The sequence below is a fragment of the Alexandromys fortis genome, unplaced genomic scaffold, assembly GCF_014885135.2.
Source record: "Alexandromys fortis isolate MF-2015 unplaced genomic scaffold, M_Fortis_MF-2015_v1.1 scaffold_51, whole genome shotgun sequence".
Taxonomy (NCBI): Eukaryota; Metazoa; Chordata; class Mammalia; order Rodentia; family Cricetidae; genus Alexandromys; species Alexandromys fortis.
Genome location: NW_026067925.1, coordinates 2087224 through 2159312, shown reverse-complemented (window position 1 = coordinate 2159312; position 72089 = coordinate 2087224). Strand labels below are relative to the sequence as shown.

At 39.3% G+C, this 72089-nt stretch overlaps 2 protein-coding genes across 2 annotated transcripts; one reads left to right on the top strand and one right to left on the bottom strand.

Moving 5' to 3' along the window:
• Positions 1 to 42236: 42236 nt before the first annotated feature.
• On the top strand, positions 42237 to 46269 carry LOC126502036 (mucosal pentraxin-like). Its single transcript, XM_050142795.1, has 2 exons — positions 42237 to 42300; positions 45674 to 46269. Exons 1-2 carry the CDS (start codon positions 42237 to 42239, stop codon positions 46267 to 46269), a joined length of 660 nt encoding a protein of 219 aa, XP_049998752.1.
• Positions 46270 to 49909: 3640 nt separating this feature from the next.
• Positions 49910 to 50842, bottom strand: LOC126502172 (olfactory receptor 10J1-like). The gene has a single exon (XM_050143014.1). It carries the CDS (start codon positions 50840 to 50842, stop codon positions 49910 to 49912), a length of 933 nt encoding a protein of 310 aa, XP_049998971.1.
• Between the last annotated feature and the right edge of the window lie 21247 nt (positions 50843 to 72089).

Below are 72089 nucleotides of genomic sequence, written 5' to 3'. Positions count from 1 at the left end.
TCTGTGCGCGCATGCGCGCACACACACACACACACACACACACACACACACACACAGAGAGAGAGAGAGAGAGAGAGAGAGAGAGAGAGAGAGAGAGAGAGATTTGGTTTTATTTTAGTGTATGTGTGCGCCTGTGTGAGCACGTGGAGGTGGATGCATGCACAGGTAGAGGGCAGAAGAGGACAGCAGATCCCCTGGAACTGAGTTACAGTTAGCTGTAAGCTATGACCTAAACTTGGGTCCTCTACAAAAGCAGCAAGTGCTCTTGAAAATAGCCCTGCCTCAGTCCCTCAAAGTCTTTAGTCACCCTGTGTTCTCAGTCATCCCCCTCCTTCCCAGTTACAAAGCCCTGATCATTGATGGCACCGCCAGAGATGTTTTTCTGGGCAAGTTAAGAGAAAGACATGTTGGGATTCCAGGCATGAGACACCACACCCAGTTGATGCTGTTTCCATAGCAGCAAGAATTCCACATCAACACTGTCTTAGTTATTTGCTTACTGTCTGACCAGTTTATTGCCCATCCAGCCCTTCCACTAGTAGGTATTCAGCTTCAAGAGTACCTAGCCTGGGCATTGACACCGAGATCAGTAAGCATTTGATAAACATATAAACAAATGAGTTAATTTTATATGGATGAAGCATAGTTGCCCACACTGGAGGATTCATAGTCATCTAGTGCTGACAGGAACAGAGATAAACAAGAAGATAATTTTTGGAGAAATTTTAAAATCAAAACAAAAACAATCAACAATAACAAACCCTTACTTTCTCTGAGTCAAGCTAGGTCTTTCTCTTGTTATTTAATGATGTCAGGGCCTGTGACTCCCTTTTCTGTGACAGTTCGTGCCTGACAGAACTGGAGGACTTCACCACAGTTTTTGAGCCATGCAATAAACAATAATACTCTGTTTCCTTTGGGGAACTTCTAGGCTTGGGATGGCCAGGAAAAGGAGGGAAAGGTTGTCATATTTCATCTGCACATGAGGAGAATTGGATCATGGGACACTCCCTGAAGTTCTTGGACATGAAGTCTTCCATTGGCTCTGAATCACATTCACATTTCAATTCTCTCCTCCGTTTTTATCATAGCCCAGGGAAGGGACCACATTTCCCGAAAAAGAAAAGTCATTTTGATCTATATAGCAACTTTTGCCTCGTTTTCTCTACTAAGTAATTTTAATTTAGTATTCCCATCAGCCTTACCCCTTACCTACCTCTAAACTCTATGTCCCTCCTTCATGTTTTGTTCTCTGTGACCCCCATTCTCTGGGGGCAATCTATCTTTCACACATTTTAGGTCCTTGGTCATGTTAGCTTTTTAAACCACAGAATGGATGTAATGAGAGTGATTGGGAGACACAGCAAGAAAACTTGCAGTTTTAATCAACGTTGTCTTGTTGGACTCAGCAGGTTTTTTTCTTTCTTCCTTTTCTCCCAGTCATGGTTTCTCAGTCTTCCATGAAACAGCTCTGGACTTCTTTGGAGTCCAGAACACACATCCCCAGCACCCTTAGTCAGCAGATCTTCTCGAGTAGGCTTCTTCTTCACAGCTGACCTCAAAGTTCGGCCAGTGCCTGTCTCACTGGTATGTTTCTCCCAAGCAGACCCAGAGACAGACATTTGCTGTCATGAATGCTTGTAAGATGGTTGTGGATGATTCTGGAAGCCAGCACACAGAAAACCAATTAGCCAGAGCAGAAGGGATGGGTGTGGACTTGGAGCAGAAGCTTAGCGCGAATGAATTGGCTCACTCTCCCTGCCTGTAACCTGAGAAGGAGGTGAAGTGGACTGATTATGTTTGTCTACCTAGAACCTTCCAAATACTCAGCCTTGTTCTGACCATCCCCCTCCCTCCTTTTCAGCTTTGGTGAGGGGTGCTTCTTCCTTGCAGATTGAGTTGATTGATGAGAGGAGGCTCACAGAAAGTACTGGGGAATGTAAAAGGAGCAGACAGAAGGAAGGGAGGACACTGTGTTCGCAAAACTTGACAGAATTAAGTAAAATTTAAGAGAGATGATTAGAAGCCCGTATTGAAAACATCAACTGCACAGAGTAGAATGGAAGAGACCTGGCTCAACAAACAAAAGTCTTTATATTAAAAACAAAAACAAACAAACAAAAAAAGAAAAAAAAACACTTAGAGGTTTCACTTGGCTGCAAGCTAAGAATGATTCAATCGTGTGTGTGGCAGCCAAAACGCTAATGCATTCTCCAACTGCATTAGGAGATGCAGTATCCAGGACAAGGGGGGGCATGAGGCTACTCTTGCCCTGACAGGAGGTATGAGGGCTCAGATCTAGGTTCTACGTGTTGAGAGGACCACTAACAAACTAGAGCTCTTAAAAGGCGTTGACCAGAATGATAATGATATAAGAGACCATGCTCTGGACACAAGGATGGTCTGAAGGAGTGAGTGTCTTAGAGGCTGTGGAAGGACCACACTGAAAATGTCGAGAAAACACCTGTCTGTGTTAAAGGCAATGAAAACTGGGGCTGTGGGGAAAAGTATACAATAGACGTGTAGCTCCAGAACTGGAAATAGTGGATGAAATGAAGTAACAGGGAGAATGATGAGGGATGAACTGCAGGAAATGCAGTCTAGGGTGGGATCTATGCCACCCAGAGTGGCTGGCACACTGTTACTGAGGGAAGAAAGGAGGGAGAAAGAGAAGAGGACAGACGGGAAGAGAGGAACCGCCCTCCCCCAACTCACACATCCACGAGCAGAAAATGGAGCTATACTGCTTTGTGTTCTTTTTAGTGATTAACTGACCAGATATGAGGCATGACCTTGTGGTGTCTAAAGATCAAAATGAAAGGCAGAGATTAAATGCATAAACACACAAATGAATTGCAAATGTTACGAGATGAAAGGGCCGGTAAGGACGGGAATAAGAAAAAAATAAAGGGACAGAAATTATTAATGCTATGATTTTTATGTCCAGAAAGAACTGAAGCTGAGGTTGGGTAAGAAAAAATTCAGAAGGCAGAGCAGGGTGCCCTGTTATAGGGTGGAGCTAAGAAAGCTCTAACAACTAGCTCACAAAAGCAGGGACCAGACCACCCAAATAGACCTTTTTCAATCATGGCCTCCTTGGCTCAACAAAGATATTCTGATTCAGGTTGCTTGGCACAAAAGAGCCCTTGATCCCTCTGATAACATGTTAAATGACATAGCTAGATAAAGATGTATTTTTTTATTCAGATTCCCAGGTCTCACATTGGTTTGAATCTCTGTTTGGATTCTGGAACTAAACATCTATCTGATCCAAAGCTGGAGCAGTTCTGTTGTCTCTCTACCTGGCTTATAGAACAATGAAAGAATCCTTAGCCAGATGTGGACCTGACCTGAATTTTTCCAAAAGGTGGGGACCATTCCTGGCACAAATGACTGCAGAAAAAGTGTTGCTAGTGCCTGGGCGCCCTCTAGTGTTCAGAAGCTGTCACTTCGACTCCCACTTCTCCCAGACCTAGGGTGGGTCCTAAAATTTACTGTTAAAAGCTCTAAAAACGAGATCTATTTTTTAAAAAAGAGAAAAAAAGCAAAGAAGCCTAAAGATGTGTTTTTGAAGGTTCTTCTCTGTAATTAATGTTAATAATAGAGGTGGGAGATCACAAGGATAGCTTTCCAAACTCACTTTGCCCTCTTTTGCCTTGCGTTGGGTATTCTAAATTTAAACAAGGAGATTGAGAGATACACAAGCTTTATGGATTTAATAAACAATTCTATAAAGATATGAGACATTAATTGGGAATTCCAAAGGTCAGTTTGTTCTATGAGAAAATACATAAAGGGGTAGGTGATTGAATTGAAACGCCGGGTAGAAGTGGAGGGTTGGGTCCTGCGTTCTGGGCTGCGTCACCTACGTTCTGAATTCTCCTTTTCTTATCTGGGGAAAAAATAATGATGCTTGCCCTACTTAGCTCACAGGTCTGATGTCAAGATCAAATGGGCTGACAGATGTTGAAGATGTAAAATCAGTTATAGCTGGGAGAAAAAAAATACTGTAATTGGCATTCAAAACGAGTTTGCCCCGCAGGTGATTGGGGAAATGCCCATTGTCTTTTGGATTCATTCCACCTAAACACACATTTTTAAAAATACGTGAGCATATGGGAAATGAACTTTTGGAAGTTACCCCTCCACCGCTGTCCTTGTCTTCACTCATGACCACAGGGCTACGAGTCTATCGGAGACAATGTTTAGTAGCAAACTACAAGGAAGAGTTCCTTTAAAATGGGAGCTAACCAGTGTGGAAAGGTGGTAGTGGTGCCTACTTGGAGCTGGGCATGTTACAGCCTTTGGGCTGGCTAGGGCTACATCATAGAATTATTTGGAACAGATTATAAAATGTTGTTGTTCTGCCAAATAGCAATGGTTCCTCTGCAATTCCCTTCACCATACTAGCCATATTTAAAGATCTTAAAATCATCCTACTCTGACTTACCCTGAAGTCCTGTAGTTCCCACACCTTGCAGGATATTTAGCGTAGGGAGGTGGGCTCGGGGTCACTAGAAGAATGTTCCTGTTCAGTAGATGAACCTGACCCAACTCAGAAAAAAAAAAAAGAATGTAAGTGCCTCCTGACATACTGATGCTACTTCAAGTGTGGCCTGTGAGTCATGACAGTGGTGTCACCTAGGAGCTTACAGGGAATACAGACTCTTAGACTCCCCCTCCACACACACACACACCTCAGATGTGCCACTGAATCAGAATCTGCCCTTTGATAAGATTCTTTATGTGACGTCTTTGCACAGTAGAGTTTAGAAGGACTCCCACCATTGCCTGGATTGTAGCAACTCCTCTGGGGCAGAGAGGAAAGCATCTCCAGTCCTCTGAAGGCCTTCCAGACTCCAGCTCCATCTACTCTAAAACAATTCCCCCTGCAGACAAAGAGATCTTTAGAATGTGTCAATCAACTCATAACTTCCCTGAGGACCACCGGCTTCTGAGCATCCTGGAGTAGGACCAAATTTAGCAAAGTACCCATTGCTTTCCCGCACACACCAACCCCCACCATCCACAAACTCCTCCTACCTTGCAATTCATGATAACGTGCAGACATGATAGATAAAAACCATCCCTAGAAAACAAACCTGCTTCTTTGGGACCTCTGTGTCTTTACGCAGTATGATCCCACTGTCCCAGACACATCTCACCAGCTCCCTTTATCTGGACAAGGCCTACTTGTTCCTCAAGACTCAGCTCAGGTTGTTCCCTTTTCCTACATCCATTCTATGTGCCCTGCTGGCTGGGTTAATGAATGAGGTGTGCATGCTCGTCATGTGCTCCTAGAGCAACTTTGGCATTCACGAGTGACCACTGTCCCTGTGGATTGCTTCCACAAGTTCCTTGGGCAGACTCTGTGGCCTTACTGTCTTTAGATTTCTAGAACCTAGTTCAGTCCTAGACATGGCACACATTTTAAATGTTGCATGTATCAATTAACATTAAGAGTATATTATTGTAATATACTCTTATAGAGAAGAAAATGGGCCATTCCAATCAGAAGTGAAGCAACTTTTCCAAGAATAAACTGTTAGGAGTCTTCAGAATCTAAGATCTGAACCCACGTCTGTGTTCCAAAAAGACTTCCAATCTCTTGCTCTTTCTCTTGCTTTCAGATGGTAGTGACTCATAACGCACACAGCCTCGGTGCTCTGGCTCACATTATAAATTCATATGCGACCTTCTGGGAGAGAGCTTTGAGTGAATCAGGTTCATTCTTGTACAGAAGATGGCTGAGGCCCATAAACACGGAAGGTTTCTCTTTGTCTTCCTCCATGCCTCAAATACTGTCTTCATCACACTGTGGACAGGGTGGGATGGCAGCCAGTGGGGACCAGGTAGGCAAAGGGAGTCTGCCTCCTCCACTTCCGAGCAAACCAAGTCAAGCCAAACCCGACCGAACCTACTTAGGTGATCCAAGCTGTCTCTGGGCTGTGAGTAGAAGATGGACAGAAAGACAACCAAGCTCTGCTCTCCTCCCCAGGGGAAGACTGGACAGAATCTGTCACTTAGAGCCCACTTGCTTCAGGCCTCACCACAAGGGGCCACATCCAGATGGAGAAAATGGCTGAGAGGGTCTAGCATTTACATACATTTGCATATGTTTACATACTCCTCTAAGAACAAGTAGTTCATTTTCCAGCAGGTCTCGAGAAAATGTGATTCTTGCCACCTTCAGGTTGTCATGGATAGATTGTGCTCTTCCCAATTACCTTTCTCACAGGCCGGCAATTCCTGAGCTCTGATTCTGGACGTGTTGAGTGTGTGCCAGTGCCCTGGGAAGGACACGGGTTAAGAGAATGCAGAAGCAGGGGGCACAAACAGGGAGGTGGTAGGGACAGCCTGCTGTCAGAGCACTGGCAAGCACACTTGCACTCCATCTCCACAACACACCGTGGGGGCTGATCGCACACGTCTGCCCTGTTCATGCTGGAATAACAGCTGTGCTAATTGGAAAGTCTCAGCGGGCGACACGCGTTTTCACAAGGAAGGTGGCAGCGCACAGTGAAAACCATTTTGACTCAAAGATGGTGGTCAGGTGATGAGCATTACATGAACAGAACTGTGAGTCAAACCTCAGGTTCATGGGCCTTGTAGAGGAATTTCCTCATTGCTGTTACACTAAATCCACTCCTCTTCTCTTTTGGTATCAGCTCTCCCTAATTGTGGCTCATGCTGGATTCTTCCCAATAGACTCTTAGTGGTGCTGGAACCCAAGAAGACCAAGAGAGCCAGCCATTTCAGTCTTTTGGGGCCTCTGATAGCCCACAGGTCCTGCTGGGTGATTAGAGTACACAGGAAACAAAGGATCAAACAGTTCCTTGCAGCTCTTCTTGTCTCTGGTAGGAGATTGGGGCAAGCTCTGCAGGCTCTTCTCCACAGTGATCACTGAGTGACCAATTTAAATGAGAGCGCCATTTTTACCAGCTTCACAGATTCAGAATTCTCCTGTTTAAATTTGTGAAACTACAAGCGGAAAGATATCTTCTGTGTACCTCTGTCAGCCCCGAGCCTGCTAAGCTACCCCATGCATTACGGTGTGAGTTACCACAAGCTTCAGGGGACACTCCATAATCGTCAATGCTGCCGTTGAGAGGAGCTTCAGAAACAAAGCAACAACAACAAAAAATGAACAGAACCACCATCCAGGAAGGCAGAGTCTATAAAGAAACTTGAAATGTTTGTTAATATTTAATAGCAAAAGGCACACACGCAGTGGTTGTCTTAGTTTGGACTGACTGCAATAATAAAATACTGAATGCGTAATGGTTTATAGACAACACCTAGAAAATCTCTGGTGTCTCTTCTATAGGGGAACTAATCCCAAGCCTTTACAACCTAGTTACTTCCTTAAACTCCTCCCTAGACTCTGATATAGGGGGGGTGGACTTTCAATACAAGTGTGGGGGTGGAAGGAAGCAAGCAGGGTACAGACACCCAAGCTAGGACAGCCGTTTAGAACAAAGACATTGTGGTTAGAAATCGAAGTTCAGTTCTCTTGGAATGAGTCACTAAACTTCTCCGAGTCTCTGCTGTCATTGAAAGTAGAGTCAGAAGCATGTAGATCATAGCATCCCATGTAGGTTACGTTAACGAACATGAAAAGAACCCAGCACTTTATTTAGCACTAAGAAAAATTCCAAGACGTTAACTAAATAAAAGAAAGGCATAATTAAGTACTGAAATACATGGTTTAGAGTTGTACAATTGTCAAAACTACAACAACAGAAAACCTTACCTTTAAAAACTCCCTAATCCAATGTTTCTCAAATAATTGTGTGTGGATTGTTGCCAGTTTTTGATTTCTTTTTTTAACCTGGGCACAACAAAATAGAAAAGCAGAAATACAATGTAGAGGCAAACTATTTTTTTTTTCTCTGCTGTGGAAATACAGTAGTAAGATCACTGATTCATCTATAATCATTATTTTGTTCATAAAATTAAATAATTTAAGAACCCTTCTGTCGGCAGAACAACCTTACATGTCATCATCTTAGCTCCATTTGAACTGTGGCTCTGTAAAATTCTATATACTCTGGAGCTCAGACATGGACAAGAAAATACACCTCACCCTTCTGAAGAATTGTTCTTTAGGACTTTGAAGTTAGGAACTAGAAGGGAGCTTAGTATTGAGGGTAGAGCCTTTGATATAAAGCAATTGCACCTCTGCTAGTGTGTTTGCTTCCATCTAACCTCCTATCAAATTAGGAACATCTCCCTCTGAAGAATGTTGTGGGGACCAAGAAAGACACAGATGAGGTATGAACATCATAAATGATGTTGTGTCTATTAATAAGACTCAACCCAATATCCATTGAGAGGTTTTCTCAAACCGCAGCCTCTATAGTACATATCAGTTTTGACTCCTCTGCAGGTTGAATATGATTATTCAATACTATCTACAAAACATTCTACCCATAACTGAACGTAATCTTCTGACCTAGCTGACTATATGGATAAAACAAAGCAAAGAACTAGGTTGGATGGTCTTCTAGGGACATAGAGTCTATGGCTGGTTGTCCTATATGCCTTTTATACTGGGTGTTCTAGTTTGGATACAGCCATGTGAGCATACATGAACCTTTGTGTTCTTTCTCACCAGCTAAGACTCCCAAAGAAACTAGTATTTTGAAGAAAATAGATTTATTTTGTATACTTTGGCTTCAAGATTTCTACAATTTAAAACCTATCCTTCTCAAGTTAAAAAAGCTTTTTCTTTGGAGAAAATGGCAACAAAATAAGAGTTTAATAGACCTGCCTTCCCTTTCTTTGACATCTGCTTCCATTTTGCCACCTTTATAACCTCTTGTCATTTCTTTTTCATATCCTTTTAAAAGCTATTTGGAACTATTGTCCCACCCCCGAATCTATGCATTCTACCCTACCTGCAATACAGTGTCCTGGGACAGCATGGGAGAAGTAAAATTTAGGGATCAAGAATGTCAACTCCCAAGTGGGCAGTGGTGGTGCACACCTTTAATCCCAGCACTTGGGAGGCAGAGGCAGGTGGATTTCTGTGAGTTCAAGGGCTGGCCTGGTCTACAGAGCTAGTGTCAGGACATTCAGGTCTTACACAGAGAAATACTGTCTCAAAAAAAGCCCCCCCATTAATTCCCAGCCCATCTTATTTATATTCAAGTTTTAAGATTGCTGCATATTGGTCTTATTGACCTTGGGACAGTCACTACTTTATTTCTTAGAACCTTTATCTGAAAAATAAAGATTAAATATTATTAAATAGTATCTCCTTTGTGTTTCATTGACTCTGTGGAGTCAATGTGTTAATATATGAAATAGTGCTAAGAGAAGCTCTCAGCAGGAGGTAAATACATACTGAGTATTAACACTTCGCTGACATCCCAGGACCTTGTGGACTTTTGGATTTCTTCTAAGTTATGTCCCCTCCTTATACCTTTTGTACAAGTCTTTATTCAATCTGAGTTCATCAAAGAGATTTTTATGGATCCCCGTGGGTTTTGTTAGCTGCCTTCTCCTTTCTTCATCAGGATAACTCATGATTATTTTATTTGAACTTCAGCTCTTAGAAGTGCCCATCCCATTAAAGAATTCCGTTATTGCTTCGGATCACAGGTTACAAGGTCTTAATTCTTTGTTCTGAAACTTCCAGAAAGCTGCATTCTTAGTGTCTGGAGGTACACCAAAGGGAGTATCTTCATTCATTTATCCACATCACACCTGTTTACAAAACGAAATTGAGATTCTTATCAGGTTCTAGTTTAACAAGGGCCATTCTATCACTTAGTATTAAATTTGGGAGACAGCATAACTACTGTCCCTTTAGTTGAATACCATGTACACATCCTTGTCTGGGTCCTCTTTACTGGTTGTAATTAAATCTTGAGTAGCAGTTCTCCCTTGCTGCTTTCTCTACCTAGTGAGAGATGATGTTATCAGGAAGACCAGGAAAAAGTCATCAGCTGTTTTGCATGAGCCTTCTAGCAGATTCCAGGCCAGTTGAGGTTCCCTATCCCCAGTATCTTGCCTTTCTGCCAACTTTGGCAATTCAGAGAAAAGAGATTAGAACGATATCTATGTGCCAATTTGCACATGAGCCTGCCTTATCTCCTCCATGGCAATGAAAGTCACTAGAAGATTCCCTTTTCTAAATGGCCTTCATAAAGACCTAACATTCTACTATTAGTTAGCCAACTGCTATCTAGTTCATAGTATTGTTTTTTTTGTTGTTGTTTGTTTTTTTTAAACACATGAAGCTTGAAAGAAACATATGTTTAAGGCTCCCTGGACACTTAACTGTGCTCAGCATCAATCAGAGTATAAGCCACACCTCCATCAAAATCTACTCCTTATCCAGAACGCCTGAGAAAACTACAAAGTGCTTGGGTTCCTGGTGGACTTCTCATGCCTCTGACTGATGCTGACCCCTCACAGCCTGGGTGATCATTCAGCCTATCTGAGCTATTGACTATTGGTTTGTTAGAAATATTTCTACACATCTTCTATCTTCAGAGTATTTCTTGTTTCCCCAATTAGCCCCCATTCATGCTAAATATGGGTATTTGCCCTTGTAATAATTGTGAAATTAAACATAACTTCCCTGAGGGTAGAGGGCAGCTTTCTGAATTACTCTAGGCATCAATGGGAGTTAGTAAAAGAAGCACAAATGTATTGAATATCTATTATGTGTCAGACTCTGTTGTTAGGGTAAAGAATACAAAGACAAACAGAACAATAGAAGCTCTTAAAATGTCTTACTGATAGAGGCATAAAAACAGATTCTAGCAGCATAGTGTGGTGAGTATAATCCTGCTAATTGCAGAGCACAGAGGAATGGCCCCAGCTTAGCCAGGGAGCAGGCAGGACAGAAATACTAGTTGCCAAGGTGGCTTGCAGTCAGCCTCAATGCAGAATTTCATCCTAAAGCTTAGTTAGAACATATGACAGCTTCTCACTTATTAGAGGGTTGTTTCTGCCATACACAATGAATCCAACTTACTCTCATCTTTGATTAACTGTTGGGTTCAAACTGACAGAAGAAACTGCCCTTCTACCATCTATGGATACCCCAGACAAGAGCCTGTGAGGAGAAGGGATCACTCTTGGACTTGGACTTGAGGAAGACTTTTGAGTGACGAGCTTCTTGGTTCTGAACTACTCTGTGAGGTAGCCATGTACCAAGCCAAGCACCAGAAAGACCTAGGTTGGTTGATAGGCGTGTGAGTGGATCGCCTGAAGTGATGGCTCCTGGAGAAGTCATTCCAGCAGAACCTTCTGGAGGGCTTGCTGTAGATTTTTTCAGCAATGTCTTCTTTGGTTGGTCAAGCCACACTTAAAACCCTTATCATTCTTGTCCCTTGGGAATTTGGAGTCAATGAAAGCAATCTGGTTTATACCTTAAAATTCCAATCTTTTTTTTTTTTTTTTAGTTTTTACGTGGTCTATTTATTTTAATCTGGGCTTACATATTACACAAAAGCCTTCTCAATGATTAAGGGTGTTTATTCAATAGAGTGTGGCTCAAGACATGGCATTCCTTACCCAGTTTCTCCAGCTTGCTTATGAAGGCATAAGATGAGGTGGATGCTGGGGTGAGCTAACTCATAGCCCTGGTTCTGAGCCTGGATGGTAGCTGGGTTAGTCAGCCCACCAGCTTTCTCTCATTCTCACAACCAGGGTGTTGTTAGAGGTGTTGGTAGTGTGTGTGTGCATGTGTGTTTTGTTAACTCTGAGATTTGTCTTTCGTGTTGGAGACTGTTTTAACTCACCTAAGCAATGCTTCTGCTCATACAAAAGGTAGAAATTTTTTTTAATATAATTTTTTTATTGAGAATAGGAAAAAAAGTTTCCGCCTCCTCCCAGCCTCCCATTTCCCTCCCCTCCCCCCACTCCTCTCCCCCTCCCTCTCCAATCCAAAGCTAACTCATAGCCCTGGTTCTGAGCCTGGATGGTAGCTGGGTTAGTCAGCCCACCAGCTTTCTCTCATTCTCACAACCAGGGTGTTGTTAGAGGTGTTGGTAGTGTGTGTGTGCATGTGTGTTTTGTTAACTCTGAGATTTGTCTTTCGTGTTGGAGACTGTTTTAACTCACCTAAGCAATGCTTCTGCTCATACAAAAGGTAGAAATTTTTTTTAATATAATTTTTTTATTGAGAATAGGAAAAAAAGTTTCCGCCTCCTCCCAGCCTCCCATTTCCCTCCCCTCCCCCCACTCCTCTCCCCCTCCCTCTCCAATCCAAAGAGCAGTCATGGTTCCCTGCCCTGTGGAAAGTCCAAGGTCCTCCCCACTCCGTCCATGTCTAGGAAGGTGAACATCCAAACTGGCTAGGCTCCCACCAAGCCGGATCATGAAGTAGGATCAAAACCCCTTGCCATTGACCTTGGCTTCTCATCAGTCCTCATTGTTCGCCATGATCAGAGAGTCCGGTTTTATCCCATGCTGTTTCAGTCACAGTCCAGCTGGCCTTGGTGAGCTCCCAATAGATCAGCCCCACTGTCTCAGTGGGTGGGTGCACCCCCCGTGGTCCTGACATCCTTGCTCGTGTTCTCCCTCCATCTGCTTCTCATTGGGACCTTGGGAGCTCAGTCCAGTGCTCCAGTGTGGGTCTCTGTCTCTATCTCCATCCATCACCAGATGAAGGTTCTATGGTGATATGAAAGATATTCGTCAGTATTGCTATAGGATAGGGTCATTTCAGGTTCCCTATCCTCAGCTTCCCAAGGGACTAACTGGGGACATCGCTTTGGGCTCTTGGGAGCCACTCTAGGTTCAAGTCTCTTGCCAACACTAAGGTGGCTCCCTTAACTAAGATATGTGCTTCCCTGCTCCCCTATCCAACCTTCCTATTCACAATGAAGTAATAGACAGGTTCTGTTGAATTTTCTTCTGTCATCATATGGTAGACAAAGAATTCAAGAACCTATTTTTAGTCTATGAAGTGAGCAATCTAGAGACAGATGGAAGTGGATACATCTATTACCAAAAAATCCAGACCTATCCTGGCAAACAGAATGGAGTTAAGGACTCTGGAAAAGGCAAGAAAATGAGCCTGCACAGGGAGGGATGGTGTCGTGGTCTAGCTAGAGAGTGGCAGTCCTACACCTGGAGTGGGAAGCATAGGATTACAGAAGAGATAAGAGATAGGAGGCTGTAGGAGCAATGAGAACTTTGTGGAACAAGTAAAAGAGCATGGATTTTACCTGGTCTGCAGTGTGGACTCACAGGATGTTTTTAATCAGAGAAATAAGATGAGCAAGGCTTTATAAAATTTAATTAAAAAGAAATCATAGGCAAATCACTTTGGAGATTGTTGAGGCAAAGGGCCCATGGGAGCAAATTATGAAGCATCTGTAATTGGTTAGTAAGAGGTGAGTGACCTGAACTAGGAAAGCCATGGGTTGGCTGGGGAGATAGTGTCGGAAGAATATCTTGGTCACAAAATCAGCAGGATGAAACTGGGAGAGAGCAGAAGAAGAAGATGGAGAAGTCAGCAGAGATATAATGTCTGCCACGTGGTAGGATTTGATAAATATTTATGCAAGTGTAGGCTACTCTAGTGATGGTTGGTTTTTCTGTAACTACTACTGAATGCTACTAAAGAGAGAATTCTGGTCACAGATCATTCACAATGTGATCTAGAGAAAGCCATGCTGTTTCTTCTATAAAATGGGTATTGAACCAGATAAATACTAACACCTTTTTTTTCTGTTTGACTTTTTGGAAAGCAGCTATAGGGCAAGAGTGGAAACAGGACATAAAAAGTATGACAGTGTTTCCATAAGAAGATATATTTCAAACTTTAAATGAGCCGCTTAATTGAATTTTTGGAATAACTTTCTAATTTGAGGACGGCCATTATGCTTTTGTGTAATTTCCTGCCCCTTACCCACCAGATAAAATTTCATTAAGAGTATTCTTTAATTATAAGTATAAAGTCCAAAAAAAATGCAAGAGATTATGGTGTATGTTTCAAATCACCTATAATAGTTGGTTACAATGCTAGGTATCTCTTCACCATTAAAACATTTCTTGGACTAGGTTACATCTCTTTGCAGGGTCTTAATTTTGTTACCAAATACTTGAAGTATGCCTTCATTCATCACGCATTCATTCTTCCATCCAACTAACAGACGCTTTCAGAGTGCACGGTCAGATGCAGCATGAGTAAGACATCCACAGTTTACACATAGAGCGAGCAGTGCACCAAAGCAGATAAGTATGCGGGATGCCATAATGTATGCTGGGAAGTGAATAAAGCTATGAAAGAGATAGAGATGAAGTGATGTGGCTGTCAAAAGAAGAGAGTAATTACTCTCTGTGAAAAGACAGTAGTAAAGGCAGATGCCTCGGGGAGATAATATGCCAGTTTATGCCCACACAGAAAATTATGGAGCTGTTAACCCTGCCGATAAGTTCTCAACTAGAAGATCTGGAGATGGCCGGCTTGGCACTGGGGTCTGTGCTAGCCTAGGAGGCAGAGTTCTGGTGGAGTGAAGCCTGCCAGACCAGTGTGTGGTCAGATTGCACCGCCTTTGGCTCAACAGGGAAATTCTGTGCACAGGACTGGAGATTTGAAATTAGAATTCTGAGGGTTCTCTCAGGACAGGGCATTTAACGTAGTGACCTTTGATAAGAGGTGTGGCTAATTTTACCCTCCAGGTGCCTCATCTGGAGGATCAATTCAAATGGCTGTTTAGTGTTTTTGAAAATCAATAGACATGATGATTGTTATTAATGCTATAGCTAATAGTCTCTGAGTGCTTGCTATAGGCTGTGCAACTGTCTAAACGCTTAGATGTATTCGCCCACAATCACCCTATGTAGTAGGTCCCCCTGAGTACCATTTTTTTTCTAATAGGCAACACCAGAGTACCAATAATCATACAAAATGATGTAGCTGGGAAGTAGAAGAACATCTGCTAAATCCGGGTCCTTTGGCTTCTGAACCCACGCCACAGAGAGTTATGCCCTCCTCTATGGCAGCAACACTTCACAAATTGGAATGCAGTACTTTATGTAAACAATAACATCGCTCTAATGAAGCTCCTCAGATGCAAGGTCACCAGGCAGCCACAGGGAAAAGAAAAGGGTCGCATCAAGTAAATCTTGACAATTTGTACCTGCTTTTCTTTCCCTTGGTTGGTTGCTCGGGACATAAAACTACAAATGACACCTTTGACACAAACTTTTAGCATTTAGGAAAGACTTTAGTTTTCCAGTTTAGACTTTCCGTCATGCCGTTAAAGGTATGCCCCAGTTTAAATGACCTGGTGAGGGTGCAGGATGTAGAGAACAGAACACTGTTTAGTGATTATATGATTTAGGATTACTAGCTAAGTATAGGTGTAGACACCAGTGCCATGTGCTTTTTGTTGATTGATGAGTTGAGCTCCTGTTGGGGTCTATTTCCTAATAATTGAACTGTTTCTCTAAGCTGGGGTGAGACACGTGCCTCTCTTGACATGTACTGCTTCTTGTAGAAGATGACAAGGAGAATCTCACTGCACTATCGTCTGTACTATCTCACTCGCCCTGTGGAAGAGAGTATCTAAGAACACACCTTTTATATTCTCAATATCTAATGGCTGCTTCTTCCGCGTGAAGGATACATTTCACGGTGTATGGGCTTGTTTCCCTTTGTTCTCTTAACGAATTTATCTGTGTTTAGTTTTTAGCATACTTGAGCCAGTCAAAAATACCCCTTCAAGTGCTCTTCATTTTGGGCCCCAGAAACACCTCAACTAATGGTAATATCCTAAGGCTCTATTGCTTTGGCTTTTGTAAGTGGGTGAAATCAATCTGATAAAAGAATTTAAACTCTTTCCCTGGATGAGAGTGGCTCTCTGTGCGATTCAGATAGGATGTGTGCTTCCACGGGAATTTAGGGTGCTGGCACAGAGCCTCTGAAGAGGTAGAGCCCTGGAGAAGAGGTTCTAAAATAGGCTGATGCTAAATGCAAAATAATAACAAAGCCTAAGTAACACTGGTGATTATCGAAGACTGGATCGGAGCCAGAAACGCTCGGGATTTTGAATGAGGGTTTTTTAAATGTTCTTTGGGAAAACAATAAAGATCAGACATACTGCAATTATTTCCGCCCGCCTTTAGAGTGTCTGTAAATGTATCCAGGATGCATAAGCTCCAGGCATTATGTAGATTGGGTGTTATTTTCCCAAGGCTTTTTGACTTTCGGGGAAGGAAAAACTTTATCTTTGGGTAGGCTAGACAAAGCATAGGCTATAATCTTTCATACAGAAACCACAATTAACTTGGGAAGTGACCTTTTTCATTAATTAAGTAATCAATGCATTAGCTCTTTACACAAATCTTCATTATGCATTTTCATGACGGCAAGTCACGGAGAAGGATGTATGTGGAAGAAGAGTGAGACTCTTGTTTAGACTGGAGGCTACCTTGGCCATGGCAGAGAAGGGAGGTGCGGGGCTTGCCTGTAAGTGCCTGGGTGGTAGGCTGCTTCACACCAAGGAAGAAGAAGCAAGGATATGCAGAGAATGCATGCTGCTCGGTGACAGGACTCAGGCCCACAGTGGCAGCTCAGTCAGGACATAACCTTTGGCTACTGTTCCATGCCCACAAGTATAGGATGTTGGCCGAGGACCAGGTGGTGTCCATCTGGGCTGGTAGAACTACCTGATTTCCATGCACATGTGATGTCGCAGCTGCCCAGAGCAGCTTCTGGCCAGAAGGCTCTATGGTCACTTTTGCCACTGAACACATTTCCACGGCTCTTCCATAAGGTGAGGGGAGTCTCTCCTCTAAAGAGCGTGCCCCAGGACTGGCTTTCCGCCCCATCGTTTCTTCAGTTCTACCCTTCTCCCTGCAGCGGTTACAGAGGACAAAGTCACTTTACTGCAACGGACGAGGCTCTCTGGACACAAATGTTATCTACGTGAGGAATTTTAAGCACAATTTGATTTCAGCTTGGCATTTGCTGAGACAAAAAGCAAATCCATGATTATCCCCGTTCTGCTTCCTCTTTTTCACTTTATTCTCTGCCCATTCATCTCCAATTCCAGAGCTATTTTCTTTACTGTGCTGGGTCACTGAAGAGGCAATGTCCTTTCTGTTTGTCCTCAGGTCTGCACTCAATTTTGAAGCCAAAGCTAGCAATTGCTTGATTCCAACCTGGTGAGGTTATACTGTCTACACCCAAGATTTCCCTAATGAGTTGGCAAAGTGTCTGAGAGAGCTTTCAAGTACTGGCAAGCAAAATAGGTACAGAGTTACTGGGCTCCTAAGTGGGAATGTTATCCATGCAGAGGGTTCAAGGTACAGTATTACTGGACTCCTAAATGAGAAAGTCATCTATAAAAAGGGAAATGGCTCTGGTGTAATGTGTCATTGGTCATTTCCTAGCTACAGAGTTGGTTAATTGTGTAGAACATTATCAGACTTCTATGTATGACTTATTAAAGACAGAGAAAGCAAAGGTCTGGAATCTATAACTAATTCATTTAAAAGCATTTACTGAGGAACTCATGTCCATAGCAACAATTGGTGGTTTTGAGCCCTTAATGTGCACAGGTCAGCATTCTAAACACAGTCTATGGTCTTTTTAAATTAATCTCTCCGGTGACTATCTGATTAAGAAATGAAAATCACTCCCACTTAAAAGCAGGGAATTGTGTGGCTGCCTAAGGTCATAAAGCTTCCACGTGGCTAATCTATAATTTGAACAGAAGGAGTCCAGCCTGAAAGCCTATGCACTTGATATCAGTTGTGAACTTGTGTGTTTTGTGCTGTCCTTTCAAAACAGTTAATGGATAAGACCAATGGCATATCTGTTCTTGTGGATTACAGTCTAATAGGAGAGATAACCAAATGAATAATTGCCATACACTGATAAGGGCTGTGATAAACACGAGGCTTCTTCCTCCAGCAAGACATCATTGGCCTGTTTGCTATCTGCTTCTTTCCCCCTCTACCATTCTGAAAATGAGTGTCGCATTCATCTTCCTAGGGAGGCAGATTCTCACACATGTAAAGACTACAGTAAGACAAACACTCTTTAACTGGAATATGTTCAACCAGAAGAACCAAAAGGATTAAGGAAGTTTCCTCATGAAAAGAGTTTGAATTCCTCAGGTCCTGCAACCTTCCCCACTACGATGGACTCAATTCTCTGAAACCATAAGCAAATAAATCTTTCCTTAAGTTAAGGAAATTAATCTTTCTTTCTTTGTTTTGTTGAATATTCGTTCACAGTGTACAGAGAAGAAACTAATACTCTTTGTCAACATTGAAGCCTATGCAAATAAGCTTAGCTTTTCACGTCATTATCACGTATTTATAGAAAATAACTACCAGAGTCAGGGACATGTTTTCTGTTGTACAAAGTAACATTACCATGGGCCCCACACTTTAGCAGGAGCTGCACAACATAAATAGCTAAAACTGAATTTGTTAAAGCACATACAATAAGCATCTGCCCTTGGGATCAAGGATCTAGTGGTGCTGGCCTAAGGAAGCAAAACCCTAGCATCTGTTCTAATAACATCTTTCACTCCTCCAGAGAAATGCGTCTTTCTATCTCCTGTCCTTGTTCTCAAAATAAGAGGCAATTGTGTACAAATATAATCGGATTGGTGGGTTATGATGCTGTGAGATGGATATTCCCCAGCACGAGGAGAAGTTTGAATGGCAGAAGCTCTGAACAGCAAAAAACAAATTAATTAACTTGTCAAATTTGTCTTCACAGATAATGTGACTGCACTGAATTCTTGTATAGAAGATTATCATTTCCCAGCACTGTCAACTGTCCATTTCCTTGCCTCTCTTTGCATTCCAATTAGTGACTCCGCAGAGACTCACTGACTTGCACAGGTTGCACATGGCAGATGAGAATGTTTTGCAATCTTAAACAATCCATATTAATATTAAATATAAGTATCTGTAGACAACGTATTATGCATATCATTTTGAAAGGGTGACATTGTTTCTTTACAAACACATGCACATTGAATATTCCAATGAGATGTTTAGTAGTTTTTGTTTGTTTTCAAGATTATTTATCACTGTGTATGTATGTATGTTTTTGCCTGCATGCACTTCTATGGACCACATGTATATGCATCTGTGCAACGTCTCGGTGCCTGCTACCTGAGGAGGCCCAAAGAGGGTATAAAATCCTCTGGAACTGGAGTTACTGACAATTGTAAGACACCATCTGTGTGCTGGGGATCTAATCCGGGTCCCCCAGAAGAGCGACAAGTGCTCTTACAGCTGAACCATTTCTCCAGTCCCCCAATAAAATGGTTTTTTAAAAAAACATTCCTTTATTTTGTATTTTGTATGTGTGTAAACATGCTTGCATACAGCAAGTTTGTGGAGGTCAGAACTTTCAGGAGTCCGTTCTCCCTTTCCATATGGGTTCTGAGGATGAACTCAGGTTGGGTTTGATGCTAATTGCCTTAATCTGCAAAGACATCTCAATGGCCCAAGCAATTAAACTTTAAAAATAGTTTAAGTGATATTAGTAAAATTTTAAAATATTAAAAATAAAACTTTAGCTTACCATAATTTTGACTTAAATGTTTGACATTTATTAAAGGTGGCCTTTATTTGCTCAGTACTTGGAATATAAAAAGTTAAGAATTTTGGAGTAAAACTAGCCTTTTTAAATACATAAAAAATATGTTGATCAAATATTTTATATTTCCTTTCATTTTCATTTTATTGAAATGCATTCAAATTTTGTATGCTTTGAAACAAAATGTTTTTAAATTCCTTAAGCAAAGAAGATGAAGTCTAGATTATGATTAGTAAAGTGAAGAAATTAGAATGATAGCTCAGTCCTTAGAGTCCTGGCTGCTCTTATGAAAAACCTGGGTTTGATTCCCAGCATCCACATGGCAGCTCACAACTGTCTGCTACTCCAATTCCAGGGGATCTGATACCCTCTTCTAGCCTCTCTGGGCACTGTATGCCTGCAGTGTACAGATACATATGCAATTAAAGTACACATACAATAAAAATAAAATGTAAAATAATTAGTTTAAAAAAAGAAATATGAGCCTTCTTAAAAAACACAACAATTTTATTTGAAACTGTAAACAATATAATTCAGCACATTTCTGATTGCAAGATCTGTGAAAAATTGTGACAAAGGAATTACAAATTTTAATTTCATAAAGGTTTAGTTGTTTGTGAAAATAATATCTAAACAAGAAAACTAATCTTACTAAATATGTGTCTTGATCAGATTAAAGTAGACCTCTGTAATTCCCTACTCCTTACTAAAACAAGAATTTAATTGATAATCAAATCAGTGAGAATGAAAGGGGGAATTATTCATTATTTTAACTCAAATTTTCAATTTAAAAACACCAAATTAAATTTTTCTGCTTCAAAAAGTCACATTAATGAAGTCAGGAAATTTTATGATGAAGGAAAACTAAATCTCTCAAATATTACTGAATGAATACATTAAACAAGCTATAGTATCCTTTCTGACATTAAAAAACATATTTTGAGCCATAAAGATTTTCTATTCAAACACTGTACCAGTGAAGGCATTTTAGCCCCAAATCCAGGAGATACATAAGGAAGTTGTCACTGAATATATGTCCCCAATTGTGCCAGTGCCTAGGACAATCTAGGGAACAGCTCAAAGTTATGTGCAACATTTTTCCTAAGTCTACCAAGACAGAATATTTTGATGAAAGACATATCAAATTTAACCATAAAGCCACTGTTTGAAACATGATGGAAATGGTAAGCAGATCTTACACCAAACAACAAAACAAACAGCCACTAGCAGCAGCAGCAGCAGCAGCAGCAGCAACTATAATAAAAACAACTTCATTAAATTCAGGTCAAACTAGAAAAATAAGTACATTAAAGAAATGGTGAATCATAATAGTTAGAAAATAGGCCAAAGTATCATTTATACTATCCTTGTCCATCGAATAAGAAATGGTGCTTGCTGTCACTTATATTAGCCTAAGTTTCCGAACACTACCAGAAATATCAAACAAAGTTCTTTAACAGAATAAAAATATTCCCTTGTATTTTTAGAAAAAAAATGTGCCCCTTAAATAAAAAGAAATTGTATGTGAAACTTGCCACAAACTGGTATTCTGTCAACATAAAAGAAATTCTAGGAAGAAAAGCATACAAAGAGCATCACCCTAAGACTGAAGGAAAGGACTCGTATATAAAAATCTCAGCATTAAATTCTGTGAGACCATTTGTAATTCCTTTAAACATAGTGAAACTGTCTCAGAGAGAGATATCTAGACATTGTACATGTGTGTGTTTCTTTACAGTATTCCAGCAAATACATTTTAAAGAGCCTTAGTAACACTAAATCTAGATAATTACTTCTGGGGCTAGTAAAGAACTATGATATAAATGATATCAATCTATATGATGAAATTAAAATATTTTATAGCACACTGTGATAAAGATAATTCATGATATTGACCTCATCACAATATTTGTACATAGCACCAAAAATTATGGTTTATTTCCAACATTAAATATTACGCTGAACATTTTCTTGTCAGTTCTAATTGCTACTGCCCGAGAAAAGCAAATTTTCTGCAAATTGAAATAAACAAAAACTGCACAAAGACTACAGTAACTCAAGGAAAACTGTCATCTGGCAATGCTTTCCATAAGATAAATACTGTTTGAGAATATTGATTAAAAGAACAAAATTATTGACTTTTCTGGAATAAAAGAAAGAAACATAAATTTCTTGGAATAAACATGCATTTTAAGAAATATATATCCATTCTATTTTTATCCAAATATGGCTACCCATAAAGAGGATCTAGACATATGCAACAATAATTATATTCATCCATTGGTATACTACAAACATGAGGCCATATCAAAATAATAACCTTATGTATAATTTTAGCTTGAATTGAACGAAGATACACTTGGCTAGGTAAGCCTTTGGAACACAATTTATTTGTCATTTTTCATTTAATTTGTAGTGGTTTTATATTTGTACAATATTGCTCTCTTGGTATTTTTCCATGTTTCACATTTGTTAGGGGCAGTCGCAGTTAGTGTAACTGAGTATTTAGTTGGAGTAATCTTCCTTTCAATACATTCAATCCCATTTCAAAAGCTCTAAAAGATTCGATCCTCCACTATGATCTCCCTGAATTTTCAGAGGTTTGTGGGCTCGCATTTGTCTCTGGTTCCTGCTTCCTTGGGTTTATGAATTCTTCCTGTGAAGTATAATTCCCTGCTTATGAGTTTATGCTGTTGTTGTGCAGCCCACATTTCTTCCTCTTAAATTTTCTCACAAATGGTGTATGCGAGACTTCACTACAAGTTAGGGAAGGTGATTTAGAGAAGCAGGGGGTACAGAAATCCTTATCTCCCAATGTATACTTGTCTCCGCTCATTCAGCTACTGTTACCACACACTTATGAAGCCTTTCAGAGTCATGGCACTTGAATATCGGGCACAGATTTCTTGCTGTTTCTTTGGTTCCATTATTTCCCATCTTTCTCCCTATCTTCTCTTTACCCATTTCTCTCCCACATCCTGTTCACCATCTCTGCAAATCGACAAACTCTTAATTCCTTTATTCGTCAACACACACACACACACACACACACACACACACACACAGACACACACACTTCTAGTTTCTACTCCAAAACTGAGATCTAAGCCCATTTTGACTGATCCAAACTCCAGTAAGGTATTTTGAAAAGGGATCAACATTAGTAGAACAAAAGATCAGATTATTTTTAATAAGACTCCACACATTTGATAGCTAATGTTTTAATAGCACCATTCCTCCTTTGAACCATCAGTTTCATTATAAACAATTTCATAATACCATAAGAATATAAGCCTGTGACCCATCAGGACAGAAGCATTAACAACATGATTCCTGCTGGTGGGTGTTTCATCCATACAGAATGACACAAAAATTAAACCATCAGCATAACTTTATTTTGAAGAAAACTTCCTTACACAACATAATGGACATGAATAAAATGAAAATATTGTCATGAATCCCAAAATCAGTTTTTATAGGCCCAGTCATGGGAAATAACCAACAGTATGCAGGGTATTTATTTAGATTAGGATGTTTTTGTCTGTGAAAGGAGTGCTTTTCCTAGTTCCTCCTAGGGTACTCTTAGAGATTGGAGTTTGGGCTATGGAGAAATAAATTGCATCAATTTATTGCCTTGCTCAAAGATACAGTTGTCTTGTGAAACATCAAGTCTTCCCAGAATATTCGCACCCACTGTAGGAGAAGCGAATACTAACTGGAGACTTTCCCTTTATTCTGTCCCTCTTCCATCCTCAACAAGACTCTTACTTGTGTGTAGGACAGCCCTTGGCACAAAGGACTCTCTGAAGGTACTTATTCTGCAATCTTCTGGTTCTTCCCACCGTGGGAGCTATTCGGATCTCTATGCAAGGCTTCAGACGCCACAGCTCTGGGTTTCGTATAAGGAAGCCCTTTCTCACTGCCGCTGCTGTCCTCAGACACTCCTCCCCCTCAGCCATTCTGGTTAAATCAGGAAAAGGGATGCTGATGCAAGCACATCATCAAATGCTACTTAGTCCTCTCGCTCTTCATCCACAGTCCTGGGACACAGCAATTCCACTCCCGAGCATTTCCCCCCATCTCTGTTTTCCTCTTTCTTATCACTCCATCATCTTCTACTTGGATTACTGGAACAGCTCAATAACTAGTCACTTCGTGTCAGGGGTTAAGCTTCTTTTTCCAACTGTTACCAGTGTGATATTTACAAAATGCCAACGGCATCGTGTCATTTTCATGGTTGAAAGCGTCAGTGTCTCTTCTCACACGCAACTAGGATAAAGTTCACACTTGTTGATGTGACTAATGTGTCTTAATAAATGACACTCTGCACATTATGAGGCATTGGCCTTCTATGTTTATACCGACCCTCCCGTCACTCCCCATGCTTTGCTCTACAGTGTGCTATTTTCTTCTTAGGACACTAGACAGACTACTTTGTGTCCTAAAAGTTGCCATATCCTTCCGGATTCCATTCATGCTAGCCCTTTGTCTTGGAACAGTGACCCACTGCAACCACACTTCTGATAAATTCCCCCTTTCATACACTTCTCAGGAGTCCCATAGGAGTTTTCCTTGCCCCCACAGTCTGGGGCATACTGTGTTTCCACATACATATGTGTTTCCATAATTACCTCTTAACTTATGCCTCTTTCTATAAAGTCTGTCTATAGGAGCTGTGCCATTTTGTGTATTTTACCTCAAATCCTTAATAAAGTTTAGTCATACAGAGAGTACCCATGGTTCATTTCCATTTATTTTTATTGGAAGTTGGTGTGGTACAATTGCATATACTTACAGAATACCAAATGATTCTACAGTTGATATATACAGAGTGGATCGAATGAGCTCATTGAGATATTCATCCCCTCAAATGTTTTCCAGTGCTTCTCCTTTCCAGCTGAAGTATTTTTTTTTTTTGGTTGTTGTTGTTTTCTCACCATCTTCCCATAGCTCCATTGCCCAGGCTGTGATAACCACTGTTCTGCTCTCTACTTCCATTTGATTTTCTTAAAACTTCCGCATATAAGTGCAAATATACATCATTGGGCTTTGCTGTGATCAAGTTCCTTAGGGGATGGATACAGAGCCACATGATGTAATGTTTCTGCTACTTAAGTAATGCAAGATGGTGCTAGTCCTACAGAGGATTCGTTCATGGCCCAGCACACATCAGGCAGTTTACAAGTGCCTATCATTAAAGTTCTAGGAGATCTGATGCCCTCTGACCTTTGTGGGTACTTGAACACATCTGGTACACATAAACTCATGAGGGCACACCTACGCACACTAAATAAATATGTAAATATTTTGTAAGAGAACATTGAGTGTACTGGTGAAGAAGAGAAGATGGATTTGGGAGGAGTTAGGTGGAGGTGAATATGATCAAAATACATTGTATGAATTTTTAAAGAATAAAATATTATATTAAAATAAAAATACATTTGTTAGGTATTTTTATTTTTTAATGAAATAATAGATTTCCTTATGGATTTTTAAAATATCCTTAGTGCTATTGATTCTTCATCTCCTCTGTTCCTCTGCTTTACCCTCCCCCCTCCCTCCCCAGGCAAGTCTCCTGCCCATTTCCCCTTTCTCCATTTGCAGCATCTGTGTTTTATTATCCCTTTCTCTAGAATTCTTTAATCCCTTACTACAGTCTGTCTATATAATAATAACAAGAAAATGAGAAAGAAATCATAGAAACAATCATATTTCCAATTGATTAAAAAATAAGACATGTAGGAATAAGCATAACCACATGTAAACCACCTCTACACAAGAGTTTTAAATCTTCAGTGAAAGAAATTGAGGGAGACATTAGAAGATGGAATCCTCCAATGCTTGTGTATTGGTAAGATCAATATTGCAAAAATGACCAGTCTACCAAGAGCAACTTGCAGTTTCAATGAGATCCTTGTCAAAAATCCCCCATGAAATAGAAAAAAATAATTTTAAAATTTACATACAAGCATAAAAGCTGAAATACCCCGATAAGAGCCCTGTGAAAGAAGAGGCAGGAAAGGTGTTAGAGCCAGAGGACTGGAAGACACCAAGAAAACCAAGCTGTCTAGATCAGCATATGCAAAGCTTATATAAACTCACAGAGACTGAAGCAGCGAGCACAGGGCCTGCAGGAGTCTGTATCAGGTCCTCTGAGTATATACTATGGTTTCCAGTTTAGTGCTTTTAGGGGATTCCTGAGTGTGGTGTGTGAATGAATAGGTCTCTGATTCTTATGACTTCTCTTGGGCTCTTCCTTCTGTTGGTTTGTCTTGTCCAAATTTGATGTGATATTTTTATTTTATCTTATTATGTTTCACTTTGTTATATTAAAAAAATGAAGTACCCTGGACATAAAGAGTGGTCCTCAAGAGTTTACCATATTATATCTTATTATATTCGAGTCATAGTAATAAAAATAGGATAATTCTGGAATACAAACAGATGTCTAAATTAATGGAAGAGAATAGATGTCTCCATTTAAAGTGCAAACAATTATACTCACCAAGTATAGTCATATATTTTACAAATATGACAAAAATACACACTGGAGAAAAGACAACATCTTTAATGAATGGTACTGGGAAAACTAGATTTCCACATGTATAAAAATTAAATTGGGCCCTTAAATACCACATTTAACGAAAGTCAACTCCAATGGATCAAGAACCTCAACATATGACCAGATACCCTGGATCAGATAGAAGAGAGAGGAAGGAATGAACTAGAACGCATTGGCATAGGGTAGGACGCTCTGAACAAGACACTGATAGAACAGGCAATAAGATCAACAATGAATAATTGGGGCTTCATAAAACTGAGGAACTTCTGCATGAGAAAGGACACAATCATTCAAGCAAAATAGTAGCCTACAAAGTGGAAAAAACATTATCTTTTATACATCTGGTAGAGAATTATTATCTAGAATAAAGAACTAAAAAATGAACATCAAGAAAAATAATTCAATTAAAATGCTGTATAGAAATAAACAGAGTTCTCAAAAGATGAAACACAGACCTCAGGGAAACACTTAAAAATTTCAACATTCTTAGCCGTCAGGGAAATGTGAATTAAAACTACTTTGAAATTTGATCTTACCCCAGGTCAGAATGGATAAATCACTAAACTAAATAACAACACATGTTGGTGAGGATGGGGCAGGGCCAAAAGGAACACATATTCACTACTGGTAGGAGTATAAATTCTACAGTCACTATGAAAATCAGTGTAAAGGCTCCTCGGGGAACTGAAAATTGATATACCACAAGATCCAGCTATGCCCAAAAGGGGGGGGGGGGGGGGAGAGAGAGAGAGAGAGAGAGAGAGAGAGAGAGAGAGAGAGAGAGAGAGAGAAAACGTGAGGTTAGTGGAGGAGGAATGAAGGTGGGAAGAGGATTGCGAGATGTTGTGGAGGAGAAAATAATATTATCAAATTATTTCCAAGAAAATAAAATTTCTTTTTTTTTATTATTTATTTATTTATTTCAAATAATATTACAAAAAAAGAAAATATTTTTGTGAATTCAGCCTCAAAGTTCTTTATAGCAATGATCTGTTATGTAGGTTACAGGAACCCAAGCCCTGGGAGGAAGAGCACTTCTCAGATGTAAGCCCTTTCTAGTGTTCTTAATTTATAAGGAGATAAAGAGAAGACCAGAGGTTCTTATGAAAGTCACATGGCAGGAACATAGGTCCACCAATGACAGATAAAATTATAGAATGTGCCTTACCTCCACATCTTACCACCTGATCAACACACTTCCAGGGAGACAGCTGGAAGAGATGCAAGGCCTAAACTATCTCTGAAGAGAAATATAAAGGGAACCCCAGGGTTAGCATGGGAAACAGCAAGGACAATAGATGAACTCGATATCGGACGCAACTCAGTTTCTAATCAGATTAATATAAAGCTGTACAGTATGTGAGCAGTTTCAGTTTCCATTATCCAATATGTCACGGCAAGCTTCCACCCTAAAGTTACAATGTATGTGAAAGACCGGGGAAAAATACCATGCTGTCAAGAGACAAAGTGAATCAGAGAGATACCCAGATAGAAAGCAGCTTTTGAAATGAATAGACAGGTGATTTGCAAAGACTATGATTGGCCTGTTAAGCAACCTAGCACAAAAGTAGACAGTATTCAAGGTAGATGGGAATATAAGCAGAGGTGGACACTGTGTGCTTATTGGTCTCTTTGAACAGTGTATATGTGAATAGGAAAAGAAGGAGTTAACGTGGATCATGAAATGCGAACAACCCATATGGAAGTATGGAAAGAAAAATATCCAAAAGATTAAAAAGAGAGAAATAAAGTAGAACATCAGAGAACTGTAGACCAGTTTCAAAAGATGTAACACATGTATACTTAGAAGGTCATAAGGAGAAGAAAGAAATTAGAATGGAAATTTATAGAAATAAAATGGGCTTGTCCAAACTACATAATTCAGTAATATCCAAGAACAGCAAATACTCCAAATATCAAAGTTTCTATAACTAGGCAGGCACATAATTCAACCTGTAAAACCCCAAAGACAAGGAGAAATCTTGGGGGAAAGCACCTTGTCTACAGAGAAAAATGATCAAGATTAGAGCTGACCTTTATCATAAATTATATAAAGAAGAGAGTCAAATAAAAATTTAAAGTTCTGAAAGAAAAAGTTACCACCTACAGCAAAAATACACTCTAGAAATGAAAGGTAAATAAAGGCTTCTTAAAACAAATGTATAAGGGGCTAGAGATGTCTTAGTGAGATGTCTGCGCAAGCATAAGGACCTGGAACTGGTCCTAATGCCCCTATAAAAAGCTGAGCATGGCAGCATCATGCCTGTGACCTCAGAGACAGGGAGATCGGGGCTTTCTGGATAGTCACTCTGGGAACCAATGAACCCTTGTAGTCGGGTCTATTCAATCATTTAATCTATAAAATTGTTACTAGAATATTCTAGCAGGGAAAGTTTGCTCATTTTCTAAACTGGCCAAAACAAGTTACCACTTTCACAACTTGAAATGTGTTCCCCCATTGCCCAGTGGGTGAGAAGCTGAAATCTGTGTGCTTCTATGGTCTTCCTTCACAGAAAGTTCCCAGACAAGGCTCCTTTGTGGAGAATAGCATTTGTCTTTATCCTTAGCTTCACACCTTCTTTCTGAATACATCTATACCTTCTTTTCTGTTATGTAAGAAGACCCATGTCATTAGGTTTAGTCCCTTCTGAATGTAGTATATCCCTCTCTAAATAATATCTGAGAAGACCCCGAGTCCAAAGGGCACACTCTGAGGTTCTGGGTAGAGGGCACTACGTTTGAGCAAAGCACTATTTGAGCATCTACAGCAATTACTTTAAGTTTTGACGCTGATCCCAATACCAAGAGATTTTGCTTGGTGAAGACCGTTAAGTCTTTCCCTATATTCCAATGCCCTATAATACAATGCTTTTTTTAGGGTTGACTAAATGGATGCCACTTTCCAATGCTTTTGGTTAGAACTGCTCCAATTAAATTTGATATTTGTTTAGATGTTTTCATTTAAAAGAAAAAAATGAGATCAGGACTTACTAAAGAAACAAAGTCCAGTCAGGTGGGGATAGAGCACACCTTTCATCACAGCACTCAGGAGGCAGAGACAGGTGGATCTCTTAATTTGAGACCAGCCAGGTCTATGGAGGTAGTTCTTGGACAGCCAGGGATACACAGAGAGATCCTGCCTCAAACAACAACAACAATCAAACAAACAAATCCCCCCCCCAAAAACAGAGCAAGAACAATCCATTTTGAAAAAATATCAAACTTAAAAACCATGCAAATTCAAGGGAAAACAATAAAACAGGCTCTTTCTATAATGGTACGGAAGTTCAGATCCCTTTCTGTGAAGCTTGTTATCCATCTTTTACTACCATAGGTAACACCTGCCTCTTATCAATATAAACACACATGGGAATTCCTAGTAAAATAAAACCAGCTAGCTTAAACAATGAGAGCTGCTTTATCTAAGCTGTGAAGCCGGGTGGGAAATGGTGTTTGATCAGCAATGCCTACAAATTTCGCTCTTACAAAGGGAAAAACACCAGCACTGTGCTTCCTGGAGTACTTCAACTTCATTTCTGATATTCAATATTCTCACATTGCTACCCCCTCCACTTCCACCAGTGAGAAGGAGCTCCCTTGAAACAAAAGATTGGGTAGGTTATGGAAATGAAATTGTTATTTTTAAAGGTTAGTGTTTTAATAGAGATTGTTGGGAACAAGAATTTCTACATAAGACTTAATTAGGATAAACCCCAGAAAGACCCTGGTGAATGAAAAGGAGAGGAAAAAAAATCATGTTAAGAGGAATAAGGAGGGCTGAGATGATGAGAGATGAGAAGGATGAGAGATGGCTCAGCAGTTAAGAGCCCTGACTGCTCTTCTGGAGGGCATGGGTTCAATTCTCAGAATCCTCATGGTGCCTCACAACTGTCTGTAATTACAGTTCCAGGGGACCTGGCCCCCCTTCACAGGCATACTCACGGGCAAAGCAGCAATGCACATAAAATAAAAAAAATAATAATTTAAAAAGACAATTTTTATGGAAAAGAACAGATACTTTATGAGTAGTAATGGGAATGAGAACATTAAATGCAGTTTGTAAGGCATAATTATGGTGAAAAGGACCCACAGATGACTGAGAGCTAACAGACCGCCTACCCAAAGCAAAATAAAACAAAAAAAAAATAGTGTACTGTACAAAAAAGAAAAACTGAAGGGCTCACTTCCATCAGGCTGCTCAGTTCTGAGCGACAATGTTCTGAATGCTTGTGGGTAAAGAATTTAAAATGCACTGCTTCCCAGAGCCGCTTAGAATTCACTGGTGCTTGAACCAAAGATGCCCAGCTCTGGGCATGGTAGACTTTCATTGTCCCTCTGTCACTCTATTTCATGGGTTCCTCTCTTTCTTTCCTAAGAAGGTTAATAGAAACACACAGGTTGCAAACTGCAATGCCTCTCCTTATGCCAATGGTCATTGACGTATCCTCCAGTACTCCAAGGAAGGTTAACCCAACATTTCCCAACCAGAATTCTGGTTGTCCAGCGTCCAGTGATTCCTGGCACATATTTCTCATTCGGTTAGGACCAGCTAGTGCTTTCATAGACATATAGCTACTTAAAACCAGTTGAAACCCACTATCATTTGACTGTTGGGCTGACTCAAAGCTTTCTTCAAAGCTTTGCAAATCCACTAGAACTTTTTACTTTTATGACTGCTTTTCACTTTAATATTGTGCTTACCCCTTCCTCTTCATGGCCCCTGCTTCCTGGATCTCTTGTCTTTCTTTGATACCACATGAACACAGAAGAGGAACCCAGCCCATATCCCTTATTTGCTTCAAGGCAGCTGTCAGTTGGACAACTTTTATCCTTTCAAATTTTTATTTATTTTTAATTAGCATTTATTAATTATACAAACTAAGTGGGATCATTTTGGTAACACTTCCATGTAGATCCTTATTTTAATAGCAGAGCGTGTAGGAAGGATGGAAACATGTTACATGAATGCCCCATTCTGCAAACTTTTCACATATGAACATCGGACAGCGCTTGAGCACATTCTTACATCATTGACTTCCTTACAAGTACCCATTGCACCATATTCCTCCATGGGTTGTTCTATCCGCCTTACTTAACTTGATATCATCTCTGTTCTCTTTCTGCCTCACAGGGCCATCGTAACCTCAGCCATTTCTTTTCATGCATAGTAGCATATAATATCTTGGCTTACTTAAACCCTCTCCAAAGAAGGACCCAGGTTGCATTGAACACTGTAACACAAAATGGCCTAAAATGGCATTGTATTATGGGAAAGACAATTTGTTTGAGAGTGAAGAGACAAGTAGTGAAAGAAACTGCTCTCAATAGCATTGTTTTCATTCCAGTGCATTTCATTCGCTGTATGTCACATCATGGAATTCCGAGAAAAGGGCCTGAAATGAGATTCCAAAGCCAGCATCTTTTTTATTTTTTTTCCTCTCACCAATGGGCAGATCGGAATTTGACTTTGGTTCCTACACAGGCGGCAGACAGGGAGTGAATTGGGTTTTGAATAGAAGAAAATAAATGTTTAGCTGGATTGAAAAAAAAAGGGTTTCTGACAAAAGGTCTGAGCAAATGAGAAAGAAGCTTAAGTCTCATTAACCGCTCAGCAAATCCTCTCTGAGTCTAACCAGAACCTTAAGGCCATAAGCTCTTCCCAATTCATCTGAGGCTCAGCCAGGTACACAGACTTAATTATAATACAAAGAAGCATCCTTTGCTGCTGGCCTAACCCAAAACACACAGATGCCCTATTATGCCAACAGAGAGCTATCCTTTATTCCGGTTTGATGATCACCAACTTTAAAAACATAAGAACAATTGAAAAATTGTAGTAGCACAGTGTAACTAATAGCACAAAATTACTTTTTGGCCTTTCTTGTTTCTTTTCATCTTTTTATCTTTTTCTTCATAGCACTGATATTTGTTTGATCTTGACAAGTGTTCTACTACATTTAATAAACAATAGTTGAAAATTATTATTTTATTAAAAACACCAAAGAATACTAACTTACATTTATAAACACTAGGACTGGGCTGAGAATTTTCATGTGTTATCCATTTTAGTCCTTATAGTAACTCTTTGATATACACCCTATGCTTAGCCTCCATTTTATAGATGAGATTTTTGAGGGTCACCTGGTTTTTATTTTCCCAACAGCATAACATGATCAAGAAAAGTGACCTAAGATAACTTAATACTATACTGACCACTGATTAACCATGTCTGTCCTCAAGAATGTTGAGGACTATTTTCCAGTACCCAAAATAGTGCTTCCAAGTTAGAATGGAAATAGAAAATATGCACTTTCATAATCGAATTCCTGCCAAAGGCTCCGAGCTTGAGTCTGGTCATGATGAATGCAAGCTACAGGGCATTCTGCAGAACAACTGGTCAATTGATCCTTGCCAAAATATCAATGTGGCGAGATCAAAGGAAAGACTGAAGAACTGTTGGAGATGAAGAAAAGATGATCAAGACCCATGGCAATGGCATGCAATGGAAGAGATGGGGTTTTATTTTGTATTTCATTCAATAACAATGGAATAATTGGTGACGTGTAAAATCAAATCTGCATCATATTAGGCTGTTTCAACAGCACTAATTTCCTCATCTGGGTTATTATGGCATGATTATATGTATTTCTCAACTCTTTCATCCACTTTTGTTTCTCCAAGGAGATCAGTTAAATTAATCAAATGATATTTACATTAAATTAATTTCTTCCTATATGAGAAGCTAAGCACTAAAGCGAGAATTTATTGGATAGCATTGAACTTTAGAGGGCTACAGTCATTGTAATAACTGAGAAGTTTTCATTTGTATAACCAATTTCTGTCCCCTTAGGAATGACTCCTATTGAAATGCATAATATAAAAGAATATGCCTGCTTTTTAAGAAATGCATTCTGAAATATTCAGGGGCATAGATCTATCACATCTTCATCTTTCTCTAGTAGCTCAAACGTGGATAGTAAAGCGGAGAGCACAGGACAAAGGATAAGAGAAGAAAGAGGCACATGAAACAAACATGGTTAAATAATAACATTCATGGATTCTATATAAAACATTAACATACAAAGACAAATAAATAGAACAAGAGAAAATAATAAAAAGCATGAAGGACAAATTGATTTTCAACAGGGTTCTGTCTTGCACATGATTCTGTCTCCAGGCCCTGACTCCTAGTGACCAGCTCTGTGCTCTTGGATATCTTGCCTTCAGAGTCATATGCTAAATAAACTTCTATTCTTATGAATTACCCAGTCAGCTAATACCAATTATATCAGTGGAAAGCAGACTAAGACAGTCATATTAAAAATGAACTCCAAATGCATCAAAAGCCCAAATGTAAGAGCTAAAACTGTACAACTCTTAAAATTGGACAGAGGAAAAATTTCAGTACTCTATATTTGGCAGTGACTTTCAGAATATGCACCAAACATGCAGGCAATAAAATAGAAAATAGATATGTTTGGTTTCATCAAGATTAAAAACTCTTAGACATCAAAGGACAACACTGAAATATTGAAAAGATACCCTGCTGTATTGAGAAATATATATGTCATAAACCGTGACACTTAACATTGAATTAAATACCTAAAACACACAAAAACCTCCTACAATTCACATACACACATACACACACACACACTCTGTGTCTGTGCCTGTCTCTCTCTCTCACACACATACACATACACACACACACACAAAACCAAGGTAAATAAAGAACTTTAATACATTTTTTCCAAGTGTTAAAAGGAGGAAACAACCCAATTGTCCTTCAACAAGTGAAGGAATGGATAGAAATGTGGGCTATGACACAGTGAAACAGGACCTGTCCTTAAAAAGAAATCTTATACATATTATTCAAAAACACTTAAAACCACATGCTAAGTGAAGCCAATCATATAAAGAGCACAAATAAATTAGGGTGCATTTATATGAAACCCAAGGAGAGGAAATAGAGACAATATAGACAAAGTGGGCAAGTGGTTGTCAGCGAATGGGCAAGAATCAGAAATGGAAAGCTAGTCTCTGGTAGGTGCACAGTTTCTGTTTGAGGATGAAATTGTCATGGAAATGATGGTTACACAACATTGTGGAAACACTTCACACCACTGATGTAAACTTCAATTAAAATGCTAAACTTCACATTAGATATATTTACCAAGGCAAACAAATTTACAGCATATGGGAAGATTTTTTTTTGGTACTAGTCCCATAATTTTCTTATGAATGTAAATGACAACACAAGAAAAAGTCTTAAGAAAGTTCATCAGCATCCAATGACATCTCTGGTATAGGTGATAATGTCTCCTTTGAGGAGAGCAGAAGGCTCATGAGGGGAGCACGTGGCTCACTGGGAGTAATCCCAAGTTGCCCCAGCAAAAGATTGTCTCTAACAACTTGCCTGTAAAAGCCCCTGCTCCTATCCCAGGGTCATCTTAGCCTTTTGCTCAACTGAAGATCTCTTTTTCTTGGTCCTCATGAACAACTAGGAGTTCTGTGGGACTAAGTGTTGACTTCTGCTGGTGCACAGGGACAAGAATAATGCTAGTCGGGCTTGGCAATGGCTTTGCCAAGCCTCTAGACCAAGTCCTCCAATGTTATGTGGATATAAAAAAGTTTACAGCTCTGTTCTGGCGCTCTACAAGAGGTGTTAGCGATGAGTGATGTTGTTGTGTAAAACTATATCTCTAGCATCAGAGCACACAAATTATATCCATAAAGAAGAGATAAGATGAAGAAATTAGCCTGTCAGTGTTATATTGACCACATGTTAATTTCCCATTACTGCATATTTTTGAATTTACATAAGATTAACAGTTGTGTGCTCTCCTATTTATATATGATAGTGGAATTAAAGATAATATAAGGTGATATCTTATCTTGTTTGTTTGAGTGTACCAACTCAATTCCAAGAATATAAAAATATGGCTGGGTTATTGAGTTTAATGAACAAAGCTTGCAGAATCCCATCTGTCTTTTTTTCTCACACCTGGTGTCTATGACATTTATCTTCTAGTTAAAAAATAAGACCTGGATGGGTAGATGTGGTTAATTATGAATAAAAATGGGGCTTATTATTTATGTTTGACTCTGAGTTGGTTTCTTCAAGACAGTCACTGTTTTTTAGAGGGGAAGGAGTAAGAAGTGATAAGTCAATTGCTTGGTGTCTTACCTCCCTAACACTTGGTCGGAAAAGAAGCGACATTCATTAGTTTGGTGTCACGAAAGCTGTCATATCTGGTGCTCAACTTCCATAAACCTATTCTTTAGGCAAAGGTAGGGGTTGGGTAATACATATTCATCTGTTTTCTTTTGTTATTGAGGAATGAATAAAACCTGCTTTGGGCTAAGTGTAGCCACAATACAAATTTACGTATAATTTACTAAACCAGCATGTTATCTTCTAAATGAAGTCTATCTAGACTTACTGTTTTGAAATAAAATCTCACTATGTAGGCAAAGGTGGCTCCACACTTCTTCCTCCTGTCTGACCCTCTGAAGTGCTGGGATTGCAGGTATGTTGCTTGCTTCTCCAAGCTGAGGTAACCATAGTTAAGACTTTTGTGAGAGACATTTCTCCTACTTCCCCATACTGTGTGTGTGTATGTGTGTGTGAGTGAGAGAGAGAGAGACAGAGACAGAGACAGAGAAAGAGAAAGAGAGATAGAGACAGACAGACAGAGAGAAAGAGAGAGAGAGAGAGAGACAGACAGACAGACAGACAGACAGACAGACAGAATCATACATACCGGTCTATTTGAGTACATGTAGAAACCAGAAATAAATCTTGGGTATAATTCTTCAGGAGTTGTCCGTATTCTATTTGGGAAAAGGTTTTTCACTGGGATCTAGATCTCACTAATTCAGCTTGGCTGGCTTGACCAGAAAGCCTAGGAGATCCACCTGCATTCTCCTCCCCAATTCCCCAATGCTAAGCACATACAACCTTACCTAACTAGTTCCGGGGGCTGATTTCAGGATTTTGTACTTACACATCAAGCAAATTACTAGCTGTGCCCTCTGCTCCTAAGGCTTACTGTACAAATTTAAGTTACATGAAATAACATACATACACACACATATTGAAACAATTTTTGTAGGTAGGAGATCTAACATTCCTGTTGCCTTTGAGAGATATATTTTTTGTGTGTGCTGGGTGGAAATTGTATTTGACATCTGCTCTCTTTACAATATAGTAACAATTAGTCTCCTTTTAATCCATTTACTCATTGCATTAATAATACTCCCCTTTTATACATCAGGTCTCCAGTCTTAGTAATTTACATGGTACAATTGTGTATACCTTATTTACATCCTTTTTTCTTTTTCCTGTCAACTCCTGAAAATTATTGTGCTTTAATTCTTTGTTCCTATATAGTTCCTATATATTTGAATTTTTTTTAAAAAAAAAATTCCATATATGCCAAGCGGTGATGATGCACAACTTTAATGCCAGCACTTGGGAGGCAGAGGCAGGAAGATCTCTGTGAGTTCGAGGCCAGTCTAGTCTACAAGAGCTAGTTTCAGGACAGCCCCCAAAGTCACAGAGAAACCCTGTCTCGATACCCCCCCAATCCATATATGAGATCATGCAATATTTTTATATGTAACTATTTTATTTAACAAGTGTCCTACAGGATAATGAAATGGTTCAGCAAATATGATCACTTGCCTCCAAGCCTGAGAGTATGAATTCAATCCCCTTTACCCACGTGGTAGAAGGAGAGAACACACAGGCAAACTGTCCTTTGACTTCCACGCTGTGACAGTCAGGGAGAGAGAGAGAGAGAGAGAGAGAGAGAGAGAGAGAGAGAGAGAGAGAGAGAGAGAGGGCAGGAGGGAGGGAGGGAGAAAGGGAGGGAGGAAGAAAGGGAGGGAGGGAGGGAGATTTGAAAGTCTTGCAAGTGAAACCACATTATTGCAAATAGAAACATTATTTTGGGTCAAGTCGTATACATCCAAAGTATCTTCATTTCTCTGCCAACAGACAGTTTTGAATATTGTGAATGATGACATAGAACTTGAGAGTCCAGAAATCTCTTTGAGATGTTAATTTCACTTCTCTTGGTATATAACTCAAAAAGATACACGTGGACCATATGGTAATTCTAGTTTTAGTTTTTTGAGGAATTTCTAATACTATTGGGTAATAGTCCCATTTTTAGTTTTGGCTCTGATTGTTCATGATGCAATAACTAAAGAAGTGGCATTGACAAGGTTAATATTAATGACAAAGTTGATCTTATTTACTTTATTTTAGCTCTAGGAGTTTTACATTATTGATCTGACATTAAAAATTTTAATCAGTGTTCAGTTGACTTTTATATACGGTATACAATTATGTCCAATTTCATTATTTTATCTACTTATATCCAGTCAACATGATTTATAATAGGATTTTTAAGACTATTTTCAACATTAAAGATGTACCAAGGCCTTTTTCTGTCATGAATATGATTTTCAGAATATTTCAAAATTTTTTCTATGCTGCTAATTGTTTTTGTTCAAGTCTGTGATTTAGTTTGAAATCATTTTTTAAGAAAATGTTGTTGATTTGAGAAATCTACCTGGAGGGTAGAAACACAGAAATAATTTCTGAGTTTGTGGTAATGCTTAAAATTTTTTAAAATATTTTTTATGTTAGCTTCCAATATATTTATAATATTTAAATAATTCAAACCTTGTAGTTAATAACATGCAATATTTATAACAATTCTATAGCTGGTCTTTTCATTTCTGTTTTAAAAACAAGGAAGATGAAGCTCATGGGAGTGTCTGATACCCTGAAGGTCACCCAGTTAGAAAGAGATAAGTGGAGGCTGTTTGTTCAGAAGCATTTCTTTCCTCCAGCAAACAGGCCTCACACCACATCCCAATCTCTCAATAAAAAGCCATAGTTGTAATGAGAGTCCTCTTGTTTGTTCCTGGCTGCTCAGTGTGGAAATGTTCACATAGAAACCATATTATTTACAATACTGTTTGGCCAATAGTTTAAGTGTATTTCTGGCTAACTCATCTTCATTAAGCTATGTATTGACACAAGGCCATGGCTTACTGGGTAAAGTTCCAGCCCCTGTCTCCAGTCGGGCTACATGGCTTCTCTCTGACTCCACCTTCTTTCTCCCAGCATTCAGTTTAGTTTTCCCCACCTACCTATATTCTGCCCTGTGCAGGACTGGGACAGTTTCTCTATCAACCAATGGTATTCACAGCATACAGAGGGGAATCCCACATCAAGCATGGCATTCCCATCCAGGAACTAAGCCAGCTTCCTTTCTCTGTCTCTGATGTTCAAAGCCATTTCCTCCCTTTCTAATTCCTCTTTCCATTCAGACTCCAATTCTTCCTCCATAAGCACCAATCCAGTTCAGGTCTCCTCCTTCTCTTTCAGTACAGGACTACTCGAAACTGTGCCATTCCTGGCAAACACAGAGTAGGAGGATTCACAGAGCTACAGTAGTTGTAGTCAAGGTTACATTAACCATTTAACCGCACTAAGTTGTTATAGCTCAGAGAAGCCAAGTTTAAAGAATAACTTTATAGTAAAATGAGCAATTCTTGAGCTTGAGCAATTCTTGTTACTGTATTGTGCCCTGTCTTTTAGTTTCCATTTTAGTTTTTAGCAACAGAGACAGAAGAGCGTGTCAGACCAGAGAGTAGGCAGTATGCTTTCATAGTATTTCGAATATTTAGGATCTGAGTTTCCAGGTCTTGGGGCGATGTGGGAATATGAACAACTAATGCCTCAATAACAAAGCTGATCTTGTTCATGGTTGAACTGTGTGTGTAAAATGAAAGCAATGGCAATACTCACTGCTTCTTGACCTTGTTAAGAATGGAACCTATGAAAGCCCTCTAGTTGAGCATCATCTGAGCAGGACTATAACTCCATGACTCAGGCACTTGTGGGTATTTATCATTGCTTGATTAGTGGTGACTTTGAGCATAATATTCTTTTTATTCTTAGTCATAGATCTATTTCTTATTAAACCCACATAAAATAAATTATTGGTTAAATTATAGATCATAAGGAACACTCATATTGAACTGTAATAAGTTAATGAGGAAATAAAACTGTTACCTTAGAAAATGGACATGAGGACATGAGGATGTCCATAAAATTAAATATAACAATTACGCAAAATTTAAATTTGCAAAAGATAAAGTTACTAAAATTTTACACCAGATATCAGGTATTTACCATATATATTTGTTTTAATTGATTTGTTATCAAATGAAGATTTCTCCTTCACTTTATTTGTTGATGAAAAAAATTCAGAATATTGACATAGTAGATTTAAGCAGTGACTTATTTAACAAAAGACAGTACCTTACAGAGTGACTAGGTTGAATTGGTCTAATGGAGTAGGATAGCCCATTGGGTTCTGTGTAGTGGGCATTTAAAAAAGTACTATGGATATTTATTTATGAGGATGATGGATACGATATCTCTATTAAGGCATTTATTCCTAAGATCTTAAATAAACACTCACAGTTAGTGACTATGGGCACTGGAGGTGAGGAGAGTTGTTTTGAAACTACAATGCAAACTGTAATGTAAAGAAGCCAGGGTCTTTTGAAAATACAGCCTTGTCACTGGTTTGCATGTGAGGTGTCTAGAAAAGATCCCTAATGCTTTACTCTGATACACCAGGAAGAACATAAACACAGTTCCAAAGCTGTTTAACCAGGGGTGGGATGGAGCGGGGTTCTGATGATCAAGGGGTGGTTCCACTAGCACACAGCAGTCTTCTTGATCATTACTTGCTTCCTGCCTAGCCAAGAGGCATAGCTACTGAAATACAGCTGCTGCAACATTCTTTGGCTGCCCCATATCTAAATCCATTTCCCTGTTTCCTTTTAATGGGTGGTATGGATAAGCCAGAAATTTTCAATTCTTTGCCCTCTGTTTTCTTCCTCAAGAAAACCCTTAAAATGAGTATGTGTTGATTATTCATTTGCATGTGCGTACCTTTGTACACACACACACACACTTTAAACTTATACAAATAACTTATTTTTAAAACTTATTTCTACTTAATGTCAGAAATAGCCAAATACAGTAGGTCCCATATGGCACCAGGGATATCCCTAGCTTTTAATTAAATCTTTGGAAGCTGTAATAAACATTTAAAAACTAAACATAAGGGGTTTTAAGTTGTATTTTTAAGGTCTAGTAGCAGAACAAAAAATCACAATAATCAAACTATTTTTGTGCATTCATGATATAGCAAAAATACATTTTGATCTGCATTTATTTAATACACACAGTGCCATCTCCAAGTTGAATGTGATAAGCAAAATGTATTTTAAATGTATCTATAAATTACATCTTTTCATAACTAATTTAAAGTTCAGTCAATAATATAAAACATTTATTTAATGCAAATAACTCAGATTTATCTTTTTAAATATATTTTATGGATTGTTATTAAAGAACAATAAAACTAGCTTATAATTTAACTTTTAATTACAACATATCAGGATAGAATAACATATTAACTTATTTATTTTGTACTGTGTAGAAACATGCTGTAAATTATTTCTAAAATTGGGTGTTCTTTCAATTTGCCTGTATGGATGTCACTTTAGAATTAAAAGGAACAGAGAAAACAAGATTGATTTAGGTTAATTTGAAATTACACAAACTAGACAAGGATCATATGTGATGAGATTCAAGCTACTCCATTTCTGACTCATGTGCTATTACTGTCTACCAACTAGCTCATTCGCTAATCACTCCACTGAGCATAAAAGAATTGGAGTTCAAATCACCAACTCACAGGCTTGTGGGTAAATAAATACGTGTTGTTTTTAAAACTGACTTTCAATGTGGTTCATTGCACTCATAATTAAGTGAAAACAGACCACCACAATCATAGTGGCTTTTGTTAGCACAGAGCTGCAATACATAGAATTTTCTTCTCATTCACTGGGAAATGCCACAGGCATTCACTACACAAATAATTTTAGAGTTCTTATTATAAGTTCAATCATAGTGATAGGATCAAGAGATTGAACCAGAGGGGGGGGGAAACATACTGAACCCATATGTTCTTGGCTTTAAAGACTTAAACTATGTGGTAAGCAACAGAGGAGCAACCAAATAATGCAACATTCAATGGTTTTTATTGTAAACAAGTAAAGAAATATCTCAATGAAATATAGTCAGGTTTTTAAATCTTAGCTTTATGTCATTGCAAAGCTTGACCATGCCATGAGTTTAAGCATTATTTCATGCCCTTTTGAAAAAGGCTGAGTCTATTCAACTTCATAGATAGCTCACTTGAGCTCCTAAGTTACTACAAAGGTGACCTGACTGGAGACATATGAGAGGTCATCTTAACACTCAGTGTCAAGGATTTCTTTTAAAGAAAATTGGCAACTGTATCTAAGAGCTGGTTTTCCACTCTGCTACAAACCAAGGAGTCTTCCTGCTGCAACTTTGTGTAACCCCACCATCCTCTGAATCCACTAAGACCCTTCGGCAGTTATACCCCAGACCTTAAACAAGGTCTTCAATTCTATCCCCTTGATCAATATATCTAGTTTTGTACCAATACCATGCTGTTTTTAATCATAGTTCTATACAATTTAGATTAGGGATAGTGATACCTCCCACAGTTCTTTTATTGTGTAGAGGGTTTTAGCTGTACTGGATTTTCTGTGTTTTCATATGAAGCTGAAAATTGTCCTTTCAAGTTCTGTAAAGATTGTGTCAAAATTTTGATGGGGATTTGGTTGAATACGTAGATAGCTTTGGGTAGGATGGTCATTTTTTACTATGCTAATCTTACTGATTCATGAGCATGAGATGTCTTTCCATCTTCTGATAGCTTCCGTTTCTTTTTTCAATGCCTTATACTTTTTATCATGAGGGTCTTTAATTTGCTTGTTTAGAGTTTCCCCAAGATATTTTATATTATTTGAGCTACTAACACATTGGCTTTAACACCACATAATGGTTAAGTTAATATTAACCTTTTATAAGTTTGTCTTTCTGTTGTGAAAACAAAGGTGTTGTCCCTATGAGTGCAATATAAGAGCCCAGCAGTGAATGTCTCTCCACAGAGACAATTGTTGCTGCCCTCTACTACCAGAGGAGTCTACAAAGAGCAGATGGCCAAGCTCATTGTGGGTGCCCTGCTTCTCTCTGTTCTTACAGGAGGTGTAGCCCAATTAGGTAAGTGCTGATCCCTGATGGGAAACTCTCCTTGCCTAGAACAGATAGGGTCCAACAGCTTTTGCTGTTGCTGTTTTCAGGAAGATGTGAGTGAAGGGGGTGTGGGAGTCATTTACTCTTATCTGTGATGCAGCTGGAAACTGTGAGTGCTTACTGTCTTGTGTCTTTTGTGTGACAGAAAACAGAGACTGGTCTAGCTACTGTCTCCAAGCACAGGTCTCTATGGAACTGCAGTATTTCAACTGTTCTCTAAAGGTTGCTCTGCTCCGAAATTTCTCAGTTATCTCTGCTTGTTTGTTTTTGCTTTTAAGCAATTTTTCAAGACAGTGTCTTTTGGAGCCTGTCCTAGAACCTACTCTGTAGACCAGGCTGGCCTCGAACTCACAGAGATCCACCTGTCTCTTCCTCTTGAGTGTTGGAATTAAAGGCATGCACCACCACAGCCTGGCCCCAAACTTCTCGGTTAATCAATTTCTGCTCATTTCAGGAAGCTGGTCAAGGGCCTGAGTTCCTTATTGTCTATTGACTGCAGATCCCTCTTAGTCTCCCGTCATTGAGGCCCTTTCTACAAAACGGACTGGAAGGAACGTCAGTTCAAAAGCAACAGCCATTCTGTAATCAAATCTTAGAAACATATTCTCCAAATATGTTCCACTCCTTACCAGTGAATCAGCCCATACCCAAATGGAAGAGAATTAATTTAGGTCATATTTTAAAAACTGCCACAGGTATTGCCGACTAAGGATATTTCTTACTATACCAGGGTGTAAGGATGTCTCTGGGTTCAAGAAAGAAGTGTGGAGGAGAGTGGATTCACTTCCTCGATGAGAGCACAGTGACTACTCATCTACAATAAGAGGAGAGGGAACATAATTTATGTTTTTTTTCCTAGAAAAAGACAAGTTGGTAGAGGAGATGTTTGGCCTTTCTATCAGAAACCCATCTCTCCCTAATAATTGGGTAACTAAACAACCGTTGTGAAGTGGAAGGACTCTGAGCCTCACTTCTTCACCAATGCAATGGAGAAAGAAGTACCACCCACCCCATACACGGCGCTGAGATAAATGAGAGGAAGAATGAGCTTGTGATGCAAGTTACGAAACTCGCTTTTTACTATCAAAGAAGACGGTTTGCTGCTTTGGCGGCTTTACATTTTCTTTCCCGTGGCTGCCAGTAAGAAAACTTGACACTCATTTCCCTGTACCTCAGTGTTGCTGTCAGCAATGAGTTATACATTATTTCAGGCTAACTGTGATATTTTGTTCCAAGTTTGTGCACTGACAAGGTTACAAACAGGAAGATAATTGATCACAGGACATAAATACATGGTTTACACTCCAATCCCCGGGTTGCTGTTGTACTGACAGAAGTTTAGTGTCTCTCCCCCACCTCCCCCCCCATCTCGCCTTCTCTATCTGTCTCTCTCATATACTTTAGCTAGCCCTCTTTTCTGGAAGCATTCCATTCCTATTCTCTAGGGGTCCAGGGTATAAGCATTTCTTAAGAAGCCCTTATGTATTAGGAAATAGAATTCATGCTGTTTTCTCATTTCCTGCTATGAAGCAAAGCTAACTCAATTCTAAGACTTTATATTATTTCTAGGCCATGTCACCTCTGATTCAGTTAGCCATTATTCTAGAGTTTATTCTCCAAACTATAGCATTAGTTAAATTTACTTTTCCGAACCAGGAAGAAATCATTCTTATGATTATAGCTTCATCTTTTCACATGGTTTTTAAGACAAAATACATCCATAGTAAATAATCCTTTGATCCTGTTGCTGCAGTAGAAAATTGGTCTTTATTGTATATAGGAAGTGTGGGAGAGAGGGAGGATGAGGGTACAGTACTATCATGGTCTGGGCCAAGAAATTTACATGATTCTGCTCCTCAGACTTCACACCAATCATAAGTGTTGGCTCATCACAAGATCCAGGATGTCTGTAACCCCAGTTACAGGAATTCTTTATTATTATTATTACAAATTTTCACCTCCTCCCCTCCTCTCATTTACCTCTCCCTCCCCCCATTTCCCAGTCCAAAGAGCAGTCAGGGTTCCCTGCCCTGTGGGAAGTCCAAGGTCCTTCCCCCTCCATTCAGGTCTAGGAAGGTGAGCATCCAAACAGACTAGGTTCCCACAAAGCCAGTACATGCAGTAGAATCAAAACCCAGTGCCATTGTCCTTGGCTTCTCAGTCAGCCCTCCTTGTCAGCCACGTTCAGAGAGTCCAGTTTGATCATATGCTCCATCAGTCCCAGTCCAGCTGGCCTTGGTGAGTTCTCTTTAGATCAGCTCCACTGTCTCAGTGGGTGGGCGCACCCCTCGTGGTCCTGACTTCCTTGCTCATGTTCTCTCTTCTTCTGCTCCTCATTTGGACCTTGGGAGCTCAGTCCAGTGCTCCAATGTGGGTTTCTGTCTCTATCTTCATCCATTTCCAGATGAAGGTTCTATGGTGATATGCAAGATATTCATCAGTGTGGCTATAGGATAGGGCCAGTTCAGGTGCCCTCTCCTCAGCTGCTCAAGGAACAAGCTGGGGACATCTCCTTAGACACTTGGGAACCCCTCTAGAGTCCAGTCTCTTGCCAACCTTAAAATGACTCCCTTAATTAAGATATATACTTCCCTGCTCCCATATCTACTCTTCCTCCATCATAACCATCCCATTCCCCCTAGCTCTCCCCATCCTCCCCTTCTCACTTCTCTCTCCCCATCTCCCCTTACCCTTATCCCACCACTACCCCAAAGCTCTCATTTTTTTTTTTTGCCTGGCAATCTTGTCTACTTCCAATATCTAGGAACATAACTACATTTTTTTGGGGGGGGGTTCACCTTCCTATTTAGCTTCTCTAGGATCATGAATTATTCTCTAGGAGAAATATGATTCAGTCTGTGGTAGAAGAACATGCAGTGCCCCATGCTTTATCCACTGCAATGATTCAGTTATGTTTAATTGTCTGTCGCTGGCACTTCTTTTTATCTCAGTGGTGTCTCAACAAAGATGGAGGTAGAGTTGATACAGGAAACTTTGACTTTTGTAACTGATATACTGAACCCAAATGTATCTTTTCATTGCTTGGTTTGGCTTTGTTTTGTTTGAGACAAGGTCTCAGGTAGCTCAGGTTTGCCTAGGACTCACCACATAGATTAGAAGGCCTCCATCTCTCAAGTGCTGAGATGGCTGCCATGGACTGTCCTTCCAGGCCTGCCTTGACACCGTATAGCTGTTTAGCCCCCTAATTCACACACTTGTAGGTCTCTTTGTGCACCAATGTGCTATAATACTCTGCTGGGAAGCAGCTCTAGGGCCACAAAAAGAACAAACCAAACAGCAGAGCTGATAGAATATTTGTCTTTCTGTCTTTTCTTCACAGACATGAAGGGGAAGGCATTTATTTTCCCTCAAGAATCGGCCACTGCCTATGTGTCCCTGATCCCGCAGGTGAAGAAGTCACTGCAGAACTTCACCTTGTGTCTGAAGGCCTTCACTGACCTCACCCGCCCTTACAGCCTCTTCTCCTACAATACAAAGACCAAGGACAATGAGATTCTTCTCTTTGTGGAGAAAGTGGGAGAGTACATGTTCTATGTTGGGAATTGGGGAGTCATTTTCAAAGCACCCCTAAATCCCTATGCCCCAATCCATATCTGTGTGAGCTGGGAGTCTGCCTCTGGGATTGCAGAACTCTGGCTAAATGGAAAGCCTTTGGGAAGAAAGGGCTTGAAGAAGGGGTACACTGTGGGTGGTGAGGCAAAGATTATCATAGGACAAGAGCAGGATTCCTTTGGGGGACGTTTTGATATAAAACAATCCTTTGTTGGGGATATTTGGGAGGTGGCCATGTGGGACCATGTGGTCCCCCTAAAAATGATGGATGACGGGTGTCGCAGTGGCAACCTTATAAATTGGCAATCTCTTATTTTTGAAGACAATGGCTATGTGGTGACTAAACCCAAACTGTGGGATTAAACTTCTTTCTTGTCAGTCATAATTTGTATCTAGTAATAATCACATACTCTTTGAAATTAAATCTGTTCTTGTTTCTGTTACAGTAGAAGTGTGGATTGTGTTGAAATGGCAAACAAATTGAGCCTTGGCTATATATTATTTACTGTTACAAAAAGTGAGGTCAATTGTACCACACTTGTCTGCATAATAGGTAGGGGAACACACTGCTCTCAGAACTGGACACCCATCTTGTAGAATTTTGCGCATATGGGGGAGGCTGGATGGTGGTTCTCTGTACTCAAATCTAGAAACCTGTGAACAAAATGTGGCTTCTGAGAAGGCCTTCAGGAACAGACTGCCTAAGGGAGGCAGACCTCCAAAGGGAGCTTCAGAAGAAGGCTTCTCAGGGGCTAGGTTGAGAAAACGCCCATTTACACACCTAGAAAATAATCAATGATGTCTTCAAAGGCATTCTTAGCGAAGCCCCCAAAAGACAAAAATCAGTTCTGCTGGAGGTCCCTCTTCACTTTCTCTCAGCTTTCCTGGGAAGTAGCTATCCCAGAACAAGCACACACGTCCCTTTTTGACCTTCCTACTGTTAAACCTGAATCACAAGGGAAAGGCCAGTATCACAATTTCTGTGCCAAATTTGAAGCAAGCTTTAATTAAATACTGGCCAGGATCATTCTGGGGTTCCCTGAAAATGACAAGGAGTGACATTTTGCACAGGCCTGTACAAACATATCCACAAGACAACCGTATTTCTCACGGGGTTCAATCAGGGACAAGCATATATCCTGACATACTTCCTGCCTATGTACTTTCCACTTAGATCCAATCAGGGGCAAAGTGCACACCCTGATGTATTTCTTGACTGCATACCTCCCACCTACATGTGATCAAGCACATTCGGTGCAGTTGAGTCAAACCAAATTATTTAGGGAAACAAAACAGGTGTCTTGTTATCTCCCGTAAATAATAGCCTCCAGTAACTGTCCATGGGCAAGAGCCTTACACGGTACAGACATTTCTGTTTCATGGATCACTTAGGCACAGTAATTAAAACTTAAAACATAACTTTGGCTCTCACATTACCACGAGAGACACGGAGGCCCTGGACTTAAATTGAAGTGTGATTTCTGTGCATTTTTAATAGGATTCTTGAGAAGAAGATGAATATTTTTCTTTAGTTTTGTATGGGCCACAATAAATGTAGCACATCCAGTCTCTTCACAAGGCTAAATAATTCTAACTCTTAAGCTTTTTTCACACAATAAAAAAATAACCTTCTCCTTTAGAGAGCAATGGCACAGGGGTTAGGGAAACCCCAAATTCTTGTATAGAAAAATGTTTAAAATTAAAGTTCTCACTCTTCCTAATTCTGCAACCCTTTAATACAGACCCTCATGTTGTGGTGACCCCATACCATTGTAGTTGTTTCTTCATAACTGTAATTTGTGGCTTTTATGAACTGTAATGTGAATATCTTATGTGCAGGATAACTGATATGCAGCTATTCAAGCTCAAAGGTCAAGGGTCATTCAAGCTCAAAGGGGTCACAACCCACAGGTTGAAAACCGATGGTTTAAAGGAACTACCTAAAAAGTCACATAGAAGAAGATCATCAGTGTAGCAACAAAGAAGGTAAAGACAAAACACAAGTATCAGGTCATATTTTCCATAAACAAGAATGAAAATTATGGGCTAATTTTCATTTGAGCAACATCAGGACTTAGTTAAGGCATGGAATTAATGTATTTAATTTCAAAAGCATCTTTCTTCAGACATCCCTGTGTTACTCCACAGAAAGTGTGGTGAAGTTCTGAACTTGGTGAATGTGGCTAATAACACTGACCATACTGGTGCTCCAGATTCATGGAGGGACTGCTTTTAGTGTGAGTCTCAAAAAATTGGATAAAAATTGCACAGATCTCCAAGGCAGGTGAGAATGTTTATATATGATAGTGTTTCTGAGGGGCAGTCAGAGTGTATAGCTGTCATCACTGCCCAAAGAAGAAAGTGGTCTAAGTAGAAGAGGGAGCTCAGATGGATTTTAGCCCACCTGGACCTCAGCTATGCCCTCTGCGGAGCTCTAGAACTCAGTATCTGCCTGATGTTCATGGTGATTTTTTAACATGGCATTCATAGAGGCACCACACAACCCACTTTTCTGCCATCAATGAACTGGTAATAATGAACTCCACCCTGGATTACGATGCCTCCTCAATTCCCAGCTCATAAGCTGCATCTGGTCATTGCTCTGGTGGCAACCTGGAAGACCATAAAAGCTATAGCAGAATAATGATAAAAGCAAGAAGGCGGGAGTGGAGCTGAATGGTAGAACATTTGCCTCACATGTGCAAGGTGCAGAGTTCAATCTCTCACACCGTGGAGAGAATTTAAGTCTTAATTAAAAGAAAATAAATGTAAAATAAAAAGAAGAATCAAACTTTAGTACATTCGTGTAATTCTTTAATGTAGACTCACCATCAAATTTTGCAATTTCTTCTGAGTATAGGTGGAATGACCGAAAAAAAATTGTTTTTTGAGCTTTCAACATTACCCAGACCTTTTTACTTGAATATTTTTGTTTTAGTTCTTGTGTTTTTGTGGGGGCTGTGTGTGTGTGCATGTTTCTTTTTTTTATTTGTTGTTTTATTTTTGTTGTGGTAGTTGGGGGAGTTGGGTGGGTGAGGAAGTGGGGATTATCTGTGAGGAGTTGGAAGGGAAAGTATGATCAGATTATATATTATGAAAAAATATTTCTCAATTGACAAAGAAAAAAATTAGACTGTGACTGACTATATAGTATCTCTCCTTTATCCATGAGGGATATGTTTTAAGCCCTGCCCATATGGGTTATATGCTTAACCCATACTTAACCTTATATATACTGTTTCTCTTACTTATACATGTCTATGATAAAGTTTAATCTACAAATTAAGCACACCAAGAGATTAGCACAAAAGCTAATGATGTGGAAATGGCTCTTTGGATCGAGCACTTGTCACGCAAATGTGAAGACTGGAATTCCAACCCCCACAGCCCTTGTAAATGCCAGATGGAGAGGGCAACTTTCCTGCAATTCCATCTTCAGGTGGTGGACACAGGGACTCCTCAAAGCAAAGCCCGTTAAAGAGACTAGCCATATCTATTAGCTCTGAGCTTGATTGAGAAACCCCAACTTAGAGAATAGGGTAGAAGAGCAATCAAGGAAGATTCCCAGTATCAAAAGTAGAACTCTGTATATACATATATACGTATATGAAACACCCCACATATACACATATACATTCAAATATGCACACACACACATGAATCGTGCACATAACCACACATAAAAAGACAAATGCTAACAACACAACAGAACAATTATAACAATAGTTTGTAATAAAATGGTATGTGACTGTTTTCTGTGTTTTGTTCTCAAGACACTGATACTATATAGCATCAGTAGATGGCATCTAGAACAGAATGAAGAAATGATTCATGGTTCAAGCAGGATTGGTCAGAGCTGTACTAGTTTTCATCATGTTACTTATAATGGCAGATAATTTAAAACTGAAGAATTGTTTGTATTAGGAATATTCTGTTTATATTTTTAGATCAGAATTGACCATGATTAACTGAAAATAGACAGATAAAGGGAATTCCAAATATACTAGGCAAGAGTTTTTTTCCTAATAGCACGGTAAATGGCGTCCTTGACTTCTTTGTTTCTCAAGGTATATACCACAGGGTTGAGCAGAGGAGTAAAAACAGTATAAGTTACTGAGATCAGCTGGTCTTGATCCCTGGTGTTCTCTGATTTGGGCTTGAGGTAGGCAATAGAGGCACAGCCGTAGTGGATGATGACCACAGTGAGGTGGGAGGCACAAGTTGCAAAGGCCTTCTTCCTTCCCTCAGCAGAGGCAATCTTGAGGATGGTGGAGATGATGAGAACATACGAGATGAAAACCAAGCCCATGGGCACCACAATAACCAGTGAGCTGATGATAAAGTTCACTATGTCATGTAGAGTAGTATCTGCACAAGACAGTTTCATAACAGGGCGGATATCACAGAAATAGTGAGCTACCTCTTTGTCACAGAAAGGTGCCCTGAACACAGATGCTATTTGAATTATGGCCACAAGCAGCCCAATGCTGCAGGACCCCCATACTAGCTGGGCACATACCCCCTTGTTCATGATGACTGTGTACCTCAAGGGGTTGCAGATGGCTACATAGCGGTCATATCCCATTGCTGTGAGCAGAAAACAGTTGTTAATGGCCAAAGTAATGAAAAAGAACATCTGGGTAGCACAGCCAGCCAAAGAAATGGATTGGCTTGAACCTACAAGGCTGGAAAGCATCCTTGGCACAATAACCAGTGTGTACACTGTCTCTGAAGTAGAAAGCATACTAAGAAAAAAGTACATGGGAGTGTGAAGGTGACGATCAATGCTGATAATTATCACAATAATGACATTGCCAGTGAGGGTTAGCAGGTACAAGGTCAGAAATATCGTAAAGAGAGTAAGCTTAAATTCCTGGAAGCTGGAGAAACCTTGGAAAACAAATTCGCTCACCACTGTGTGGTTTCTTCTCATCATCTTCCAGACAGAGATGACAGGTTTAAGTCGCTTGAGTCAATCAGTCCGAATACATTAGCGTCCAGTGCTTTGAGCAGGTGACACTTAGGAAAAAGTGATAATGGCTCTGCATCTGGGGAGATACAGAGTTAGCAGGAATAGCTGTCCATCTAGCTGTCAAAGATAGACACAATCAGGAAACGGTGTAACGTGAAGTCTATGTGTGAAGCGTGGAACAGATATCCTGCCGAGGTAGACGGTAGGTACTGGAGGGAAGTAGGCAACAGACACAGCATAGTTAAATTTGAAAGTCACTTCCCCTTAGAACATAGCTTCAGAAGTTGTTACCTAAAATTTGTTTAGAATGGAATTTCTATTGTCCTCTTAAAGGCCTGCCCTTCTGTGTTGCTAAACAAAAGAAGGGTGGCTGCTCCAGCGCTTCACAAAGGCTTGTGTTCCCCCATACATTTATCTTCTTCATGAACTCACTTCCACAGATCATTCAGCATTTGCAGAACTCACTGTCCCCATCACACTTTAAGAACAAGAAATATTCCTCTCTTTGTTCAATACTGAAGGATGCTTCCTTTTCCTCGGAAAGTCGTCTCAGTACAGGATGTAACCTGTCAATCAAGCTCCTTGTTGCCCAGCAACTTATTTTCCTTGACTGTGTGCATCTCCATGCCGTTTCCAGCTTGTGGTTATATGTAAATGTAACAGATAGTTGGCCTCGCGGGAGTAAACTTTCTTTTCTAATTTCTTCATAATTATACATTACATAGCTGTAGGGAAACCAATATTTTAACTTCTATTCTCTCACTGAAGAGTAATTTGGCATCAAAAGTCTCTCATATTCAAAAATAATTGAGCAGCAGTAACAATAAGCAGTATTTTGTATCACTTCAAGGTTTTTTCCATATGTTATTCAACATGATAATGCCCTATATATTTATTTTTCCCTCCCATCTTGCAGCAAGAAAATAATGACACCAAAATCTATATGAATTGCTCAAGTTAACTTGATCTTTTACCACCAAAACTAGGGTAATTTATCCTACATCACAACTACCGAATAAGCATCGTGACCACACGATAGATGAGAAATAAGATGACTCCTTTTTTTAATTGGGAAAAATATGTTTTCTTTTTTCTCTAAGAATAAAATTACATTGTGAAGAAATGGAAAACCCAGAAAAATAATTTGGAAAATTAGAAAAATTTTAGAACTGAAAAGGCTGAGAAAATATTAGTAGATTAATGACAATCTATTCAAACACATTGACTTAATATTTCCACTTTCAATTATGTATTCTAAAAAAACTATCAGATATGTGTATCAGAACGTATATACAAAGAACTTGTAATATATTATCTATAATAGTGAAGGCCAGAACTAATGTAAATTAATAATTGATTGATAATTAAATTAATTATGACATTTGCATCTGATGGGAACAATGTGTTCAGTTCATAGCTAAAGAGAGCTGACATGGATAGATAGGAAGATCACAGACTGCAATTCATAAAACAAAAAAAATTAAAATAAGAAATGAAATCATACACATATAAGCAACACTCGACAGACTCAGCAGGTTGTATTTATGAATTCATGCATGTAGCAATGCAAATCAGAGAAATAAGAAGCCATGCATTTGAAAAGGAGTAAAGAGGGAGACATGGAGGGGGTTGTAAGAGAAATGGGAAAATGATGTAACTATACTTTAATTAAAAAAATTAAAATTAAAATATTTTTAAAAGGAATGGAAAAGGAGGGAAATATTTAATAACATAAATAGCATTTAAATAAACTCCACTAAAATATTTCTTTTATTTATGGTTAGAGAGTCTAAAATCATCTTTTTAATATTCTTTATATAATCCAGGCTTTTATATTTTATTATTCCTTTATACATCTAAATACAAAATTACTAAATATTTCTTCCCAGTGAAACTATATCATTGGATGGCAGAGAGGACCAAGGAACAAAGATGAAAGTAATGAGTGAATTTACCTCGGAGAAGCAAAGGTTGATGGCACAATGCCTGAGCGAGTTAGAAACTTTGAGCAGGAAGCCAGAGGGTATTATCTTCAGCTTTTGAAATCTGCAATTAGTAGAATGAGAACATTCTGAACAGTGATGGACTAGACTGAAACAGTGAGGTGCTCATCGTAGGTACAGAATCTAAAAGAACTCCAAAAAGTTAATAAGATGATTAAGGCCATATTTTAAAACATAATTAATGAAAATATTCACAATTAACTAAATATCTTTCCTACAGCGGAATGCAGGGAGCTGAGTGGTAGTGAATTTGGAATTTCCTAACTGAAGACTTTGAAGGACAGGGCAAAATAGTTTGAAAATATTGAGACATGAGTAAAGCCAAATACATATTCAATTTCCTCAGAGATGAAGGCCCCTTAACTACTTTTGTATAACCAGGATTCATGATACAGTTTTAGATAAGGAAAAAGAAATGTTTCTGTAACTGGGGAATCAAAGTGTGTTACGTTCTACAAAGACTGAGTGGAGCATATGAATTCCTGAATTTCCTTAATCTTTTTCATCAGGAAAATGACGATGTCTCCTCAGAATAGAAGAACAGATGAGTGAACACAGGGACAGCTGAATCACGACAAACAATACAGGATCAAAGAAGCAACATTTTATTTCAATTTCTGTTCTGATGGTTTGGGGAAAGAAAAATTTTCATCTCAGCTCCTAATTTTTTAAAAATTCTTCTCTAGTAATAACTTCCTTCCTGAACCCGAAAAACTAATTCTGAGCAGGCAGCTAATCCCACTCATTTCATTCACCAAGACTCCCCTATGGAAGCCAGAACAAAAACAAACAAATAAACAAACACTATATACTTGGAAGTTTGAATCATTGGACCCTAGAGTGAGGAGGTGATTTTCAAGGCTCAGCATTCCTCATAAACAGTTCCCCAAGTTTTGCTTCAGTGCCTACAATGATGAGAAATGTATTATCTTATAAGTTAGCAGCCCTCTTTTTTTAAAAAAAAAAAAGATAAAGAAAGTACTACATGATTTTAGAAAAGTGAAAGTACAATTGCTCAAAGTTACAAGGATTCAGAGTGATGAGGATATGCAAACAAAATTGCTAGCTTTCTCCTCCACATACTCTGGTCTACAGGTAATCATGTCATCATGTTATTCTCTATTTCCTTTCTCCCCACTCTTGTTCTTTTCTTTCTGTCTGGGATTTTATTTTTGTACAACATTACATAGTCCCATGCCCCTTCGGTGTCACACAGTGGAATTAGACTGCACATACCAATTCTTGTCCCCCTTCTTCCACTGAGATTATATCTTGAGTGTTTCCTGTCACAGCGCTGTCCATCCCACTCCTTCTATTTCTAGAGGTCTCTACTCTTCCATTGTTAGCATCATTTCAAGGTTTTGTGTTTTCAATAGTTGGGAAACACTACTTTCTACTCTCTCAATATCTGTGTCCTTGCTAATTCGCACTTTCCACATCATTCTACTTTTTATTTCCTCTAACATGAGAGCATTTCCCATACTGTAATCATGTCACAGCTAGAGTTCATGGCTTTCAGTCTATTACCACAGCAAAGGGGAATGATAAGAAGGAACATTAATGGACATGAGAGTCTATATAAGCAACCAAATAATGGAAACTCTAGAGGGAAAAGAGTAAAATTTTGAAAAATACATTTGACATTTCAAACTCAAGTACTCACTGCTTCTGACCTTGGCAATGGGTATAAGAAGGAGGCATATTCAGGAAGTGATCTCTACAAAGGACTGAAAAGGCTATGTCTAAAAACAGACACAAATGGACAAAACCCACATCCAAGAGGCATGTACAATGGAAGCTAAAACTGATAAAATGAAGATTTAGCTCTCTAGTATCAAAAGAAAAAAATAAATAATTATTGTTCCCTCTGAAGTTGGGGGAGTTGACTTCTTTAGCCTTGAAGTATATAAGAAAGAAAAAGAGAAATAATCTCTCTTAATTAGCAAATTTCAGGAGCTTTCAATGTTTATTTTCTCTAAAAAGTAGTGAATCTCTTTGTCCTGATCTCCAGGGGATCCCTCCTTTGGAGAGTCTCTTAGAGGTCCTAAGAGACGAAAGAGATGGAACCTGACTGCTAGTCTCATGGGCTTCATTAGTTGGCTGCCAGAGGAGATGCTTTCATTTGTTTACTGATTTGAGAACTGTTCAGGTTTCAGAAACTGACTCTACATTGAGTTTTAGAGAAATAAACCAATTAATATTGACAAACTTGTGAAGGGTAGACCCTAAAGTTTAACTTCTCTGTACTCAAAGGCAGCTTATTTCTTAACTCTTACTCAAACAAACAAGATTAGTTGTAGCAGTGGATTACAAGGCTTGCCTACCTCATTTTCAGCCTACAGTTCATTTCCTTAAGTCTCACAGATAAATGTCTCATCTTAAATCCATTTACAAAAAAAGACACCCACACTTGGTAAAGGTCACTGTCACACCACTTCCCTTTGGCTTATTCTCTGAACTTCCTGGAAATAAAATGAAATGGTTATGGATTTCTGGTTCTCTCTTTCAAGATGATCTCTGCCTTCATGGGTGCTGTGGGAGCTCCTTCTGTTCCTTCAGCTAAAAGCCTTTGAGATACTAGCCCACTTGGGCATGGTCTCATATACCATAAATGCAGCTGTAAAGCATTCTCTCTCTCTCTCTCTCTCTCTCTCTCTCTCTCTCTCTCTCTCTCTCTCTCTCTCTCTTCTGGCTCTCACTTCCAGATGCTTAGACCTGAAATAATCACACAGAAGCCATATTATTTAAATCACTGTCTGGCCCATTAGTTTTGGCTCCTTATTAGCTAACTCTTACATCTTAATTTAACACATTTCTAGTAATTTGAGTATCACCATGTGGCTGTGGCTTACTGGTAAAAGTTCCCAGTGTCTGTCTCTGGTGGCTCCATGGCTTCTCTGACTCTGCTCTTCTTTCTGCCAACATTCAGTTTAGTTTTCCTTGCCTACCTCTGCCCTGCAATTGGCTCAAAGCAGTTTCTTTATTCATTAGGGGTAATCACAACATAAAAGGGACATCCCACATCAGATGGGTAGCCTGTGAGGAATCACTTCACATGCCATAACAATCCTGAATATAGACAAAGGACACTTCAAGCAGCACATAGTCTTCTCTTCAGTGACTAACACAGTGTACATTCATCACAGAGAAACATACAAAGAAAAAGAAGATCATATGATCCCTAACTTAGAAATCAATATCTCTGAGCCAGGCAAGGTCTCTGTTTTTCTCTGTCTCTCTGTCTCTCTGTCTGTCTGTCTGTCTCTCTCTCTCTCTCTCTCACACACACACAGACACACACAAACAAAGAAGCAGGGTAAATAAGAATTCAAGGTCATCCGTTTCTCCTTGGGGAGTTCAAGGCCAGCCTGGCTACAGGAGACTCTGTCTTAAAGAGAGAGAGAGAGAGAGAGAGAGAGAGAGAGAGAGAGAGAGAGAGAGCAAAACAGATAAAACATAACATGATTAGTTTTAAAACATATTCCATAGTTCATACGTATTCACATGGATGTGTATCTATTAAAAGCATTTATTCAGTTGTACAGGAAAGTAGAATGAATATCATTTGTTACTGTTAATATTTGAATATGTTCTTCAAAGTTCATAGGTTAAAATTTGAATCCCTAAATTTATGTTGGTGGTATTTAGAAGTAAGATCTTTGTGAAGTGAACATATTAGACTAAGTTCCCACGATAAGACTGCATTTCTTTCTGTTTGGAACCTCCAGCACACACCTGCTTGATCCAGAAAGCCCCAATTCTCTTTCTCTTCAAACCCCACCCTCTCAGAGACTCTCCAAAAAATGTACCAAAATCTCAGCTCTGCATTCTTGGCAGCTAAGGCAGCTCCTCTCCTGAAGTTGCCAGTCACCAGGACCCCACCTAAAATGTTCAGTTTTTGATCATACTTGGGCACAAACCCAGCTTGTGGTGGACACATCATCACCCTTGCCTACAGACTAGGTAAGCTCCCTGCTTTAGTTTGGCACACGACTTCTCCTCCCCAATATCTGGGGTTGAAGAACTCACCCAAGAGTTGTTTTGCTTAAATATACCTGTTTTTTTGTTTGTTTGTTTTTGTTTTTGCTGTTTCAATTAGGCTTGACTTGGCTTACTTCATTGGTGGATAAACCTATCATTGAGATTCAGAAAGTCTATTACATTCTTTATATTTATGTATTTATTTATTTTTATGTGTATCAGTGTTTTTCCTGTATGTATGTTTGTGCATCATGTTCATGCAGGCCTGAAGAATACAGAAGTGGGCATCATATCTCTTGGAACAACAGATGGTTGTGAGCTGCCACGTGGGCAATGACCTCAAGGCCAGTTCTTCCACCTGCCTCAGACATAAATGGGTGGTGGTGGGGGGAGTGGGAGAGCATCTCTCCCCTAACCCTGCTACCATATGACAGATGAGTAATGGGGACAGCTCTCTCATGCTCACAACATTGGGGCTGGCTCACCCACATCTCAGCCAACAGGGTCAGCTCTACCATGCTGATCAGGTGAGGTGCAGGGCCTGTTCTCCAGAGTGATGCAGCTGGTGAGGGTCAGGGTCAGCTCGCCTATTCTTAATGACCTCAGTGGCAGCTCTCACATGACTCAGACATTGATAGGAGAAAGGCCATCTCTCCCCGACCCATGTTGCCATATGGCAGATAAGGGGTGGGGCCAGGTCTCCAACACTCATGTTTTCAAGTCTCACTCACCTGTGCCCTAGTTAACAGGGTCGCCTCCACTGTGCTGCCCAGAGCAAAGCTAATTTTTAATTTTTTTAACTTTTTATGTTTTTATTTATATATTTATATTTCATACAGTATAATTTGATAATATTATTTCCTCTTCTCCAACTCCCTCACTCCCTACCCACCCAACTTCATGTTCTTTATTTCTTTCTTTAACAACAGCAGCAGCAAAATAACCATCTTAAGATCATGTTATAAAACATAAATACAAGCCATTGTTGTTGATTTTGAAAAGTTATATTTAAATTGCCTCAAAACATTAAATGAACAATGCTTCAGAGGACAGCAGCCTGATCTTCTGTGTAAGCTGATCAATAACCTAGCAAATTTATCTTTTGATAAATTTGACTAAATAATTTAATCATGTCATTCATTTATCACTGTTCAATAAAAGTTTTATTTTGTATAGACATTTATTGCATCAGTTAGGTGAGATGTAAGCTAGGAATGAGAACAAACACCTGAATGAATCTTCATGCTTTAATTATTGTCCAAGTGTTGTGTCCCCTTACACCCAGTGAAGGAAGTAAAAACATTCACCTTTGATTTGTTAATGACACATGCCTACAAATAGTCATGGCCCGACCAGCTTATGCAACACGATTCACATGGATGTGAGGGGGAAGGATTATACCATGAGATGCGGTTATATCTACAAACTTCAGAAAATGTATGTGATTTGCTAAGGAGAAAGAGAGGGAGGGAGGGAGGGATTGAGGGAGAGAGAACTCTAAGTACAGCTTGTATTCATAGGAGAAAAGAAATCAAGCAGAATTAAAGAAGCTGATCTGTCCTCTCATCTGAGCCACAAATTCTCAGCATCATTTCAAAATAACATTTGCATCCAAGGATACCACCATGAATGAGCCATATGGAATTAAATTGCTTGTGATTTTTGGACAATGGGGATTTTGTTCGTAAATAAATCATAAAAGGTTGGACTAAGGAGACTTCTTTAGGCATATGTCTGGAATAGTGAACATCTACAGAGCGGGACTTGGCAGGACAAGGAACTCCATCTTCCTTTTCATCTACTCACTTTATTATGCTGTATTTCCAGTTAATTAAATTTATAGTCACATATCCCACGGTTAGAATGGTGGAAAGAGGATTATAAAGTCATTTTACATATTCTGGAAAAGACTGACAGGCCATTAGTCATAAAGGAAAACAGCCTATGATGCTAATTGCCATGGAAATTAACTATAGAATATGTCCTGGGGGCTGGTTTTTCTAAGCACAGATGCACAGACAAGATTGGTAGCTTCAACAAAGGGTGAAGAATTGAAGATCAAGAGTGATCCAGCACTCTCTAGTGCTCTTTAATATGTATACATATTTTAGAAATATTTGCCTTTAGGAAGAGAAGATGATTTATTAGACGGCAGCATCTTGATGGAATAATCAATATGTTAATTGCTCATTTATATCTCTAGTAAGTACTTATTGGAAATTTAAACATTCTCTACACTTTACCCCCAGGTAAAGAGAAGTTGATCAAATACATGTGGGCATTCAACTCATTGAGTATGTGATGGAAGCCAGGAAAGAAAATATGCTATTCTCTTATATTGTGAAACATGCTATGGTTAGGTAAGACTGAAGCTCCGTGAGAACAATAAATAACCGCTGTTATACATCTTAATACGTTATGCACACAAATCCATCAGGAAGTGAAAACTACATGGAGATGACTCTCTTATACATTTGAAGATCTGTTTCCCTGATGAGACACAGGCAAATGTCTACCTCATCCTTAGAGGAACCATTGGCAGGCCACAGTATGATCCCACTGAAGTCCAGTCTGGTGAACCTATGAGGTTTCTTGGCTTACTTAGAAAGTGTGGATCGATGCTACTTACAGAAGCATGGGTGACTCCAAAGTAGCTGTACCATTGAAAGTGTCACCCCAGCATGGAGGATGACTTTAGATGAAGTCCTCACTTCAGAGAGCTTTGCATACTCTGTATTCCAGACACCACAAGACAATGTCCAATTAGAGCGGAATTATAGACAGCTAGCTGGGAGGTACAGGAATGAGTGGTTGAGATAGCAGGTAAGGGTACAGTAACCCTTTCTGAAACTCCTTCAGTGCAGGAATACCAACAGTCAGCAGATTGTACATGTAAATTTAAATGATTATGTTAATATTCTGAGTTACTCTGAGCTTTGTTAGAGTCTTGGGCATGGGCCACAGCCAGATCTAGTGAGCTTACCATTGTAAGTTGGGCTTATGTGATAGAGACACAGGCCCTTGACCATGGAGACACACACTAAGATTTTTTAAAATTTATAATATTTTTTATCAATTCTTTGTATACAATATATTTCTATATTTACTTTCCACTGCCCCCTCCAGTTCCTCTTGGATTTCCCTCACTTAGTCTCTCTATAAAGTTCATGTTATTAATTTTGGTATTTTTTTATGATTCACTAAGTGCTGCTCATAGGCACATGGGTGTGAGGTCATCCACAGGAATATGAAGAGCTTACCAGAACCACGTCCCTCGAGTTAACCAACTGCCCCTCTCCTAGGAGCCATAAGAAGCCCCTTAGCTAGGGATGGGGTTGCATGTGACCCTTCCACAGTCTTTCTGGATTATTGACTGAATGGATCTCATGTAGATCTTCTAACAGATAACCACAGCTTATGTGAGCTCTGGAATGCAACACTCCTGTCCTGTCCAGGAGACAACCTTGCCCCAGTCCTCCTCCCTGATGTTTGGGTCTTACAATCTTTCCACTCCCTCTTTCATGATGTTCTCTAAGCCTTCCAGGGAGGGAAAATGCTATGATATAGGTGTCACCTTTATGGCTGAGGTGTCACCTTTATATAGGTGTCACCTTTATCAACACTTGTTCTCAGCACTTTAACCAGTTCCGAAGCTGTACTAACTGCTCTCTACTACACAGAGACACACGAAGACTTCCCAAATCCCAATTTATTATATGATACTTCATTCTTTCCCCACTTGAAACCCGATGCATTCAGCACACTTCATCCCTCTCCATCTTGGAGCTCTCTCTAGACTGGGTTGTGTGACACTATGAAGTCTTGGTGATACTAAAGGGGACATTGCTGGATGTCAATTCTCCAGAGACAGTGGTATCTTTTAAACCAGTGACTGCAAGTTCAGTAGTCATGAGAACATATTATTCTAAATAGCGGAATGAGACACCTCCTTGCTCTTCACCTTCTCTGATTTAGTTCCTGGCTGATTCCTATCTGGCTTGTGTTGTTCATTCCATTTTTCTCAGTCCTCCCCTGTCTTTCTCCTCACATCACGCTCCGTAGTGCCTACAAGCACACTTTCTCTTGTCATTTCCTGGGTCCTCTATTGCTCTTGCTCTCTGTCTGCTATGGATTAACTTCTTACACAGTTCACACAAACCATTCTGTCGTATTTACTCAGACCGAAATGAAGTCATCTAAATTGGTTGTCTCTAAATTCTCTTTCTATTTTAATGTCTCTGTTTTGTTGTTACTTTCGAACTTTTGATAAAAATTGACTAGGAAACTGGAAATAACTGTCCCTCCTTTTAAATCTTTCATGCCTGCATCAAACCTGCTCACTTTCACTTTCCTGCTTTTATCTTCTTTCTTTCTTCTGCTTTCAAATCTGTCACTGCCTCCCACTGCTTTTTCTTTTCACCGCCACCAGCTTGGGACAGCGACATAGAAGGCAAGGTTTCTAAATGTCCTGAACTGTCGCCCTGGCAAGTCAGAGAGGAGAATGAGGGACTCATCCATCAGGCAGCAGGGGTCCCTGCTCTTGGACACCACCACAGGGCCACATCGCCCACCTAACTAGCTGCTGCTCTCTTGAACCCCTGAACTCCTCACTGCCAGCAACACTTGGATGTTAGACCCCCAGAGGACCTCCATGCACGTGGAGTCCAATGTTTTTATTTCACAGAATCATTATTTTGGAAAGAGTCTTAATGTCTGAGATTAAACATGAAATCATTTACTTAAAACATTAGTGACCTTTAAATCATCCATTATTACTAACACAGACCACTGAGGTTAATAAACACAAATACTGTATTTTAAAAACTTTTAAGTTTGGTTTTGCCCCAAACTGTTTGAATACTCCAATATCCTATGAACCTCTACCCAACCCCTGCATGACATAGGTTGATAGTTCTACTGTCTTGATATGTGGTGGGAGGTGTTAAACTCATGCTTACATTTATTTTTATTATATTTTATTATTTAAAACAATTTTAAATTTAAATACATTTTGATCATATTTTCCCTCCCACTCCTACCCACTCAACTTTAAGTTCTTTCTAAAAAAAATCCTATTGCCACAACAAAACCTACCAAAGCAAGAAAACAAAATAAAACAACACGTAAATAAAAAAAATCACCAAACTGTAACTGTGTAATAAAAGCACACATAGAAAAAAACCTGTTAGTCCTTTTTATGTTGCTCAACAACTCCTGAACATGAGATCTGCTCTGGAGTTGATATACCCAGTTTCACTCCATTGGCAAAAAAAACTGATTTTCCTCTCCCAGCAGGTTTAAATGGTAGCTCAGTTGTTAACCTTTACTCTAATGGATAGGTTCTCATTCATTCTTTAAATATACCAAAATATACAAGATTAAAAATATCTATCACAACAAAGCTGGACAAACAACTGAACAGAAGGAAAAGAACCTAAGAAGAGACAAGAATCAGAGACCCATTCTTTCCCACACTCAGGAATCACATAAAAACACTAAACTGGCAGCCATACTATAAAGACAGAGGACCTGGTGCAGTCATGCGCAGGACCTGTGCGAGATACTTCAGTCTCTGTGAATTCAAATGACCTTTGCTCATGTTGATTTAGAAAGCCTTGTTTTCTTGGTGTCTTCCATCTCTCCTGGCTCTTACACTCTTTCTGCTTACTCTTCCATGGGGTTCCCTGAGCTCTGAGGGGAGGGATTTGATGAAGACATCGTGTTTTAGGATTGAGTGTTCCAGGTCTCTCACTCTCCATGTAATGTCTTGTTGTGGAACAATGGTTTTACCCTGTAACGATTTGTTTCTTGTACTTGTTTAATAAAATGCTGCTTGGCCAGTAGCCATGCAGGAAGTATAGGCAAGGTGACCAGGCAGGAAGTAGAGGCAGGGCAATGAGAAAAGGAGTATTCTGGAAAGAGAGAAAAAAGCAGCCATTATCCAGACACAGAGAAAGCAAGATGTGACTGCCTTGCCAAAACAGGTATCAAGCCACATGGCTAACACAGACAAGTATTATGGGCTAATATAAGTCATAAGAGTTAATAAGAAGCCTGGGCTAATAGGTCAATTAGTTTATAATTAATGTAGGTCTCTGTGTGTTTATTTGGAATTAAATGGATGTGGGACCTGATGGGACAGAGAACCTGTCAACAATGTCTGGCTGTGAGTCTCTAGATTTATTCCCATCTGCTTCAGGAGACACTTCTCTGATAGTGGCTGAGCAAGGCACTGATCTAGGAGTATAACAGAATGTCACTAGGAGTCATTTTATCACTAGTAGTACCCGGTTTCACCTTAGCTCCCTGGGCTATCTAGTCTCAGTTTCTTGGTAACCCAAGCAGTGCCAGGTATAGGTCCCATCTCACTGACTGGATCTTAGGTCAGATCAGTTATTGGTTGGTTACTCCCATAAGCTTTGTACCACCATTGCCCTAGTATATCTTGCAGGTAGTTAGTCTAACATTATTGATATGTATTTACTTACCTGGTTGTTATTTAAATCCTGTTTTTTAGGCTTTATTTGTTGGGCTCTACAGTTGCATCTTGTCTTGTCCATCTTCACATTTCTAAGGATGACCTATCCATCTGAGATCCCATCCTTTCCCTCATCTCTCACTGTAGGAAGCTTACTCCACTGCCACTTATCATCACAGTCCTTGTCAACTCTACATCATCTCTCCAAGGGTGGTTAGCTCTGAGCCTTAAGCTATCATTACTTTCTATTATATATAATTTGATCATGGGAGAACTAAATGTTGGGAGCTGTGAATCCGCAGATCCTGAAACAACTTGTTTTCCTCTGATCTGCGTGCCTACAGCTGCTCTGAGCACAAGAACCTCAGGAGTTCCTGCTGGCAGGGGAATTGTTTCTGGTGTGTTTGTGTGTGTGTGTGTGTGTGTGTGTGTGTGTGTGTGTGTGGCTATCCCTATATAAGCTGCCACTGAACACAATAAAGGGGGCATTCTGGCTTCAAGGATGACCTGTGTCTCTGTCTGTTTGTCTCTGTGTCTTTGTGTGTTTCAATCTCCAGCTTTTTGCCCGGCTCGCAAATGGTATGGCGGCACATAGAGCGCAGACGGGCGTTGTGGGCCACAACTAAGTAAATGCCATGAGAAATAGTGACTACGTAGGCCAATTCCATGCACCCTTTTGGTGGTATCTCTCTTTCCTTACTCTCTTTATTATAAATTCTAGAAGCATTGGATGTTCTGGTAATATAATGCTTCAAAATTAAAACAAAATTTAGACATACTATCGCAACTTACTGAAGATAGAGAGAGTAGCTTAATAACACCAACTTTTGTAACAGCAATGTTGGAACAATACAATATGTCGAATACCTTTCTTTCCTATTTATAAGATTCTGGCCATCCAGATCTTTAAACTTCACCAGTTTATGTGATATAGTCTTCTGTGTCTTATGAAAGCCACATGTGCTAGTGGTACTCACTTAAGATTAATCTTAAGTGGGAAAAGCACAACATCTGATATACAGTAAATATTCTGTAAATTCTATGAATTAATTGTGGCTATTCCATATTTATTTTTACTGAAACGTGTTTCCATTTTCCGTTATTATTTCTAACTGTAGAACTTACTTTCTTTTACAAAGCAACACATTAAAAAAAAAAACCTCTTTGTATATCTTTGTCCTATGTAGTACTCAATGTATTGCTATACACATAGCAGTGCTTAATAAGTGTTTTTTAAAAAGCTGCAGTATTGCTATGACCCGATGTATGTTTATTAAATTCAAATTAGTTCTTATTATATTAGCAAGACAAAGGGCAATAATACAATGTGGGAAGCTCACACACATTTTTCATAGCATGATAATATATTATAGTACTAAAGGAAGAATTGCTTAAAGACAGACCTTCATTGTGCAGTGGAATACATTGTCTAGAGTCCTTGAACAATGCCTACCTATTCTAATTTCTTGGTCAAGTTTTGGCATTAATCTGACTTGGGAATATTTGTTATATTTCCCCCTGAATTTTTGTGTATTTTGTCTTGTCTCCTTCTTTTACCAACCACTGGGAGTGAACAATTTCTATATGTATTGTTGGTTTTATTTATTCAACATTTAACTTACACATTCTGTTGTTTGGTTGAAATTCAAATGTTAATGCTCTTATGATGGGTTTTACACAATTTAAGACATTTTTTTCTTAACGATTCTTTTAAGTGTGTTTTTGCAAGACACAAATATTTAAAATAGTCTTATGCAGAGCGTTATGGCAGAAACAAGTGTATTTTAATCAAAGGGTGAAAACGACTTCTCTTTTTATTTGTGGAAGGACTTAACTCAAGTGTATACCCCTGCTTCTGCTTACTAGACCATGAGCATCGCTAACAAATGCCATCTCGATCTCCTCCAAATGAGAACTCACCTTGACTTTGCATCCTCCAAACCCTCCAGTCCACTGGAAAGCATCACTAACATTATCTGCAAGAGTACCTTCCTCTTTCTCCTTCTGTTCTCTTTAACCCACTTCAGCTTGACTTCCAGACACACCACTCCACAGAGATGGCCATCATTAATTCCCAGAGACCCCGGCATCACCGGACACGGTGCCATTTATCTTGTCATCTTACTTCACTCCTCAGCAAGATTCAGAAATGAATCTTTTCTCTAGAAGTGTGCTCTCTTCCCAGTTCTATGGAGGACCCTCTTAGCTTATGAGCTATTCTCTCTAGTATCCTTTTCTGAACCTGTCTTTTCCTCCATCCTTGAGATGTTGGCATTCCTTAGGGCTCCATCCTGGGATTTGCTTTGCTCTTTCCTCTCTCTCTTATTTTATTTTTTTAGCCAATTTCATTTTACTCAGTTACTTCAGATATATGCCAGCAATTTAAATTTACATTTCTAGTCCAAACACTTATTTTTAAACTTGCTAAGCTATCTATTTGTCTGTAGCACTGTATAAAAAGAGACACCACAGCACAAAATTCTTTAAATTAGACCACTTAATTTTCCTCCCTAAAACTGATATTTTCCTAAAGTAGTCCTTCCCAGCCCTCAATAATAAGTGATGTCACCATTCACATTTATTAAGGTAGAAAATTAAGAACTATCTTTTATGCTTTCTTTATCATGCAAACTGTCAGTAAATCCTCTTAATGCCCACCTTGGACCCATGAACCCTTCACTACCATCTCCCTAGGACAACTTATTACCATATTTTATTGCCAATTAAATCATATTTTAACAATCTCCTGATTCTGAAAGTCTATAACACATATGACTGCAGATGTATCTATGTGCATATCTACTTCAGTATCTATGCCTATAAATGTTGGCATACATACATACACAGATAATAACCATATGTATTTAAAAGCCCTCCAAATGTTTTAATCAAGGGAATATATATTTATACATGCACATGCAAACATACACACATATACATATAAATACACTAATATATATATTCCCCTGACTGCAGATATAACTATGTGCATATCTACTTCAATATCTATGCATATAAATGTGGATATATATATGTATATATATTCCCCTGTTTTAAACATTTAAACAGTCAGATGGCTTTTCAAGACCCTTCAAAGAAAAGCAGACTCTATGTTCTTCAGGCACTCACAATCTATCCTCATTCTCAGCTCCTTCTCATTTCATGCACTTGTCTCTGCTCATCAAGCTTCCATCCAACTGTTCTCTTAATTCCTAGAATCTCTGCGGTCTTTCTTGTTGTGGGAACTTTGAATTCCACACTATTTGAAATTTCCACATTTCAGCTTTTGGTGTGGTGCATCGTATCTCATTCTTTAATGTCATTCTTATCGAAAGGTTCCCCTTTTAGCTGCTTTCCTGTGTGTCAGGTAAGTGAAGACTCATCACAGAGGGCAGAGATCTTGTCTAATCCTTTTATGTATCATCAACAACAACAATGTGTTTACCACATAAATATGTATACTAGATAAACATGTATTTGCATGATTAATATTATTTTTATATTGAAAGTAAACGTTGTGTTGGGTTGAATGGCAGAAAGATCTGGGTCAAATCTGAGCCTATATTTAATTCATTTCTTTAGTCATGATACTTAAAATTCAGGCATTTTCTGTTTGGAAAATGTCATGTACAAAATGATGTTATTGAACCTCATGGCTCAGTGTCTTCTTTTTATGAGATCAGACCAAATAATTAACTAACAAACTATATTCAAATCCTAACTTTAATGAGACAGACCTTGATAATTAAATGTGCTTCTCTTCTTTAAATATCTGCATTATGACATTATTGAAATATATAGTAAATTAGGAGTATGAATCCAATTTAGAAAATAAGAAAATAATTTTGTATTTTATTTCAAATATTACACCTTGCTTCTAATTAACTATTGACCCTTGGTCACATGGAGATAAGATTTTCTGCCAATATTTTTCTATAATATAACTTTGTATTAGTGATGATAAGGAGCACTGTTTTATGTTTGAAGCCTCTTACTGGTCGGTTTTGTCTCTATTTGAACAGCCTGAAGGCTCCTGGACAGTGCAACAACACAATTGGAGTTACCAAATGGAAACTCTAGTTAAAATTTGAAAATGCAACATGGTTACTTATTAACTAAGTATGTAAGTAATCCACAATATTTATACCAATGCCTTTCTTTTGTTATCGGTGGAAATGTGTGTGCTGTCATTTTAAAAGTGGCAGTTCCCCACTTGTGAGAAACACAGGCTTAAAGAACTGGCTAGGATGAAACCTGAATATTCTTTTTTTGTTTTTGTTTTTCGAGACAGGGTTTTTCTGAGTAGCCCTGGCTACTCAGCAACTCACTCTGTGACCAGTCTGGCCTTGAACTCACAGAGATCAGCTTGTCTCTGCGAACCTAGACCAGTGGTGGCTACTCCCAATAGGCCCTGCTTGCTGTCCTCCATTTCATAACAGCCTCTCTGCTCCTCTGATATGACATCTACAGATGATAAACTGACTAGTAGATATCGTAAAGTAAATGAAAGTCAGCCTTCGTGTCTGCCCACTTCCTAGAAGGTCTCAAAAAGCCTCTGAATAAATCTTATATTTTTTATAAAATTTTAAAAAATTAAGGTATATGTGTTAGTCAACTTTCTGCTTCTGTTTTTTAAAAATGCCTGGGTAATCTTAATTGAAAAATATGGAACTTTTACTTTGCTCACAGTTTGTGAGGCTTTAGTCAGTTGGCCCCGCTGCCTTTGGGCCTGTGATAAGGCAGAATGTCTGAGCAGGCATGCAGGCCAGGGAAGCTGCTTACCTCATAACTGCTATGAAGCAAAGAGAGAGGAAAAGTTAAAACCTGGGACCCAGTATCCCCTCCAAGAGCATTCCTCCAGTGGCCTTGGCCTCCCTTGACCCTGCTGACTAAAGGATTTCCCCTCAGTACCACAGGCTGCAGAGCCAGCCCTTCACAGGGATCTTCCCAGTGTCTCGGCTGTAATCGCCCAAAGGCACCGTCTTTTCCCCGCTCAGACTTCTCTCCATCATAGTTCCCTCCTGTTGCTGACAGGAGAGTAGCTGAGGGTTGCTCTGGGCTTCAGGTAAGGAGAACTTTAGCTGAGAAGCTGCTTAGCTCTGTGTTAGTGTAATAGATGGTATAATTAATTTTTTGCTGTTAGTCATCTACTCTAGTCTATCTACTGTAGACGTGAGCCCCAGGAAAACCCTTCCCCAAGAACTGGCTCTCCCGGCTTCACAGCACAGAGCTGGAAGGTAACCTCCACACTGCAGAGGGGTGCATCTGCCAATGCCGGGGATGCACATCTGTGAGCAGAGAAGGAAAGACAAGGGTGAAACATCTGGCCTGAGAAGCTATTCTTTTAAAAAAATGCAAACCTCAGATATGTCTGATTTTATTAGCAGAAGATTTGAACTGTTTCAATGCCTAATGAAAATACAAAATTTTCCCCCATAAAGAACTTACTCAATAGCACAGAATAGAAGATTATAAATACATGCTAATGTTTTTGGCTTTTGAGATGGGAATCAAGCATCCAGAAGCATTAGGATGCCTGCATTTGTGAGCATAAGCCTGAAGCACTACAAACAATAATATCACATGTTAAAATTGCCTTTACCTTGATAATGTAAAATAAATATTGATCAATGATGATAAAGGAATGAATTGTACTTTTAGCTTCCCTACCAAAGTGATACTAGAAAATTACTCTCTGAGAAAGGAAGATAAGCAATATGCAGAAAAGACATGTAGAAAAAATTCTAGAGAAGAGTCTATATAAGCAACAAATTAATTTTTCTGGATTTTTTGCTTGTGTTGTCAGGTCTTGACCTTTGTAGTGTGTTGAGGTTTACTTACTATATTGAGGGTTTTTTTTAAAACTTGTGTTAAAAAGTCATTGAAATACCTAAGATTATATTCATTAATTTCTATTTTTTTAGGAAGAGATCCCTAAATTACATAAACTGCAGGACCCTAAAGCTGGGTTTATCTATCTGTGCTACCTACACAGAGATATACTTTAAAATCAGAGCAACTCAGGACCTAAATATGAGGAAGTAATAAAATGAGAATATTTTATGAGAACATGGGACGGTGATGAGCAAACAGACAACCTGATATGCCTGAGGCATGTGTATACTGACCATTTTAGCTGTTGATGCTCTCTTTCTTTGAAATAAAAAGATTGAAGGATGCTGTTCCAAAAATGGGAAATAGCTCTCTTCCCTCAATACTCATGGCAGTTTATTTTCTGTTAAATTGGGTATATATGAGAAAATGCAAAAACTGCTTTTGCATTTGCTTGCCAAACTCAAGATAAAAGTATATAATCCAGAATGATGTCCAGAAGCAGGGCAGCTCTTAGCCTGGAAGGCTGTCCGTGTGCCTTTGGCAATACAGGGTTTAATTACCCCCACTCTTTCCAGGGTGTTATGGAGACAAACAATCACCAACACACAGAGAGACACACACACACATATTCACACTCAGACACACACATACACACACGCCACAAGGATTTCTACAGATCTTTTCTTCCTTTTTTGTTATCATGCGTGATGTACATACCTGCTTTGAATGTGAATGTGTTCATGTGAAGGTGCAGGTGTGATTGTGTTTGTGTGTGTGTGTGTGTGTGTATGTGTGTGTGGTGTCTGGATGTGACTGTATCTGCTATAGAAAGACTAGGGCTCAATGTTACATCATGCTTCCTTTATTTTGAACTCTCATTGAACATGAATCTCACTGATTTATCTAGCCATTTACCCAGGGAGTCCCAGTAGTCTTTCATGCCCACCTGCCATCAGTGAGGTTAAAGAAAGGCGCCATTGTGCCCAGTTTCTACATAGATGCTGCTGATCAAACTTCAGTCCTCATGCTTGCAAGGCAAAGCTTTCCTGTTTCTCCAGGCCTAGTCATTGTTTCTGTTTGAGACAGTCTTACCTTATAGCCCAGGTTACCCTCAAGAGTGTAGCAATCCCATGTCTGCATCCTGAGTGTTGAGATTACATCATGAGCCATCATTTAGAGCTCTCTCCAATTTTTCCAAACTCCAAGTCATAGCTAGCTTCACTTCTAGAAACACCCTGGTCACAGTACAGTGAAGCCACAGTTCTGAAAAATTAGGATTCCCAATTCACCTATTAAAATGCAAATGCTTTGGGCTGTGCCAAGACCTCTTGTCCTTATCTTAAAGGGGTTTCTTTAAGAGGAGGCTGTTACCATGTTATTGGTTCTGTAAGTAAGCATAAAAGATCCACAGCTCACACCACATTTGGCCAATTGGTGACTGCAAAATGGGAATTTCTGTCTGGAGCCACACCTGGCAATGACCTCTGGCTCCTGCCTTATCTCTTTAAGCCTGCAGAGAGATGTAGGAACTGTTTCTGTAGAGTAAGGATAGTACTCCTAAGTGTTTCCAGAGTCTAATGATATAGCCAATATTAGCTCAGAGTGCTAGTATTATGGCTAAAAAACATCAGGTGCTGGAAACTATTGAATAGAGACTATTCCCTATTCAAATTTTGTTTCGGGGGAAACTTTCACCTAATTCTCTCTTCTCTAACAGCAAAATCTCCATCCAAAACACCCATCATATCAGTAGCAGAAACTGTTAGTAGATGCAGTATTGGCCATGCTCTCTGCCAAGCACTTCACTGTATTAGCTCATTTAACACTTGCAAACACCCTTAAGGCACCACTACTACCTGTATTTTATAAGTGAGGCATCAGGAACATGAGGCAATTTGGTACTTGAGATAGCCACATAGCAAATAAAGGGTTTGAATTGAGAATCAAGCTTAAGAGTCTATTCACATCCCAGATTTCTAATATCTTTGAAATATGTACAGGTAATCATTTTTTAAAAGTAAACAACCTAACATAATATTTAGGTATTTTAGGAACCTTTATCCAACACTGCATTGCTTGTGCATCTTCCTCAGAAGATTTATAACACAGTTCTCCCTGACCAGTGTTTTGTGCATAGTCACTCCACATCTCCATCAACAGGAAGACAGGAAAGTTAGTCTGAATTCCTTTGGGTCACTTGGCTAAAAATGACATTCATAGACAAAGTTTGTGAACACAATTAAAATACCACCATGGCAACTATTGATAAATTCATGGCTATGAATTGATAAACCATGTCTTGGAGTGAGGAGGAAAGGAATGTGTAAACATGAAATGGATGAATTAGATTCATGATTTCCTGTCTGTAAGTGATGGGCTCTGGCAAATCTAAGAAGTTTTTAAGTAGGTTTGACAAATCCTCAGGTATTCAATCTCTCAATGTGTTGATTACATAGACACTTCTTTCTGTCTGGTTATGCATGTACACTCTCCTGCCAAATTGTCTGAGTTCTAACCCTAAGTATTTATTTGGCAAATGTAAGTCCTTCAACAAACTGCCTAACCTCTCTATGATGTAATTTCCTCATTACCAACCACATAGAATTGGTAGGAGGGACCAAACTGATAAGATGTGTTGCATACTTAGCCTTATCCTTGATCACGAGAGAGACTGTGATATTTATGAGATACATATACCATGAGGAGACAGGTATACTGTCTTTTCAGCAGTTCATATCCAATATTATATGGTCCTTGGTTTTATTAAACATATAGAGCAAGCTAGCACACTGGCCTTTCTGTTTCCTGATTTTTGGAAGGAAGCAGGCAGTGAATAGGCTAAGTTTGATGCTGCTCTTTCAGATATGCTATAAGACAATAAAGTTCTGGTTAAAAACTTCTCGCTCTGAATCTA

What these genes read in the sequence shown, in the direction of transcription:
- LOC126502036 (XM_050142795.1), top strand. Translation starts at nt 42,237, where the DNA reads ATGGCCAAGCTCATTGTGGGTGCCCTGCTTCTCTCTGTTCTTACAGGA. An exon ending in AGGAGGTGTAGCCCAATTAG is followed by an intron (nt 42,301 to 45,673) that starts GTAAGTGCTGAT and finishes TTTTCTTCACAG; the next exon opens with ACATGAAGGGGAAGGCATTT.
- LOC126502172 (XM_050143014.1), bottom strand. Translation starts at nt 50,842, where the DNA reads ATGATGAGAAGAAACCACACAGTGGTGAGCGAATTTGTTTTCCAAGGT.